The sequence below is a fragment of the Pristiophorus japonicus genome, chromosome 1 (assembly GCF_044704955.1).
Source record: "Pristiophorus japonicus isolate sPriJap1 chromosome 1, sPriJap1.hap1, whole genome shotgun sequence".
Classification (NCBI taxonomy): domain Eukaryota; kingdom Metazoa; phylum Chordata; class Chondrichthyes; family Pristiophoridae; genus Pristiophorus; species Pristiophorus japonicus.
Genome location: NC_091977.1, coordinates 265,026,314 through 265,098,402, shown reverse-complemented (window position 1 = coordinate 265,098,402; position 72,089 = coordinate 265,026,314).

Below are 72,089 nucleotides of genomic sequence, written 5' to 3'. Positions count from 1 at the left end.
TGGAATACTGCGTGCAGTTTTGGTTTCCATGTTTAAGAAACGATATACTTGCTTTGGAGGCTGTTCAGAGAAGGTTCACTAGGTTGATTCTGGGGATGAGGGGGTTGACTTATGAGGAAAGGTTGAGTAAGTTGGGCCTCTAATCATTGGAATTCAGAAGACTGAGAGGTGATCTTATTGAAACATATAAAATTATGTGGGGGCTTGACAAGGTGGATGAAGAGAGGATGTTTCCACTGATGGGGGAGACTAGAACTGGAGGGTATGATCTTAGAATAAGGGGCTGCCCATTTAAAACAGAGATGAGGAGAAATTTCTTCTCTCAGAGGATTGTAAATCTATGGAATTCGCTGCCTCAGTGAGCTGTGGAAGCTGGGACATTGAATAAATTTAAGACAGAAATAGACAGTTTCTTAAATGATAAAGGGATAAGGGGTTATGGGGAGCGGGCGGGGAAGTGGAGCTGAGTCCATGATCAGATCAGTCATGATCTTATTGAATGGCGGAGCAGGCTCGAGGGGCCGTATGGCCTACTCCTGCTCCTATTTCTTATTTTCTTATGTTCTTCTGTTAAACATAAATGGGGCGAAATTGGGTTCCTTTGTGCCTCCCATTAGCACCTCCAGAGGGCGATAACCGGGCGCAAATAGTTTTGCAAGATCAGCAACTCTCATCATATTCGGCGGGAGTTTTGTGGTGGCGGTCGGACATTGCGCCTCGATTTCTTTCGCCCAGAGATCGTGACGTCATCATCATGCGCATCGCCCCGGTAGCGCCGGGGATCCGAAATTGCGTTCCGCCCCATGCAGCATTGGCGGGCAAAAACATCGACAGCTGTAGGAGGCATTCATCGGGAGGCCGAGTGCTTTGGGGGCGATGCTTAAAGGCGAGGTGGCTGAGGTAAGTAAAAAAAAAATTTCCCTTCTCTCTTGCAGTTTTTTTCGCGGGTTCCTGCCCGCGATCGATCAGCCCGGCACTCTGCTTGTGTGCTGGGCTGATCGGACAGAATTGCGGCTGCTGTCATGGAGAAGGTAAGTTTTATTCCTTTGCAGAGCCTGCAGCGATAGCCCTTCCCTTTAAGGGAGGGAAGGAACCTTTCAACGCGGCAGTGCTGCACGGCCCATTGTGCAGAGCTGCTGAACTCTCCGCCCCGCCTGTTGCCGCTTGCGCTCCAGGAAGGAAGTGGAGCACTTGATTTAGCGCTTCACTTAACTTCTCGGAGTGCAAACGTCAAATTTTTTTAAAGTTTGAAATGATTAGCGCCTGGCGCTAATTCTTCAAACTTTTAAAAGTCAATGCCCCAAACGGGGCAATACCTAATTTCACCCCCCAATATCTTCCATGAACCAGCGTTTTAGAATATAATTAATTTTTTTGCATTAAAAATATTCCTTGACATATTTAAGAGTGGTAACCTGGTGCCGTTTTATGAATACACCTGAATATGGGTTTATCTCAAAAAATAACTGAATGTAAGAACATAGGAAATAGGAGCAGGAGTAGGCCATTCAGCCCCTTGAGCCTGCTCCACCATTTAATAAGATCATGGCTGAACTTCTACCTCAATTCCACCCTCCCTCACGATCCGCAAAATACTTGATTCCCTTAATATCCATAAAACTATCAATCTCTGTCCTGACTATGCTCAACGACTGAGGCTCCACAGCCCTCTGAGGTAGAAAATTCTGAAGATTCACTTCGCTTTGAGTGTAGAAATTTCTCCTCATCTCAGTCTTAAATGTCCGATCCCAAATGACTTCAAAAAATATTAAAGACCCATTTATTAGTTACATTGGTGTATACTAGTCACCTTCTTAGTAAATTAAATAATTTTTAATATTTAAAAGCTGCTAGTGCTCTTGTGCCGAAATAAAAAGCTTAATTTTTAGCGCCTCTTTGAAGGCCCATAAATGGGCGCAATTAGCGGAATCTCACATGGTGTTTAATTCAAACTGGGGGTGTGGCCAGTTTTGTGGGCGGAGCCGGCTTCCAGCGTGATTTTTTTTTACACTTGCGCAAAGGATTGTCGAAACACAATTTGTGCTGGACATAATTTGCGCTTGAAATTCCTCAATCTTTTATGCTGTTTTGGCCGATTTCGGGCGAATTGTGCTGAGACCAGCGCAACCGAGCAGAAACTCCAGACCAATGTGTTTTTGCTGCACCGCACAGAGGAACTCTACGTTATCAGATTTATGAAGTCACTGGACATTGTGAACCCAGAAATACTTCCCCCTTGGTGTAGCAAACTCTTGTTGTGCTCCTAGTAAATAATCATTTTAATATTTTTCTTTTTTTTTGCAAAAAATGACTGAAATTACAATTGAAGCCCTCATACAGTTCAAATCCTAATCATGTAAAATATCTCTTCACAGATGAGTCCACCACATCTGCCACAAGTTGAATTGATTTTGGAAAGTGAAAAGGACATCACCAATACAGACAGGAATATAGAAACATGGAAATATGTTTCAGCCTATCTTATCTGGGGTGCAATCTAGGTTGCTTTCAGGGGCTGATTTCACAAAGTCCCTTTTTCATGCTGTCTCCCCAAACTAATCCCATCTTTCTGCCTTCTCCCAACACCCAATCACAGTCTTCTTTAAATAGTTACCTCACACATTTTTTTGAACACTGCATTTGATTTAACATCGATCACCACTTGCGGTAAAACATTCTGATGTATCTGTATGTCGTGTTTTGTAGTCACCAGTGAAAATCACCTTGTCATTTTGAACACATTTATCAAATTCTGTCTCATTCTTACAAAAGCAAGACACTGTGGATGCTGAAAATCTGGAATGAAAGCAGAAAATGCTGGAAATACTTAGCAGATCAGGCAACATCTGTGGAGAGCAAAACAGAGTTAACGTCTCAGTTCTGACGAAGAGTCATCGACCTGAAACGATAACTGTTTCCCTCCACAGATGCTACCTGACCTGAGTATTTCCAGCATTTTCTGTTTTTATTCCATCTCATTCTTTTCAGTTTGAGAGAGGACAGCTGTAGTTGCCCTTACCCTTCTTCGTGGCTCAGATCTCCTCATCCATGTTTAAATCTGCATTGTAGTTTTTGTGCGGCTGCTATATCGCTCCACATAAATGAGAACCCCATACCTGCAAAGAAAGAAGAACTTGCATTTATATAGCGCCTTTCACGACCACTAGATGTCTCAAAGCACTTTACAGCCAATGAAGTAATTTTGGAGTGCAGTCGCTGTTGTAATGTGGGATTCGCAGCAGCCAACTTGCGCACAGCAAGCTCCCACAAACAATGTGATCATGATCAGAAAATCTGTTTTTGTTATGTCGATTGAGGGATAAATATTGGCCAGGACACCAGGGATAACTCCCCTGCTCTTCTTCAAAATTGTACCATGGGATCTGTTACATCCACCTGAGAGAGCAGACAGGACCTCAGTTTAACATCACATCTGAAAGGCGGTACCTCCAAAAGTGCAGCACTACACTGGAGTGTCAGCTGAGATTTGTGTGCTTAAGTTCCTGGAATAGTACTTGAACCTGCAACCTTCAGGTTCAGAGGCAAGTGTGCTACCCACTGAGCCACAGCTGATACTCAGTATCAGTGTTCCAGTATTGCACACTATATAGGGCCCAAATTTCCCCATGAGTTGCACTGGTTTTTTTGGTGTAACTTGACTTTTCTGGCGTATCTTTTTAGTTGCAAATATGGCCATTTATTTTGCGCCAGTGTAAGTGAGTTAGTTCGTTTTTTTGTTAGGCCAGTTTTTTTTTCAAAAGGGGGCGTTCCCAGCCACTTACACCATTTATGCCAATTTGGCCAGAAAAAAGTTGTACGAAACTAACTTCGGGCAGCGTATGTGTCCACTTTTGTCCGCACAGAAAGACCTTACTTACAGTTAAGGAATCGGTGCAAGTAATTACATTTAAAGCACCACCAAGCACCAAACAAAGCACAAAAAGTAACAAGCAATTAATTAACAAATAAAATAGAAGGAATCCTGCCCTTAAAGCACCGACTAAAGTAATAAGCAATCAATAAATAACAAATAAAAAAATGGAAGGAACCCTGCACCTAAAGCACCAAAATCAATCAGTAAATAACAAATAAAAAATAGAAGTACTACCTTAGGGAACGCAGTGGGTCGCTGATGAGGGAGCCCATTCAGCCAGGGCTAGGGACGGTGTGCTTCAGCCCCTCCCACACAGTCTGCAGCATACGTTTGCTGAAAACGGCCTGCCAGGAGTTACTGCACATGAGCGCCGACTCTAGCGCGCATGTGCAGAGGTCTGGGCACTGTTTTCAGCGCCGGGACCTAGCTCCGCCCCCCTATCTTTCTTCTGCGCCATGCCAGCTCCACAGACAGCCCGAGAATCGGTCATGATCGCACTGATTTTTTTTGATGCTGCTTCTAAGGTAAAATGCCGACGGGGGGCTTGGAGGTGCGCCGAAAAAACCGGAGGGCCAAATTTGGGCCCAGTATTCCAGATATTCTTGATATAAAACCCAAAATATAATTTGCTTTCTTAATAGTTTTTTTTAAACCTAACCGCACACCTTTAAGAAAAAAAGAAAGAACTTGGATTTAAGTAGCGCCTTTCACGATCTCGGTACAGCAAGCTCGCGCAAACAGCAAAAGAAAGAGTGACCAGATAATCTGGTTTTGGTGGTATTGTTTGAGAGAGGAATGTTGGCCTGTACCATCGGAGAACTCTCTATTCTTCCTTGAATAGTGCCATGGGATCTTTTACATCTACAGTACTTTTGAAGTGCTGTAATAATGTAGGAAGAATATGTATCTGCATGATTCCTTTGTTCCTCCACTGCTTTTGAAAATTTATCATTCAAAATATATTTCTATTCTGCTCTTCCAAAGATATATATCCCCTCGATCGTATATTTGATGCTTTGTAGAAGGGGTTTAAAGAGTTAGGCACCAGATTGAAAATAAGACCTCAAAGGTGACAATCTCCAGATTGCTTCCTTTGGCATGGATTTAAGAGGAAGGTCAGTAACATCAACATTCAGCTGCAGGGCTAGTACAGGAGGTTCTCATTCTCGAGGCATTGCAGTGGTTTCTGAAACAAGGGATGGCCTTCACTTGAACTGACACAGCACCAATGTCTTTCACTGGGGTTAAACAGAGCAGTAGAAGAGGATTTAAACTAACATGCTAACAACAACACAATTTGTATATATGTAGCACCTTTAATGTAGTGAAATGTCCCAAAGCACTTCACAGGAATATTGTGTGATAAAGATTTGACACCGAGCCGCATAAGTAGCAATTAGCACAGATGACCAAAAACTAGGTCAAAGAGATAGGTTTTAAAGAGGGTATTGAAGGAGGAAGGAGAGATAGAGAGACGGAGAAGTTTAGGCAGCGAGCTCCAGAGTTTGGGGCCTAGGCAACAGAAGGCACGGCCACCAATGGTTGAGCGATTATAATCAGGGATGCTCAGGCGGGCATAATTAGAGGAGTGCAGGCATCTCGGCGGGGTTGTGGGACTGGAGGAGATTACAGAGATAGGGAGGGGCAACGCCATGGAGGGATTTGAAAACAAGGATGAGAATTTTGAAAGTGAGGTGTTGGTTAACCAGAAGCCAATGTAAGTCAGCTAGCACAGTGAGCAGAACTTGGTATGAGTTAGGCCACGGGCAGCCGAGTTTTGGATCACCTCTAGTTTACTTAGGATAGAATGTGGGAAGCCAGCCAGGAGTTCATTGGAATAGCTAAGTGTAGAGGTAACAAAGGCATGGTCGAAAGCTCATTTTAGGGTCAAATATGTCAAAAAAGGTTGCGAACAGTCTGGTTCAGCCTCAGACAGAAGTTGGGGAGAGGGATGGAGTCAGTGGCTTGTGTAGTGAGGAAAGTGTAGATTTGAGAACAGAGAGGGACAGCAGGATTATTAAAGCTATTAGAATAGCAGCCGAAGGCTGAACTGAAATAAATAATGAGAAAATATCAACAGAGGAGAAACGGAAAGAAACAGACTATGAGCTAGTGAGACATACCAATATTGTTGTAGAAGGAATAATTGATTTCAAAAAATAAATGAGAAAACCAGGAAAATGAATAAGGGTCAATGAGGTTAATTTTGACTTTAGGTAGTGTAAAATGACCAATATTGATTCAACCGCCCGTTATTTATCTTTCCCGATTTTCATTTCAATTAAAGTCAATAAAATCGGGAGAGATATATAATGGGCGACTGAATCGATATCCCTCATTTGACACAATCACCCAAAGTCAAAATTACCCCACAATGTTTTAAAAAGCTGGATTCAGGATGGAGTATGTAGGTGAATATATAAAACAAAATTGAAGAGTTAGAAGTATTAAAAACTGTGCAATGATAATAGCTAGAATGGAAATGTAGCTCAGGTCTGGGTAACACTGAAAATTTAATATTCCAAGGTATAATACTCTCAAGAAAGAGAAAAGATGATGGGCTGACAATGCAAGTATTGCATCACGGCGCAAGAGAATGCAAGGGTGTTCTGAGGGTGGTCTCAGGCACAATCAATATGGACAGATTCAAGAAATAGGAATGGTAACTGTGCAATTCCCAGTGTGTATTACAAACCAAACAATGGAGACGAGATAGAGGGGGAGATCAGCAAGCAGTTCAGAGACATAGGAAAATATGAATTAGTTTTGGGTGGTGGTTGAGGGGGGTGGAATAGGAAACATAGGAAAATAGGCAAAGGGTCAGCCCTTCAGGTCTGCTTCACCCATTCAGTGTTGCTGTGCATCTCAACTCCATTTACCCACCTTTGCTCCATATCCCTTGATAACCTGAACCAACAAAAATCTATTGATCTCAGTGTAGTGTATTTGCTTCATGGTTTTTTTGCATAAGAATTCATGGCTACACATTTACTGCAAAGAACTAGCTGGTTTATTAGCAAAGGTTTAACAACAAACCTAATGAACAATATCAGTTCATCCACAACTGCACAACTCATCGTGGAGAACCTGAACTCAATTGACTGGGGTTTTATTGAGTTTTATGAACATCGCGTGATTGGGAAAGCAACTCACAATGCAACAGCTCCACAAACCTGGGAGCATGCTCACAGGTGCATACATTACACTCAGTTTTGAAAATTTCAATTGCCTCAGCATCCACAGCTCCACAGCCTCTTGGAAGAGTAAGTTCTAGATTTCCACTGTGTAGTTCATGCAAGCACTCTAATAATGACTCCACGAGGTAAGGGTATAGTACTTGAACTGTAGTGAGCTTAGTCATTTATTGCAACTCCTAGCATGAGGACACCAAGAGGTGAGCCCCCTTTAATACTTGGTTACCTGCAGTGTACAGGTGACCCATAGATCTCCAGCAGCAGCACCCACTGGTGGGACAGGTATAGTGTATACATGGTGAGGGTTTATTCAGTGATCTAGTGTTACAGTACATACATTAACATGCATACATGACAACACTCCCCCTAAGCCTTTTCCACATCAGTATTGCCATGAAATGAGGAGGTGATCAGCAGTGGGCGGTGGGAGGTTGTGGTGAGGGTTGTGTGGGTGCAAGGTGTGATCCATGTGCTCGTGGCTGCACACATCCATTCCCCGCCCCCGCCCCCCCCCCCATACATAGACCATGTGGGTGCCACTGTTGGAGGGTTCTGCAGTGGTGGAGCAAGTTCTATGGGTAAGGTAGATACATTGTAGAATGGGTAGGTGTTCAATGGTGGGCAGGGCCACAGGGTGGTGTGGCCCTCCTTGTCCTCCTTTGATGGTGGGAGTCTAGTCATCCCAGGTTCCGCCGGGAAAACTGGAGGGTACTGGCCTCTTGCTCCCAGTGCTGGACCTGGTGGCCAGGGGGAGTAGGGCCGATCTGGGGCAGGTTGCCAGTGGTGGTGGCTGTGCTGCCCATTCAGTGGGTATGCTCCCACTGGGTGTGTGTGAACCATTCCTGGGGCATCACATTGGTCCCGGAAGCGCAGGCTACATGATCACTGTAGTCGCTGGATCTGGGTGTTTCCCACGGGGGGGGTTCCCTTTTGTGTTGTCATTATACATGTAGAACCCAGTATCATTTCTCATTGTATCATTAGCATACATGATACATTGGCTCCGATTGCTACTAGCTACTTCGACATTGTTATACTTCTTTACACTTTCACGTTTGCCACTTACAAAGGTTACATTTGTCACGTTAGCATTACTGGCATCATTGTTCAACAGTGCAAACTTTTCACGTACATTATCTTTTGAAGCATTCGTTACATTTCTCCCATTAGCATTGCCGGCATCACCATTCAACAGTACATTTATATACCTGCATTCATTCTTTACACTTTTATCTTTAATATCACCGGCATCGCTGTGCCAAGAGTGGAACTGTCCCTTTAATTGTTCTGGGTTGCCGGTCTCCTTTAAGAGGACCTTGCAATCTTTACCCCAATCCAGTTCGCCACTTGGTGACATGTGGTGCTCCCTCAACGCTGCCCCTCGTGGTCTGGTCGCGGCCATCTTGATTCCAGGTGCTTCGCCTCGTGGTGTGGGCGCCATCTTCTCTCTCTTCACGAGGTAGGCTGCGGTGATCCTTTTCTCCCCAGGTTCTGCCACAGACCCCTGGAATCTACCTTCTGCGCCGATCTTCTTCCCTCAGAGCCCTGCCACTGGAGCCCGGAAGGTGAGGTCTGGTCGTTCAGGTTGGATCATCTCGCCATTGAGTTGTGCAGTCTGTATCGTCGCTGCACAGTCAAGTCGGACATAGGATTTCCAAATGTTGTGATGGATCCAAGTTTGGGGCCAAGTAGGATGTCAATCGCCGGGGTCCGGATACCTTCGTCGCTCTGACAGATTTGGACTTGTTTCATCCAACTTCTACCCAGCAGCGTGGACCATCACCGGCAACGATCCACAGGGGAAGCTTGTGCATCGCGCCGCCATGGGATACCTGGACCTCCATGACTGGGATGGTGCATTTTGTATAGGTGAGCAGCTTTGCCTGGATTAGGAATATTTTGGGTTGTTTGGCGGGATTGTCCCAGAGTTTCTCAAAGGCCGTCTGATTCATCAACGACTGGCTCGCCCCTGTGTCGATCTCCATCAAGACTGGAACCCCGTTGATTTCTATTTCCATTTTCCATGGGGAACTCTCGGTGGAGCAGGTGTATATATTCCGTACTCTTCTTCCAGGGGCTGAGCAGCTTCGTCTTCATCAGCGTGGAGCCCGGGTGATCAATGAACTCTTCAGCGACTCAGTGAGTAAAACTTTTTCTGTACATTCGCTGAAGGTGACCTTTAGTGTTGCAGCCTTTGCAAGTATAGTCTTTGTATCAGCATTGGTGGGCCCTGTGGTTTCCTCCATGTGGCGGACTCAGGCTTGCCAGACTCAGGGAAGCAATCTTGCCTCTGAAAGTCACCATTCTGTTCACTGTACTCGTTGGGTTAGAGTCCTGGGTGTGAGGCATCATCCATTTGGAGTTGCAGACCGAAATTATGAAGGCCTGGCTCACTTTGATTGCCTTCTGCAGGGTGACCGTAGTGTCCGCAGAGAGCAGCTTGTGGAGGAGGCCCTTGTTCTCGATTCCAATAACAAAGATGTCCCTTAGTGCTTCGGTGAGGTGGTCGCCAAAATCACATGGTGCAGCCAATCTTCTCAGACCTGCAGCGTATTTAGCAATTTCTTGACCTTCGGGACACCAGTGCGTGTAGAACCGGTGTCTGGCTGTGGGGATGCTGTCTTTAGGTTTAAGTTGTTCTTGTATTAAAGTTACGAGCTCCGCATAGGTCTTGGTTGTCATCTTCGCTGGGGTTAGCAGGTCCCTGACGAGGCCATGGATAGTGGGCCCACAATTGCTGAGCAGGATGGCTCTGCGCTTGTTCGCCAGCGAGATCGGTGAGTCCTCAGCCAGGTCGTTCACGATGAAAAAGTGTTCTAGCCTTTCCACAAATGCATCCCAATCTTCCCCATCAGTGTATTGTTGGAAGTTGCTTAGCTTAGACATATTGTGCGTGGAAATTAGTAACCTTGTCGCCAGTTGTAGTATATGCAAGCACTCTAATAATGACTACACGAGGTAAGGGTATAGTACTTGCACTGTAGTGACCTTAGTCCTTTATTGCAACTCCTAGCATGAGTTATACTTGGTTACCTGCAGTGTACAGGTGACCCATAGGTCTCCAGCAGTAGCACCCTCTGGTATATACAGGGTGAAGGTACATTCAGTGATCTAGTGTTACAGTACAAAGATTAACATGTACACTGCCTATCACATGAAAAACAGCTCAGCTAAATCTGTTGATAGATTTCCAGTTACCTCCCCACAAGTGATGTTAAATTGACAGATCTTTAGTTACCTGTTTTTTCTCTCCCTCCTTAAATAATGGAATGACATTTTCTATTTTCCAATCCAAATGCACAATTTTAAATCTGGCAATACATTTGCAATTTCCTCACCTATTTATTTTAATACACTGGAGTGAAAACCATCAATCCTGGAGATTAGTCCATCTTAAGTGTCATTTTCTTCATTAAATTTTTTTTTAACATATTAAATCCACTAAATTCCTCCCTTCGACCTATTATTAGGTTCCCCTATATTTGTCCTCTACCTCCACTGTGGAAAGGGCTACAATGCACTCATTTAACAGGTTTGCCACTTCCTTATTATTCATTTTAATCTCACCTAAATGTGCCTTTAATGGTCCCACTTTCTCATTTACCTTTTGTAAGGGGGTGGTCCCGGGGGTCAGGTTCACCTCTGACCTATTGAGCGGTTCGAATCGCTCCCACTCCCTTGGGTTCTAGACTCTGGGTTTATTTGGGGGATGTGATAAAGTGCAATGGGCAACTGGTTTGATGCAAAATAACTTTGACTTTATTACAGACAAGAAAATACAATGTCAAACTTATAATCACTCTAATAAAGAACAATACATAAGATTCAAAGAGGGTTACAGTAAAATTTACACCGTCCACCTCCCAATTCCAAATCCTAGCTAGGTTAGACTCCAGGGCGGGCAGGGACTATGCTTACCAATCCTTTCTGGTCAATTTGCGCTAGTTCGCAATTTCGGGGTTCATTGAATTCTGTAGGTTCTCCTCGCCATGCCCCGAACGTCGGAGAAGACTTCTTACTGCTCAATCTTCAGTTGGGTTGAGTCCGCTGATGCGGTAAGGCGTGTTTTGGATCTATGGGGTAAGTACCCGGTTTCCTTCGTTAGAAATAGGTTCAAAGTCTCTTTAGGTAATGTTTTCACCTGTTGGTAGTCAGACCTTAGATTGTAGAGTGGAAACTTTTCGATTCTTCGGTTTCTTCCTGTTGGAGTTTTGTTTCGAGTTTGGTTTTTCATTGGGATCACATTGGCTATAATCAGTTGCTGCCGCGATGGTGATGTTTTTCCTTTCTTCAGGACTTCAGGACTTTGAGGCTGGAGAAGTTAATTTACAACTATCGCGTTGGTTTCTCACCCTTCTTGATGACATCAGCATGGTCTCGGGTGTAAGGCAAAGTGTGTCATACCCTCTGTTAAAACAGGGGGCCAGTTATACATTTTGAGTTGTCCTAATCTTCGCACCAAATCAGTTCAGGATTCTTTGTTTAAATTTGGCGGGCTTGACATTTCTTTGCAATATTTTGGTGGACTCGTTAAAAGTTAATATGTCTAGGGTGGGTTGCATTTCTAAAACTGTTTCCTGATGGAAATATTAGCTTGGTAATTGCAATGTCCTTTGTGCTTGGTTTTTCGCATACAGGCTGTAGTGGGCCCTTTGTTCTTATTCATGTTGAAGATGGCTTTTCTCAGTTTGGTTTGATGGCTGGCCATCTCTGAGTTATTGTTGTAATGTAAATGTCTCTTGTGGAGAAGGGTTTTTGAATGTCCATTCCTCCAGACAAGTTAACTTAGTACAAAACACCCAGACAGTTCCAATAATCAAATGGGCTTCTTTAGTTCTTTTGGCCCGCCCAAAGACTTGAATTTGTATTGTAAAAGTCCAAAATTCGATTAAAGTTTGTAGTTTCTTCCAAAAGCACTTTAGGATTTCAAACTTTCCGGTAGATAGTCCCAAATTAAATTTATTTTCGAATGAGCCCAAACACTGGTGGGGGGGTGGGGGGTCTCGTGAATTTTCACCCTTCAGTCCCCCCTGTTGACACGCCACACTTGAGTATCAAACAAGATTCCTGATCCCGAGAGTCAACCTTCCCTGCATTTCTACTAGCTAAACATTAACGTGCATCCCCTGTTGAAATGCAATGCAATTTGTAGGCGAATACATACACTACAATTCGGTTACAGCATAGAGGGGGTACGATGCCCCTCTTTTACTTGGTTTTCATGGTAAAATAATGGTATACAGTCAAATACAACCTTAAGTTCAGTAAAAATAAAGGTACATAGTCAAACACATTTTAAGGTATTCACTTATATAAAGGCACCTAGTCAACACACTTTTAAGTAACATTCTTACAACACTCAATATTTTGTGATTTACAGCAGGTACAATCAAACACAAATTAAACATGGTAGTGTGGTGTCACCCCTCCCTGCGCGATTTCCAGGTTCGGCCAAGGAGCGTACAGCACCCTTTGGTGCCTGACCTGATGGCCTCTGCATTTCACTCGGCAAGTGAGACATCATAAGTAAAGAATAATCGCGAGTTGACAGATAACTAACGTGTGGGAAGCGATTCGGATCCAGATTGGGACTTCTATATTTCTGAAAAGATCCCACCAAGGCGGAATTGTGATCTCAAGAATCTTTTTCCCCATCTCAATTGTTTTGTGTTCTACAGTATAGAAGTGTTTTTTTTGAGATAATTACAGCTTTTAGCAGAGCAGTAAGATGTTCGGGTAGAGGGGGAATTTCATAGCCAAAATGTACAACATAATCTTGCAAGTTTGTAATGTTTTTCTTCACAGTGAGGTGGACAGTGGAGGGTTCAGGAATGGGGACAATCCATCCCTGGGCCACTTGAACTGATGCCTCAGGTTTGAAGCAAAAACTGTTGTCACTCACCGGACACCAGAAGTGTCCATGCTGGTAGTGGGGCGCACTGGTGGTGACACAATGTGTACTACCCCCTATGTATGCTCCCTGTGGAGGGACATGGTCTTGTGCCATTACCTCCATGGTGCAGTTAACAGGCTGTGCACCAGCAGCTTTAAACCCACACTGTGACTTAGAATAGGTGTTCAAGTGCTGGGGGCACAGTATTAAGTGTGCACCCCGGCTCCGGCACCCGGAGAGGTCAGTACCCGTTACAGCGTGCTCCCACTTTATGACATAAGGTGGGACCACTGCGAAACGAATGTGTGCACCTCCCGGAATAACTCCAATGTTCTCCACTCGGTATACCGGTGCGGGTCGGGCTGTCCCACCCATGACCGGCATCCTTAGTACTATTCCCATAATGGTGTGGTTAGATTTCCCACAGTCTACTGGGGCAGGGTAGGCTTCAGAGGCTAGGCGGAGCTGGCATGGGCTTACTGAATTGCTGTACGGGTGGAGGGCTGCGAGGTGCCTGTTCCTGATCCAGGAGGGGTCTAAACCTTGTTTTAAATCATCCAGGTTGTTGCGGCCCTCACCCAACAACCATGCCCCATACAGTACGCACATCTCATTCTGTGCAGCCTGGTCCGAAGCGTTTCTATCCTCCCATATGAGTGCATTCACTGTCTGTGCATGTTTTTCCAGCTCGGCCACTATTTCTTTTAAATGGACAATCATAGCCTGGTCCTCGTGTATTTCAGAACCTACTACTGTGTTCACTTGTTTCAGGATTTTCCTCAATTGGTTCTTCAAACTGCTTATCTGTGTTTGCAGTGCTATGTTATCTAGGCTATTTATTACAGAGGATCATGTATTTTAGGCAGTGAAAACGTCGTTTATGATCCCCCTTTTAGGTCTCCCCGAGCCCATGGTGTCCCTAGCGTCTAGGGTGTATAGGTCTGCTTTGTCTACATTTCCAAAGTCTAACTCATAAAATTTCTTCAACATGTCTCTAAGTAGGGCCTGGTATAAGAACATAAGAACATAAGATTAGGAACAGGAGTAGACCATCTAGCCCCTCGGCCTGCTCCACCATTCAACAAGATCATGGCTGATCTGGCCGTGGACTCAGCTCCACTTACCCGCCCGCTCCCCGTAACCCTTAATTCCCTTATTGGTTAAAAATCTATCTATCTGTGACTTGAATACATTCATTGAGCTAGCCTCAACTGCTTCCTTGGGCAGAGAATTCCACAGATTCGCAACCCTCTGGGAGAAGAAATTCCTTCTCAACTCGGTTTTAAATTGGCTCCCCCGTATTTTGAGGCTGTGTCCCCTAGTTCTAGTCTCCCCGACCAGTGGAAACAACCTCTCTGCCTCTATCTTGTCTATCCCTTTCATTATTTTAAATGTTTCTATAAGATCACCCCTCATCCTTCTGAACTCCAGCGAGTAAAGACCCAGTCTACTCAATCTATCATCATAAGGTAACCCCCTCATCTCCGGAATCAGCCTAGTGAATCGTTTCTGTACCCCCTCCAAAGCTAGTATATCCTTCCTTAAGTAAGGTGACCAAAACTGCACGCAGTACTCCAGGTGCGGCCTCACCAATACCCTATACAGTTGCAGAAGGACCTCCCTGCTTTTGTACTCCATCCCTCTCGCAGTGAAGGCCAACATTCCATTCGCCTTCCTGATTACCTGCTGCATCTGCAAACCAACTTTTTGGGATTAGAGTTTCATGCACAAGGACCCCCAGGTCCCTCTGCACCGCAGCATGTTGTAATTTCTCCCCATTCAAATAATATTCCCTTTTACTGTTTTTTTCCCCAAGGTCGATGACCTCACACTTTCCGACATTATATTCCATCTGCCAAACCTTAGCCCATTCACTTAACCCATCGAAATCTCTTTGCAGCCTCTCTGTGTCCTCTACACAACCCGCTTTCCCATTAATCTTTGTGTCATCTGCAAATTTTGTTACACTACACTCTGTCCCCTCTTCCAGGTCATCTGTGTATATTGTAAACAGTTGTGGTCCCAGCACCGATCCCTGTGGCACACCACTAACCACCGATTTCCAACCTGAAAAGGACCCATTTATCCCGACTCTCTGCTTTCTGTTAGCCAGCCAATTCTCGATTCATGCCAATACATTTCCTCTGACTCCGTGGACCTTTATCTTCTGCAGTAACCTTTTGTGTGGCACCTCATCAAATGCCTTTTGGAAATCTATCCACCATATCCATCAGTACACCTCTATCCACCATGCTCGTTATATCCTCAAAGAATTCCAGTAAATTAGTTAAACATGATTTCCCCTTCATGAATCCATGCTGCGTCTGCTTGATTGCACTAGTCCTATCTAGATGTCCCGCTATTTCTTCCTTAATGATACTTTCAAGCATTTTCCCCACAACAGATGTTAAACTAACCGGCCTATAGTTACCTGCCTTTTGTCTGCCCCCTTTTTTAAACAGAGACGTTACATTAGCTCTGTTTCCTTCGGACAACATGCAGGTAGTGTACCTCAGTAAGGTTTAAAATTACTGAAGCTACTGCATAATGTACCCCCTGGTATAACACCTTTTCAGTCGATACCAATACTAATCCGTTCCCAGGTCCCTTGGTGGTGGTAGGACACCTCTCTATTACTGTGCGGTATTGGCAGGGTTGTGGACGCAGGTTTCTCAATGTGTGCTCTTAGTTCGGTGGCGTTAATTGGGAGTGGGGAGTGTGGGACCGTGCACCTGTGTAGGCTGGAATGCCACCCCTTCCCTTCCCCTTCATCTTGCCTGGTGAAGGCGATCGATATGCCTGCAGGACAAATATTCTCTGATCCCCACATGCAAACGTAAATTCCTTGTTCGGATTCTCACCATTTGTCCCAACATACTTTTACTCCTCCCCGTGTCCCCGTGATGGTGCGCTACGCATCATTACCAAGTCTTTCCCAGTCCGATTCCTGGTCCCATGCATCCTTGCTGAGTTTTCTGAGCCACCACCATCTTCCCAGGGGAATCTTTCCTTTTCACGTCAAACAAACACATTTTCCCTCTGTAACAGACTCAGTCAGCGATGATCCGTATCCGGGGGCATGGAACTGAGGCCTCCCCGTAGGTAAAACCTTCCTGGCTGGAGTAGCGAGTAGAGTTAGATCCCAGCCACCCTGGCCACCTACCCTCGTGGGCGTAAACGGTGAGTTCTTCCACACCTGGGGTGCCACCCCCGGTGGTTACGATTGGTGCTCTTTCCCCTGAACACCCGAAAATGAGGGATTCTTCCATGTCTCCTCGGTCGCCGCTGCTCATCCTTATCAGTGCGAGCAGGAACAGGATCCTTTCCATACTGTTCTCTTTCCTGTAGGGGCACATAAAACAGATTGACTAGCCCTGAGAAAGCTCTCTGGCTTGGCAAAGGTGACCGAGTTTCAATTTGGGCTCTCTTCCTTTCAGACATAGTATGGTCTGGCTGTATTATTCAGTTCCTTGTGGACTGATGTCTGCTTCTAACTTTTATCTCACAGCCGTTTTGCTTGTTATCTCACCGGTGCTTCCCTTAATGATTAGGCCGGTAGATTCTTCTTACTCCTGGGTATTATCCAGCCTGTGCCTCTTTTAATAGCTACAAAGGTAGATTCTTTTCCTTACCCCAGTAACTAATACATATATACTTATCATTACACAGATAATCTTACACTACTCTAAATTACTCACTAAACATTCTTAAATTCATATTTTACTATATATGTACATCTGCCACCCATCTCTGGGTGGCCAGGTTAATTCCTGCCGTCTTTCTTTCTTCTTTTGCCTCTGGGTGTCCAGCAGGGCTGGTAGTAAACCGGCCTGCACCGCCGGATCCGGAGTGTCCTGACCGGACATGGGTTTGAGTCCCACACTATCGGGGGAACGTCCCCTCCGGTACTACAGCACACCGCTCCTTTAGGGGTGGCTGCCTGGTTCATTTCTTCCCCTGGGGGCTCTGCCTGGTCGAGGGCTACGGGCTGGGACTCTCACTTGGTGGCTGGTCCACCGCTATCTCTTCTGAGGGTCCCTCGTTGTCCGAGGCTACCAGTTGGGTATCCCTGCTCACGGGCAGGTCTCTGACCTTAGGTGCCCTTTTGCGGTTGGTCTCTTTCCCGGGCTGAACCATTCAAATTGGAGTGCTGGTGACCACGGTGTCTTTGGCCGTGGTGTGCAGCGAGTCCTTCTTAAGGCTCGGGCTACTGGGGGTGTGTCCGAGTCCAAAATGATTGGGGGGACAGTTCCTCCAGTAACTCAGTCCACCACCTCTCTAGGTGCAGTCTGTGGGTCTGCCACGTTCCCTGTGGGATTTCCACAGTCGGGGGCTGCTGGCTGGGGGTCCTTATCTTTAGTATGGTTCACAGTTTTTGGTTGTCCCTTACGTTTAGCTGCTGCCCCTGGGTTGAAAAGTTTGCACTGATTTATGTGGAACCACTTTGTTCGGCGGGGCAATTTTATGGCATAGACTATGGGGCTTGCCTTGTTGACAATGTGGTACGGTCCCATATACAGTGCCTCAAAGACCCCTACTCGAGCGTAGTTCCTCAACATAACCTGGTCCCCTATCTCCCACTCGTGGTGCTTGCGGGGCTCTAGCAGCAGTCGGTTGCTCCGATGCTGTTTTCCCATGTTGTTAGCCTGCCAGTGAATCTGTTTAAGGTGTTCAAACAGATTCCTGACAAAGCTGTCCCGGTTCGCTTCCCTAAGCTGACCTTCCGTGAGTACCGGGGCTAACACATGGGTGGGGGTTCGCATGACTCTGCCGGTCATGAGTTCGTACGGAGAGTAGCCCGTGCTCTTTGACTGGCTGGCCCGGATCCCCATGAGGACTAGTGGGAGAACCTCTACCCATTCCTTGGGTGAGTCCCCTGTCTCTTTGCGCAGCTTCTCTTTGATGGTGTAATTTAAATGCTCCACAGGCCCGGATGACTGCGGGTTGTGGGCGACATGCCATTTTCCTTTGATGCCGACTACCTTAAGGGTCTCCTGCATCACCTGCCCAGTGAAGTGACTCCCGTGGTCGGATTCCATGTATTGTGGTAGTCCCCATCGGGAGAACCCTTCTCTGACCAGGATCCTGGCTATTCCCAGGGCAGTAGCTGTTCGGCATGGGAAGGCTTCCACCCATTTAGTGAATACGTCCACCAATACTAGGCAGTACTTGTAGCCTCCCTAGGCAGTGGGTAGGGGCCCGATGTAATCGATTTGGATCGACTGCCAGGGTCCCTCTACCCTCCTGATATGTCCCATAGACACCTTTCTTTTCTGGGGGTCGGGGTTGTTGGCCACGCACACCAGACAGCTAGCACAGAACTCGCGGATGTCTTCCCTGAGTCCTGGCCACCACCTTGCGTGTTCCACTCATTCCCAAGTAGTCTCAGGTCCGGGGTGTCTTGCTCCTGGACTCTCATGGGCCAGCTGGAGGAATTCTCTCCGCTGTTGTTGCGGTACTAACCATTGCTCCCCCATGAACAGCATGCCTTCTTTAATGGCAATTGCTGCGATGCCGTACAGGCTGTCTATCCTTTCCCCTTTAGCTAGCGTGTTCAGGACAGTTTTGAGGACCTGCTCTTGGGTCTGAACCGTTTTTAGGTCTGGGGGCAATGCTACCCGTGCCTCCCTGCCGTCCCCATTCTGCCCCTGACTGCTGCGATGGGTCCTGGGTTGTACGGATCCCAGAGCTTGCCCGTGCAGGCACCTTGCTTGGCCAACATGTCAGCTTGCTGGTTTCCCTCAATACGAGGTTCTGTGGTGGAATGTGCCTTCACTTTATGTATGTCGATATTCCCTTCCTTCCCTACAGCTTTCATGATCTTTTCCAGTAGGAGCTTATTTGCCAGGGGTCTCCCGTCTGCGGATGTGTATCCGTGGCGGGACCAGACAGCCAGGTACTCCGTACATGAATTGCATGTGAGCATACTGTACGAGCAAATCGTGTATGGGGTAGGGAATTCTGCGGGGTGTGTGACTACATACACCACTGCAGACATTCTCAGCGTGCTGGGCGCTCATAGTACTGGGGAGTTTAATCGCCAGGGCAATGCCTGCCTCGGGGTCATAAACTCCGCAGCCTGTGAGTCGTTCACCCGCAGATACTGTGCTTGAACCGTCCACATAGATCTCTTGGCCTGTGGGGTGTAACCCAGCCCGAAAGCCTAAGTTAATTTCCCATACCCCTTCTACGGAACACCGGTGGGCTGTCCCTGGATAGATCATGTTGACTGCGAGTCTTGGCTCGCAGAGACCTTTTACCCTTAGGTCCATTTGAGAGAGGAGCAGGGTCCAGCGAGCAATGCAGGCACTGCTCACTGTCTTGTCCTTGATTCTCCCATCCAGGAGCATTTGGGTGGGCATATGGTGGGTAAGGAGTGTGATAGGGGACCCCCCTGTGAAGATCAGTGATCTTTTCACAGCCCAGTGAGTGGCTAGGAGGTGCCGCTCACAGTTGGAGTATCCCTTCTCCACGTCCGTGAGATTCTGGAGGAGTAGACCACTGGCCTCAGCCGGCCGTGCCGCTCTTGGAGCAGTACTGCACTCAGGCTGTCTCCGCTGGCTGCTACCTCCAGGAAAAACTCTTTACCCCCTTCGATGGCCCCTAGAGCTGGCGTGGTCTGCAGGTCTTTCTTGAGTTGGATAAATGCTGCCTCGCAACCTTTGTCCCATTCCCACTCCACTTCCTTTTGTAGGAGTCGGAGCAGAGGTGCTGCGGTGGCTGCATAATCCTCAATAAAATCTGTGCAGTACCCAGTTAGTCCTAGAAAAGATCTTACTCCTGTCACTGTGTTGGGGGCTGGTAACCTCTGCACTGCTTCCCTTCTGGCTTTGTCAATGGCTCTTTCCCCAGCGTGCACAGCCAGTCCCAGGAATTTTACTTCCTTCAGGCCAATCTGTGTCTTTTTGAGGTTTACTTTAAACTCTTCTTCTTTCAGCAGCTCCAGCAGCTCAGCCAGCAGTGGGCCATGCTCCTCCCCCTCATCGGTGAATAGGAGCAGGTCATCCAAAACTGTACAAGCTGAAGCTCTTTAAACAATTGGCCATACATTGGTGGAAAATGCTGGGGCTGTTGTGGAAGCCCTGAGGGAGACAGTTCCAAGTGTATTGCTGTCCTTTAAAGGTAAAAGCAAACTTGTACTGATCTTCCCTTCTTAAAAGTATGGACCAGAACCCGTTGGAAATATCCAGCACCGTGAAGGTGGTCACGGAGACTGGGATACTTCCAATGAGGTCGGCAACAGCAGGAACCGTGGGTGCACAGGCGGAGATGTTACGGTTGAGTACTCGATAGTCCACCGTGGCTCTCCAGCAGTTGTCCGGTTTCTTATGGGTAGCTATTGGTTTCAATACCCCCTATTTAACCAAAGAACCCAAGGCTGTTTCCATGTCGGCCTCCGCCTCCCTGGGGAAGTTGTACTGTTTCTGTGGTCGGGTCATGGGGTCCCCATTTATGCTAACCTCGACCCCGTTTATCCTCCCACAGTCGTGTTTGTGAGTGGCAAAAGCTGCAAGGTTTTTCCTCACATATTCTTGGTATTCTATTGGAGTGTTACTGACCAGTGATTCAAGATCATAACCCTCCTTTGGCTTCATGGTGTACACCGTCCATTTTCCCTGTTTTCCCGGGATAACCATCACCTCACTCTCCTGTCCCGTACAGACTGACCCCCAAAGACAGTGGTTTCTTAAATCCACTAGGATCCCGTGGCCGAGGATGAAGTCAGCCCCCAGAACCCCTCTCCCTTCCTGTTCCCACTTCATCAGGACACAAGTCCACTTAGTGTGGAGTGTACCTAAATGAATGGAGAGCGGAACGGAGAATGAGCAAGTCTGTTCAATGCCTGTGAAACCCACCAAGGGGACCCCATTAGACAGAGGTGAGGCGGCGGGGTTAGCTGCATAGACAAGGGTGCTTGAGGCACCGGTGTCCAGCAGATAAGTCCCTTTCACCTTTTCCGCTTCCATCTGGATGGTCGGTCTCCCCCACGCATCATACTCGAGGGAACACAGGTAGACAGGCTGTGCCTGTCCTAGTCACGGTTTTGGTTGGGATCTCAGTACCGGTGGTGGTGGCTACCTTCCCAGGGCCATCTAACATGGTCCGGAGTGAGGTTAGGAAGATATCGAACGCGTGGGGAGGGACTGGCTTATCTGTCTCGGCCCTTTTGGCCGGGGCTGGAGAACTCTTTCCTGCACTATTCTTCCAGGGATTTCTCCAATCTTTTCTCCAGTGCTCACTTTTTCCGCACCCGAAGCAGGTACATTTTGTATCGGAGAGGTTGCCCCCCTCGTGGCGCCGTTCCTTCTTATCCTGGCTAGGTCGGATTTTGTGGACCCTTCCCTTTTGTGGGAACTCTTCCATTCCTCTGCCATTCTGGTAAGCTAGGGTCAGTTGCCTGACCACTCCGTGTTCAGTGGCTTGGGGATCTATTGGGTCGAACCAGGCCTCAGCCTTGGCTCTTATTCAGGGTAAACTGTTAGCCACTAGGCTTTAGAGCCAGTGGGCTAACTTATCCGGGCTTAAGTTATCTCGGTCGATGTCCCCACTACAGGCGCTTTGGTACACAGGCCACAGTCGGTCTGCGAACGCCTGTGGGGTTTCCCCTGTGAGCTGCACCGTTTTCTCTACTCTGGAGAAGGGACTCCCGTCATTGCAGCCCATGGCTTCTAAAATGTCTTTCTGGATGGCGGCAAGTGTTCTCCGTCCCCTTTTGCTCTCAGTAGAGAGGGACTGGTACAGTTTGCTGTCTAGGGATAGGAGGAGCACCTTTGCCATTTCTGCATCATCGCACCCATTAATATCCCCTGCCTGTTCCACCTCCATAAAGTGAACCGAAGGGTCTCCCTTTGGAGTTAGCTTTCCCAGGTGGCTTATCATAGCCCTAAGCTGGTGGGGAGTGTGGGGGACCACAAATTGACTTTCCAGGGGCCCTTGACCCCCAGCATTGGTGGGCGGTCCAAACTTCTATTGCCAGACCGGGCACATTGGCCCTGGTTCTGGCTCTCCCTGTTCTGGCTCGCCTACCCCTCCTCCTTACTGCCAGACCGAGCTGAAACTCGGCACTACAGGTGGTGGTGGTTTGCTATCCCTGTCTGTCTCACAGCTCGTTCGCCCATCCTGCTGCTGCACTGGTGTGGTCACAGGTGCCACAGGTGCTGGCTGAACAGTTTCTTCCTTCTCTTCCAGGCTTACCTGGGGCGTATCCGGGTTTATTAGGCATACCATGCCTTTTGCCTTGGACAGAGCAAGGTTTAAACTTTGGATTTGTTGCTGGCAGGGACCGTGGTCTCCCGATACAAACCCATTAGTGCTAGCTACTTTATACGCTGCCTGCACATCTTTTAATTTTTCCTGGAGCTCTTTTACTTGTCAGGTGAGGCGAGTGTTTTCCTCCCGCAGTGACTTTTCATTATTTTTGGGCTCAGTAACCTGACATTGAAAATAGTCTGACTGTTTTTAAACATTTCCATTATCTGAGATCTTTCCTGTTTTAGCTTACGGATTTCTCCCCATAACCTTTCTTCTGCCATAGCTCTTTCCTGATAGTTCTCTGTACATTCCCATAACTCTGCCTGTAGTGTCTCAGTGGTTTTGTCTAGGAGTTGGACCTGTCGCTGTAGACGGACCAACGAAATCGCCTTCTCTACTGCTTCTTTCTAATCCTTGCTTGCTGTCCACTGGGCTGTAGCGTCAGCTGGATGCTCAGCGTGCAATAGACCAAGCACCCATTCTTTAGTGACATTCACTTTCGTATACACATAGGAGGAGATCCTCTCTTCCATCTTGGTTCTTTGCCCCAAACCAGCACGCTCCGCATCACACCCCTTGTACCAGAGTCCTGCCGTAGTTGCCATTTTGTAAGGGGTGGTCCCGGGGGTCAGGTTCATCTCTGATCTACTTGGGCAGTACGATTTGCTCCCACTCCCTTGGGTTCTAGACTCTGGGTTTATTTGGGGGATGTGACAATGTGCAAAGAACAACTGGTTTGATGCAAAAGAACTTTGACTTTATTACAGACAAAAAAATACAATGTCAAACTTATAATCACTCTAATAAAGAATACATTACACATTCAAAGGGGGTTACAGTAAAATTTACACCTCCCAATACCTAATCCTAGCTAGGTTAGACTCCAGGGCAGGCAGGGACTATGCTTACCAATCCTTTCTGGTCAGTTAGCGCTAGTTTGCAATTTCGGGGTTCGTTGAATTCTGTAGGTTCTGCTTGCCATACTCCGAACATCGGCGAAGACATCTTACTGCTCAGTCTTCAGTTGGGTTGAGTCCGCTGATGCGGTAAGGCGCGTTTTGGATTTATGGGGTAAGTACCCAGTTTCCTTCATTAGAAATAGGTTCAAAGTCTCTTTAGATAATGTTTTCACCTGTTGGTAGTCAGACCTTAGATTGTAGAGTGAAAACTTTCAATTCTTCGGTTTCTTCCTGATGGAGTTTTGTTTCGATTTTGGTCGATCACGGTGGTTTTTCCTTGGTACCACGTTGGCTGTGGTCAGTTGCTGCCGCGATGGTGATGTTCTTCCTTCCTTCAGGACTTCAGGACTTCGAGGCTGGAGAAGTTAATTTACAATTGTCGCGTTGGTTTCTCTCCCTTCTTGATGACATCAGCATGGTCTCGGTTGTATGGCAAAGTGTGTCATACCCTCTGTTAAAACAGGGGGCCAGTTATACGGTTTGAGTTGTCCTAATCCTAGCACCAAATCAGTTCAGGATTCTTTGTTTAAATTTGGCGGGCTTGACATTTCTTTGTAATATCGTTAAATGTTAATATGTCAAGGGTGGGTTGCATTTCTAAAACTATTTACTGAAGGAAATATTAGCTTGGTAATCACAATGTCCTTATGTGCTTGTTTTTTCGCATACAGGCTGTAGTGGGCCTTTTGTCCTCATTCATGTTGAAGATGGCTTTTCTCAGTTTGGTTTGATGGCTGGCCATCTCTGAGGTATTGTAATGTAAATGTCTCTTGTGGAGAAGGGTTTTCGAATGTCCATTCCTCCAGACAAGTTAACTTAGTCCCAACACCCAGACAGTTCCAATAATCAAGTGGGCTTCTTTAGTACTTTAGGCCTGCCCACAGGCTTGAATTTGTCTTATTTGTCTTGTAAAAGTCCAAAATTCAATTAAAGTTTGTAGTTTCTTCCATAAGCACGTTAGGATTTCAAACTTTCCAGTAGATAGTCCCAAATTAAATTTCCTTTCGAATGAGTCCAAACACTGTGGGGCGGGGGGGGTGGCGGTTCACATGAATTTTGCACCCTTCACACTCTCTGTGGTAATATTCTACGATAGTATAAAAATCGTCAGAGATGTAAAATGGGCTGCCAATTCACTATCTCTCAGTGCTTTTTTTTGGCGCAATTCCCCTCATATCAGCACAACTGGCATAAAGTATGCGGAATTTTAAGCGCAAGTTGCATTCAGAGCAACTCGAGTTTCTGCCATCTTATGCACTAGTTTTAAAAACCTCGTCCACAAAACTGGCCATGCCTCCCCACAGTGAATTCATCACCACTGGGAATTTCTGCTAATTGTGCTCGTTTGCAGGCCTCAAGGAACCGCTAAAAATTCAGCTGGACCTTTGGGCGCAAGAACGTTTCGAGATACGTTTTATAAGGTTTTGATTTTTTTTTTCATTTATAAGGAACTGACTGCTGTATCCCAATCTAACTAGAAAATAGTCTTGTATATTTTTTTAAGTCATTATCAGTAATTTGAAATCAGGTTACTCACAGGTGGTGGATGAGACTGATTTATAATGCTTATTTTTTGTGATAAACCTATTTTTAGCTGTTTTAATAAAACTGCACCAAGTTACCACTCTTAAATATATCAAGGAATATTTTTTAATATTGCCGGCTAAAAATTTATTATCGACCATTTTGAGGCGCTAACATTGACTGGTTGGTGAGTTTAGCGCTTGCCGATAATTAGCGTTGGCGACCTCAATATTCAATTTTTGCGCCCCAAGAGGAAAGAGTAGCTCTAAATCAAGCCTTACACACTTCTCTTTGGGCGATACAGTCGGCAAGCGGGTCGCTAAGGCCACAGCGCTAATGAAGTTCAGGCATGCCAATCAGAGTGTCATCAGACATAATGATGTTATCCGGTTCTTAAAGGGGAGGTTCAATGTTGCTGCACAGCCTCATTCTCATCATTGCAGCCTGTGCACTAGTCTTGCAACAAGCAACATGGCAGTGCTGAGGCCTTGCCAGTGTGCCCACTGGTTTTCTGACGCCGCCCAGGAGGTACCCATCGAGACGGTGGAGGGCCGATGGGCCATGATGTTTCCTCACACTGGCAAGAAGCCACTGCCCAACATTTCTCATCGTCTATGGGGGAGGTGGCACAGCACGTGTCGGCCAGAAGCGCGGAGCCCAGAACTCCCACGCAATGCCGCAAAAAATTCAACGACCTCACTCAGGTCGTCGGGGTGACTACCTTCTTCAGAAATCTCAACATGCCACCAGTTCAACCTCACTGTCTCACACACTGCCTCACAGGAGGAGGGAGCAGCTGGGTGGAGGAGAGGCAGACCTCCAGGCATTGACTGACCTCGTGGAGTGAATGGCTGCAGTCTTCGGGGCACAAGTGGCGGGTGTGGGAGAAGCCGACCCCCTGGGGACAATAGTGGTATTTTCATCACGTCTCCCTCTTCAAGTAGACCACATCCTTCTCACACCACAAGTCTTTCCCACTTTACATGTAACTATGCTGTCTCAATTCCTTGCTGCCTTCCTGCCCATTCCCCTGCACTTAATCACACTTTTGTGCCTTTATACTTTCTGCCTGTGTCCACACTAGCTAGCACTCACTCTGACCTCTCAATGACCCAGTTGCTCATCCCTTTAAATAGCGCCCCAGCAGCGGCAATCGCAGGTATGAACGCCTGCTTTCTGTGGCGTGTTTAGTGCCAGGCAGTACGTGAGGCGAACCAACTGAAGTTGGCGTCCGGGGCACACTCAGTGACATCACGATCTGGATGGTGCTACAGGGCGAGGCGCTAAATGTTAGCGCCGCCGCGAATACTCCACTGAAGTTCGCAGGCAGCAAGCAATTAGCAACCCTTTACCGCCCCACTCGGGTGGTGCTAACCAATTGAATTTCTAGCCTACATTTTAAATCATGCTGGTCCATGGCAGATTTTGTAATTGGCAATATGCCAAGTTTGAACTGAAAGACTTTTCAAAATGAATGCAATTTTGGGCTGCACTCCAAAAGTACTTCATTGGCTGTATGCGCTTTGAGATATCCGGTGGTTGTGAAAGGTGCTATATAAATGCAAGTGTTTCTTTTTTCTTTGTCTTCATACAAAGGGTAGTGGAAAGCTAGTATTCTTTCTCCCAAAAGCTGTTGAGGCTGGGTGGATTGAAAATGTCAAAGCTGAGATTGATATCGTTTTGTTAGGCAAGGGTATTAATGGTTACCGAACCAAGGGAGGTAGATGGAATTAAGATACAGGTGAGATACAGATCAGCCATGATCTAAGTGAATGGAAGGAGGCTCGAGAGGCCGAATGGCCTACTCCGATAAGACCATAAGAAATACGAACAGGAGTAGGCCATACAGCCCATTGAGCCTGTTCCGCCATTCAATAAGATAATTGCTGAACTTCTACTCCACTTTCCAGCTCTATCCCCATATCCCTCGATTCGATTAGTGTCTAAAAATCGGTTGATCCCATTCCTGAATATACAGAGCATCCACAGCCCACTGGGGTAGAGAATTCCAAAGATTCACCATCCTCTGAATGAATCTCCTATTCCTTTGTTCCCATTCCGCAAACACACAAGTTAGATCTAAATTACACATAGCTTTATTTATATATGGAAAATGAAATCTGCATTCACAAATGTGTAAGTAGTTTATCACATGCGAATAAATCTTTACCAATTTGCTTAAAATATTTACCTCTCTTGATCTAGGAATTAAACAGTTGCAACAGCACTTGACCATATCTAAACTGTTCCTAAAATCAGAAATATTTCAATTGGGGAATTGATCTGTGTCTAAGCAAACATTCAATCTAAACTAACATACATATCTGTAATGTATGTATGCCTGGGTTTACCTGCCATCAGGGGGAGCGACCTTCAGAGGTCATTGGGCCACAGACACACATGTGCAGCCCTTGTATATAAAGAGAGCCTCCATGTTTAATCCTCACTTTGAGAGCTAATAAAGTAGAGTCAGGTCGCACCTGATTGAGTTCACGGTACTCAGCCTATTGAGTTATTGCATACACAACATTTGGCGACGAGGGACAATACGAACTTTCACACACAAAAATAATGAGCACCGTTGCAATCCTGGAGCGATTCGTGGAGAAAGAAGACTGGGAGGATTTTACAGATCGCCTCGACCAGTACTTCGTGGTCAACAAGATGGATGAAGACGCTGATGCAGTTAGGCGCAGGGCGGTTTTCCTCAAGGTTTGGTCCAAAAGTCTGTGGCCTCATAAAGAATCTGCTCTCACCTGCACGTCCAACGGAAAAGACCTATGAGCAATTGTGAGCTCTGATTCGGGACCATCTCAAACCTAACGAAGGTATCATTATCTCGAGATATTGCTTTTACAAGCATGTTTGTTTTGAGGGCCAGGACGTGGCGGAATTTATTGCCGACCTGAGACGTTTCTCGCTGGGCCGTGTAAGTTTGGAATCGCGTTGGAAGACATGCTGCGCGACGCCTTTGTAATAGGCATAAACCACGAGGTGATCCTCCAGAAGCTGCTGGCTGCGGAGACGCTGGATCTGAGCAGGACCATCACGATTGCCCAGGCTTGCCTGACCACAGTTGATAGTACAAAGCAGATATCCTCGCAGAGTCGGAACTCCACGGCAAGTACTGTGTACCAGATTGTGTTGTCGGTTGGCAGAGCTGCATCTGGCAGGGCCTACCCGACTGTGTTTGCGAAACCTGTAGCCAATCGAAGTCCGCCATTGGGCACGAATCCGATTTCACCCTGTTGGCGTTGTGGGGGCAATCATCGGCCTCATCAGTGCCGTTTCAGACAGTATATTTGTAGAGGCTTTGCGAAAATGGGGCACCTTCAGTGGATGTGTCCACAGCTCGGCAAGCGTGCTGCGACACACCACATGGATGATGATGACCGTTCCGCAGCGGATCCGGGAATGCAATCCGAGGTACCCGAGGAGGAAGTGTATAGTGTACATTCGTTCCTGACAAAGAGCCAACCGATATAGGCGAGAGGCCTATAAAAGGCACAGCAGGGAGTCCGGGGCCCAGCGTCGAGGAGGTGCATGGAGAGGCAGTCGGGACTTCGGCGAGAGGCCGATAAACGGCAGAGCAGGGATTCCGGGGCCCAGCGTCGAGGAGATGCGTGGAGAGGCTCAGCTTGTGCAGCTACAGGGAGAAGGCAAAAAAAAAGTAGAAAGAAATAGGAAGGTGATGTCACAGCCAAGGGGGTAAGTGATTGGCTGGTGATTGGTGAGTAGTTTTTCTTTTTTCTCTTCTATAACAGTGAATAAACTTTAGCATTGTTGTTGCCAATTTAAGTGTATCTACAGGAGAGCTCGGACACGTCATATGCTCCTCCTGTACTATGTGGGAAATCAGGGCAGCCTCCGGTGTCCCTGACGACTACGTGTGCGGGGGGGAAGTGTATCCACCTCCAGCTCCTGATGGTCCATGTTGCGGAATTGGAGCTGAGGGTGGATTCACTCTGGAGCATCCACGATGCTGAGAATGACGTGAGTAGCACGTGTAGCGAGTTGGTCTTACCGCAGGTGAAGGGTCCACAGCCAGATAGGGAATGGAAGACCAGCAGGAAGAGCAGTGCAAGGAAGGTAGTGCAGGTGTCCCCTGCGGTCATGCCCCTGCAAAACAGATACACCGCTTTGAGTACTGTTGAGGGGGATGACTCATCAGGGGAGGGCAGCAGCAGCCAAGTTCATGGCACCGTGGCTGGCTCTGCTGCACAGGAGGGCAGGAAAAAGAGTGGGAGAGCGATAGTGACAGGGGATTCAATTGTAAGGGGAATAGATAGGCGTTTCTGCAGCCGCAACCGAGACTCCAGGATGGTATGTTGCCTCCCTGGTGCAAGGGCCAAGGATGTCTCGGAACGGGTGCAGGACATTCTGAAAAGGGAGAGTGAAGAACCAGTTGTCGTGGTGCACATTGGTACCAACGATATATGTAAAAAAAGGGATGAGGTTCTACGAGACAAATTTAAGGAACGAGGAGCTAAATTAAATGGTAGGACCTCAAAAGTAGTAATCTCGGGATTGCTACCAGTGCCACGAGCTAGTCAGAGTAGGAATCGCAGGTTAGCTCAGATGACTATGTGGCTTGAGCAGTGGTGCAGCAGGGAGGGATTCAAATTCCTGGGGCATTGGAACCGGTTCTGGAGGAGGTGGGACCAGTACAAACCGGACGGTCTGCACCTGAGCAGGACCGGAACCAATGTCCTAGGGGGAGTGTTTGCTAGTGCTGTTGGGGAGGAGTTAAACTAATATGGCAGGGGGATGGGAACCAATGCAGGGAGACAGAGGGAGACAAAAAGGAGACAAAAGCAAAAGACAGAAAGGAGATGAGTAAAAGTGGAGGGCAGAAAAACCCAAGGCAAAAAACAAAAAGGGCCACTGTACAGCAAAATTCTAAAGGGTCAAAGTGTAATAAAAAGGCAAGCATGAAAGCTCAGTGCCTCAATACAAGGAGTATTCGGAACCCAGGAGAGGGCTCTGAGCTAGTTAGAGTGGGTGAGAGCGCAGATGAACAGGACCCCAAGAAAGAATGCAAAAGGTAGGAGGCAACAGAGCAGAGTAGCACTGGGGTAAGTGTAAACCACAAGGTGATAGGAAGGGACAATATGTATGAATATAAAGGGGCTGCAGGGGGGGTCAAAACTAAAAATCATGGTTTAAAAACTAGTATTAAAACACTCTACCTAAATGCACACATCATTCGAAATAAAGTAAATGAGTTGACAGCACAAATCATTACAAATGGGTATGATTTGGTGGCCATTACAGAAACGTGGTTGCAGGGTGGCCAAGACTGGGAATTAAACATACAGGGGTATCTGACGATTCGGAAAGATAGACAAGAAGGGAAAGGAGGTGGGGTAGCTCTGTTAATAAAGGATGATATCAGGGCAGTTGTGAGAGACTATATTGGCTCTAATGAACAAAATGTTGAATCATTGTGGGTGGAGATTAGAGATAGTAAGGGGAAAAAGTCACTGGTGGGCGTAGTTTATAGGCCCCCAAATAATAACTTCATGATGGGGCGGGCAATAATCAAGGGAATAATGGAGGAATGTGAAAAAGGAATGGCAGTAATCATGGGGTTTTAACCTACATATCGATTGGTCAACTCAAATCGCACGGGGTAGCCTTGAGGAGGAAGTCATAGAATGCATACGGGATTGTTTCTTAGAACAGTATGTTACAGAACCTACAAGGGAGCAAGCTATCTTAGATCTGGTCCTGTGCAATGAGACAGGAATAATAAACGATCTCCTAGTAAAAGATCCTCTCGGAATGAGTGATCACAGTATGGTTGAATTTGTAATACAGATTGAGGATGAGGAAGTAGTGTCTCAAACGAGCGTACTATGCTTAAACAAAGGGGACTAAAGTGGGATGAGGGCAGAGTTGGCTAAAGTTGACTGAAAACACAGACTAAACAGTGGCACAATTGAGGAACAGTGGAGGACTTTTAAGGAGCTCTTTCATAGTGCTCAACAAAAATATATTCCAGTGAAAAAGAAGGGCGGTAAGAGAAGAGATAACCAGCCGTGGATAACCAAGAAAATAAAGGAGAGTATCAAATTAAAAACCAATGCATATAAGGTGACCAAGGTTAGTGGGAAACTAGAAGATTGGGAAAATTTTAAACGACAGCAAAGAATGACTAAGAAAGCAATAAAGAAAGGAAAGACAGATGACGAAAGTAAACTTGCGCAAAACATAAAAACAGATAGTAAAAGCTTTTACCGATATAGAAAATGGAAAAGAGTGACTAAAGTAAATGTTGGTCCCTGAGAAGATGAGAAGGGGGATTTAATAATGGGAAATGTGCAAATGGCTGAGACCTTAAACAATTATTTTGCTTCGGTCTTCACAATGGAAGACACAAAAACCATGCCAAAAATTGCTGGTCACGGAAATGTGGGAAGGGAGGACCTTGAGATAATCACTATCACTAGGGGAGTAGTGCTGGGCAGGCTAATGGGACTCAAGGTAGAGAAGTCCACAGTCCTGCTGAAATGCATCCCAGGGTATTAAAAAGAGATGGTGGAAGTTATAGCAGATGCATTAGTTATAAACTACCAAAATTCTCTGGACTCTGGGGAGGTACCAGCGGATTCGAAAGCAGCTAATGTAACGCCTCTGTTTAAAAAGGGGGGCAGACAAAAGGCAGGTAACTATAGGCTGGTTAGTTTAACATCTGTAGTGGGGAAAATGCTTGAAGCTATCATTAAGGAAGAAATAGCGGGACATCTAGATAGGAATCGTGCAATCAAGCAGACGCAACATGGATTCATGAAAGGGAAATCATGTTTAACTAATTTACTGGAATTCTTTGAGGATATAACGAGCATGGTGGATAGAGGTGTATCGATAGATGTGGTGGATTGATTTCCAAAAGGCATTCGATAAGGTGCCACACAAAAGGTTACTGCAGAAGATAAAGGTTCGCAGAGTCAGAGGAAATGTATTAGCATGGATAGAGAATTCAGAGAGTCAGGATAAATGGGTCCTTTTCAGGTTGGAAATCGGTGGTTAGTGGTGTGCCACAGGGATCGGTGCTGGGACCACAACTGTTTACAATATACAGAGATGACCTGGAAGAGGGGACAGAGTGTAGTGTAACAAAATTTGCAGATGACACAAAGATTAGTGGGAAAGGGGGTTGTGTAGAGGACACAGAGAGGCTGCAAAGAGATTTAGATAGAATGGGCTAAGGTTTGGCAGATGGAATACAATGTCGGAAAGTGTGAGGTCATCCACCTTGGAAAAAAAACTGTAACAGGGAATATTATTTGAATGGGGAGAAATGACAACATGCTGAGGTGCAGAGGGACCTGGGGGTCCTTGTGCATGAATCCCAAAAAGTTAGTTTGCAGGTGCAGCAGATAATCAGGAAAGCGAATGGAATGTTGGCCTTCATTGCGAGAGGAATGGAGTACAAAAGCAGGGAGGTCCTGCTGCAACTGTACAGGATATTGGTGAGGCCGCACCTGGAGTACTGCGTGCAGTTTTGGTCACCTTACTTAAGGAAGGATGTATTAGCTTTGGAGGGGGTACAGAGACGATTCACTAGGCTGATTCCGGAGATGAGGGGGTTACCTTATGATGATAGATTGAGTAGACTGGGTCTTTACTCGTAGGAGTTCAGAAGGATGAGGGGTGATCATTTGGAAACATTTAAAATAATGAAAAAGATAGACAAGATAGAGGCAGAGAGATTGTTTCCACTAGTCGGGGAGACTAGAACTAGGGGGCACAGCTTCAAAATACGGGGGAGCCAATTTAAAACCGAGTTGAGAAGGAATTTCTTCTCCCAGAGGGTTGTGAATCTGTGGAATTCTCTGCCCAATGAAGCAGTTGAGGCTAGCTCATTGAATGTATTCAAATCACAGATAGATAGATTTTTAACCAATAAGGGAATTAAGGGTTACGGGGAGCGGGCGGGTAAGTGGAGCTGAGTCCACGGCCAGATCAGCCATGGCGGAGCAGGCTCAAGGGGCTAGATGGCCTACTCCTGTTCCTAATTCTTATGTTCTTATGTTGATAATGATTGAAGTAAAATTGAACAGCTTGCTGGTATCTATGGAATTAGACACGGGTGCAAGTCAGTCAATTATGAGCCAGAGGACTTTCGAAAAGCTGTGGGACACCAAGGCTGTGAAACCCAAGCTGAGTCCAGTAAATGTAAAATTGCTTATCTGCACCAAAGAGCTCATACCAGTGATTGGCAGTGCAGCAGTAAAGATGTCGTACGATGAGGCGGTTCATGATCTATCGCTGTGGATCGTTCCAGGCAATGGTCCAACGCTGTTTGGCAGGAGTTGGCTCGAAAAAATAAAGTGGAACTGGAATGATATTAAAGTTTTGTCATCGGTGGATGACACTTTGTGTGCTCAAGTGCTGAGCAAATTTCCCTCGCTTTTTGAACCGGGCATCGGCAACTTCACAGGAGCCAAGGTACAGATCCACCTGGACTCAGATGCAAGACCCGTCCATCACAAAGCCTGGGCAGTCTCGTACATGATGAGGGAGAAGGTCGAAATCGAACTGGACAGACTCCAAAGTGAAGGGGTCATTTCACCGGTCGAATTTAATGAATGGTCTAGTCCCATTGTTCCTGTGCTGAAGAGTGATGGCACTGTCAGGATTTGTGGAGACTACAAGATTACAATCAAGCGAGTTTCGAAACAGGATCAGTACCCATTACCAAAGGCTGATGACCTGTTTGCAACACTAGCCGTGGGAAAGTCGTTCACCAAATTGGATCTGACGTTGGCCTATATGACACAGGAATCGTCGAAGAAACTTACATGCATCAATACGCATAAAGGACTGTTCATCTACAACAGGTGTCCTTTCGGAATTCGCTCAGCTACAGCCATATTTCAGAGAAACGTGGAGAGTTTACTGAAGTCCATCCCTAGAAATGTGGTGTTCCAAGATGACATTCTGGTCACAGGTCGTGACACTTCCAAACACCTGCACAACCTGGATGAGTTTCTACATCGTCTGGACAAAGTGGGGCTCAGGCTGAAACGTTCAAAGTGCGTCTTTATGGCACTGGAAGTCGAATTCCTGGGAAGGAAGATTGCTGTAGATGGCATCAGGCCGACGTACTCGAAAACAGAGGCCATCAAAAATGCACCCAGACCCCAGAATGTGATAGAGCTGCGTTCGTTCCTTGGTCTTCTCAACTACTTCGGTAATTTCTTACTTAAATTGAGCACATTATTAGGGCCACTGCACATGCTGCTCAGAAAAGGCGACAACTGGGTTTGGGGTGTATCTCAAGACAGGGCCTTTGAGAAGGCTAGAAATCTGCTTTGTTCCAACAAATTACTGGTACATTATGACCCATGCAAGCGTTTAGTATTGGCCTGTGACGCTTCATCACATGGGGTTGGTTGCGTGTTCCAACAATCCAATGAATCAGGCAAACTACAACCCGTTGCGTACACGTCGAGAAGCATGTTTAAAGTGGAGCGAGCCTACGACATGGTAGAGAAAGAAGCTTTAGCCTGCATATATGGGGTTAAAAAGATGCGCCAGTATCTATTTGAGCCTCGTTTCGAGCTTGAAACCGATCACAAGCCGCTCATATTTTTGTTTTCAAAGCATAGAGGTATCAATACCAACGCGTCGTCCCGCATCCAGAGGTGGGCGCTGACATTATCAGCCTATGATTATGTCATTCGCCATAGACCTGGCACCGAGAATTGTGCCGATGCATTGAGCCGTTTACTGTTGCCCACGCCGGAGGTGGAAACGCCACAGCCCATATACCTACTGTTGGTCATGGATACCTTTGAGAGTGAAGGGTCGCCTGTCACTGCTCAACAAGTTAGGACTTGGACCAGCCAGGATCTGTTCTTACCTGTTGTAAAACATTGTGTCCTTAGTGGTGATTGGTCGGCCATTCCCAGGGAAGTGTGTGATGAGACCAAACCTTACAACCGTCGCAAAGATGAACTATCCATTCAATCTGATTGTTTGCTATGGGGTAATCGTGTTATTAGGCCCAAGAAAGGCAGGGAGAGATTTGTACGGGATTTACACAGTACCCATCCCAGTATTGTGATGATGAAGGCCATTGCCAGGTTTCACATTTAGTGGCCTGGCATTGATTCTGATTTGAAGTCATGTGTGCATCAGTGCAACACTTGCATGGAGTTAAGCAATGCACCAGTAGAATCTCCGCTAAGTTTGTGGTCGTGGCCATCCAAACCATGGTCGAGGATCCATATCGACTATGTGGGCCCTTTCCTGGGCAAAATGTTTTTGGTGGTGGTGGATGCGTATTCCAAATGGATGGAATGTGTAATCATGTCATCCAGCACATCCACAGCCACCATTGAGAGCCTTCGTTCCATGTTCGCCACTCATGGTCTGCCCGACATCGTTATGAGCGACAACGGATCGTGCTTCACGAATTTGGAGTTTCAAGAGTTTATGAGACTCAATGGTATCAAGTACGTAAGGTCAGCACCATCCAAACCCACGTCCAATGGTCAAGCGGAGCGGGCCATCCAAACCAAGCAGAGCCTGAAACACGTAACTCACGGTTCTTTGCAGACTCGCCTGTCACGCATACTGCTTAGTTACAGGACAAGAGCCCACACGCTTACCGAGATCCCCCCTGCTGAACTGTTGACGGAGAGAGGTCTCAAGACTAGGCTCTCGCTTGTCCATCCTGATCTTAAAGGTCACGTCGTAAACAGACATCAACATCAGCAGTGGTATCATGATCGCATTGCCATGTCACGCGATATCTCTATTAATGATCCTGTGTATGTGATAAATTATGGTCAAGGCCTCAAGTGGGTCACTGGCACTGGTACAGCCAAGGAGGGTAACAGGGTGCTTATTGTCAGGCTCACTAATGGGTAAACATGCAGGAGGCACATTGATCAGATGAAATTGCGGCACATAGACGAACCGGAACAGCTTGAAGAAGACACCATCAATGATCAACCAATTCATATTCAGCCATCAGAAGACCCTGCTGTTGTCAATGAATATAGACCTTCAATCCTCGACATGGACACTGCCATTCCCATTAGATCGGCTACCCAACCAAGTTATGAATGACTCAGAGAGCTCACCCAGATCTGGAATTGAACTGAGACGATCAACTAGGGAGCGGAAAGCCCCGGACCATCTCAATTTGTAAATAGGTCTGATACCAAGATCTTGAGGGGGAATGATGTAATGTATGTATGCCTGGGTTTACCTGCCAACAGGGGGTGACCATCGGAGGTCATTGGGCCACAGACACACATGTGCAGCCCTTGTCTATAAAGAAAACCTCCATGTTTAATCCTCACTTTGAGAGCTAATAAAGTAGAGTTGGGTCGCACCTGATTGAGTTCATGGTCCTAAGCCTTTTGAATTATTGCATACGCAACAATACCCTTTAACAGACTGGTGTGTATTATGATTAGTACTAACCAGGCAAACTTACTACGACAGGCAGTGTTGATTAGTGACTAGAACAGGAGAGAAACAGTTAAAGGTCACACAAGCCAGCCTTGGCTCACTTGTAAAGCGCTTCTCCATCATTTCTACATCCAGTCCCCGTCTCCTTGATCGAGGCAAATACTCAATATTTCAGAGTTTGAAAAAAGACAATCTTTAGGCCATGAGGTGTGTATTCCACTTGTATTTTGTTGGCTTTGCCTTGCATGAGGTCTACTGGATCCTGATTCCCCTCATAGCTCCATGTCAGATGCTTTACCTTGACCCCAACCGGTTGCAGTTTTCATTGATGCTTAAAACAGGCTGCCCATTATTCGATCCTGTCCCAACCCCTCTGGAATTCTCTTCCAAAATCACTGCCTCTCTTTCTGCCTTCAAAAGCTCCCTGCCCCGCCCCGTGATAATCTCTCGCTTTGACTTTGCCATCAATCTCCCAAATCTGACTTCCTGCTCTGTAGCCATTATTTTCCTTTGTTAAGTTTTTTAAATGTTCTACTATGTGAAAAGTGATGCAAATATGCAATGTGTTGGCCGAGAAACTCATTCGCACTGCGCCCATTTTACAGGGATAAAACGGGTGCCTAAACATCCAATATGATGGGAGGTGTGCATGGCAGCCCCATACTTTAGAAGTATTTAAAATGCTCATTAATATTTAAATAAGAGTCCTACTTATTCAAGGACCTTTTCTGACATTGGCTGTCCAGTGCTTCCCTCGATCAGCTTCACTGGGCAGGCCACATAGTTCGCATGCCAGATACGAGAATTCCTAAGCAAGTGCTCTATGCGGAGCTCCTTCATGGTTAAACGAGCCAAAGGTGGGCAGCAGAAACGTTACAAGAACACCCTCAAAGCCTCCCTGATCAAGGGCCACATCACCACTGGCACCTGAGAGACCCTGGCCGAAGACCGCCCAAGGTGGAGAAAGTGCATCGGGGAGGGCATTGAGCTCTTCGAGTCTCAACGCAAAGAGCGTTAAGAGGTCAAGCACAGGCAGTGGAAGGAATGCACGGCAAACCAGCCCCACTGACCCCTTCCCTCAACGAATGTCTGTCCCACCTGTAACAGGGTCTGTGGCTCTCATATTGGACTGTTCAGCCATCAGAGAACTCACTTCGGGAGTGGAAGCAAGTCTTCCTCGATTCCGAGGGACTGCCTATGATGATGAGTGCTTGACTGGCCACCTGATTATTTCTCTTAGCAACTCATGGCTCCAATAGGCAGCAAGGACCCTCGAGCAGCGCTATTTAAAGGGCCAACATGCTACGTACAAGTTAGTTGCTGGCTTGTCGTTTTAGGCAGCTGGTTAACCTCGAGGTATTTTGGGGACTGTTTTCTGCCTTCTAATTGAATTTTTACTCCAGAGAAGAAGTTTTTGCCGGTGCTGCACTGTTTTTGGACGCTTTCACAGCATTTTCACTGCAGTCATGGGTAGTCTGCTTTGGGGGTTGAAGGAAGATGGGGAGTGGCCAAGAAGACAGGAGGGAGGAGGAGCAGCTGGGAGAAGAGGGTAGAGGAGTGCACTGCGCAGGAGACCATACCTCCAGCAGTTCTTCAGCGAGGACTTCTACCTGAATCTCACTCAGGCTTCTTTGCTGAGCCACCTGCTGCAGCCTAGACCCAGGGTATGGACAACACTACTTGTGGCTGCCAAGGTCATCGTGGCCCATAGCTTATACGCAATTGGTGCCTTCGAGACTGCATCAGGTGACCACAGTTTGCAGACAATTGTCGTATCAGGGAGATCTCTCAGGGTCTATTTGCCAGGATGAATACTGCCATATATTTTCCAATAGACAGAGTGAAGCAGGACAAGTGTCCAGCAGGCTTTGACCACATTGCAGGCTTTCACAGGGTGCAAGGTGTCATAGGTTCCACTCACGTGGACTTGCCTGCACCCCATCACCATCCTGGCATTTTTCTGAATGTCCAGCTTGTTTACGATCAGCGGCATCGCGGGTCTGTGCCCGGTTTCCTGACAGCAGTCATGATGCATTTGTCCTGCATCAGTCCTCCAAGCCATCCTAATTCCAACCATGCCATCAGGTCACAGGTTTACTGCAGGGCAACAAAGGGTATAAGAACATAAGAACATAAAAATTGGAGCAGGTGTAAACCATATGGCCCTATGAGCCTGCTCCGCATTCAATAAGATCATGGCTGATCTTCGACCTCAACTCCACTTTCCCGCCCAATCGTCAAATCCCTTGATTTCCCTACAGTCCAACAATCTATCGATCATTGCCTTGAATATATTCAAAAACACAGCATCCGCAGCCCTCTGGGATAGAGAATTCCAAAGATTCACGACCCTCCGAGTGAAGAAATTCCTCCTCATCTCAGTCTTAAATTGCCAACCCCTTATCCTGAGACTATGCCCCCTAGTTCTAGACACTCCAGCCAGGGCAAACAACCTCTCAGCATCTACCCTGTCAATCTCCCTCAGAATCTTGTATGTTTCAATTAGATCACCTCTCATTTTTCTAAACTCCAGAGAGTATAGGCCCAATCTGCTCAATCTCTCCTCATAGGACAACCCTCTCATCCCAGGGATAAATCTAGTGAACATTCATTGCACCGCTTCAAATGCATGTATGTTCTTTCTCAGATAATGAGATCAAACTGTGCACACTACTCCATGTGTGGTCTCACCAAAGCGCTGTGCAATTGTAGTAAGACTTCCCCTTAGTCTTGTACTCCAACTCCCTTGCTATAAAGGCCAACATGCTTGCTTGCTGTACCTGCATGCTAACTTTCTGTGTTTCCTGAACAAAGACATCTAAATCTCTCTTAAAGCCAACATTTAAAAGTTTCTCACCATTTAAAAAATATTCTGTTTTTCTATTCTTCCGACCAAAGTGAATAACTTCACAGTTCCCCACATTATGCTCCATCTGCCACTTTATTGCCCACTCACTTAACCTGTCAATATCCCTTTGTGTCCTCCTCACAGCTTACTTTCCCACCTAGCTTTGTATCATCAGCAAACTTGGATACATTGCACTCAGCCCCTTTATCTAATCATTAATATAGATTGTAAATAGCTGAGGATCAAGCACTGATCCTTGCGGCACCCCAATAGGTACAGTCTGCCATCCGGAAAACGACCTGTTTATCCCTACTCTCTTTTTATCTGTCCATTTCTGTCCGTTAACCAATCCTCTATCCATGGTAATATACTACCCCCAACTCCAATCTAATGAGCCCTTATCTTGCATAGAAATCTTTTATGTGGCACCTTATCGTATACCTTTTGGAAATCCAAATCTACTGCATCCAATGGTTCCCCTTTGCCAAAATTCCCTGGATTCTGGGGAGGTCCCAGCAGATTGGAAAACTGCAAATGTAATGCTCCTATTTAAAAAAGGAGACAGACAAAAAGTAGGAAACTATAGACCAGTTAGCCTAACATCTGTGGTTGGGAAAATGTTGAAGTCCATTATTAAAGAAGCAGTAGCAGGATAGTTGGAAAAGCAAATTTCGGTCAGGCAGAGTCAGCATAGATTTATAAAGGGGAAGTCATGTTTGACAAATTTGTTGGAATTCTTTGAGGATGTAACGAACAGGGTGGATAAAGGGGAACCAGTGGATGTGATGTATTTGGACTTCCAGAAGGCATTTGACAAGGTGCCACATAAAAGGTTACTGCACAAGATAAAAGTTCACGGGGTTGGGGTTAGCAGGGATAGAGGATTGGCTAACCAACAGAAAACAGAGAGTCGGGATAAATGGTTCATTCTCTGGTTGGCAATCAGTAACTAGTGGGGTGCCGCAGGGATCAGTGCTGGGACCCCAACTATTTACAATCTATATTAATGACTTGGAAGAAAGAATCGAGTGTAACATAGCCAAGTTTGCTGATGATACAAAGATGGGAGGAAAAGCAAGTTGTGAGGAAGACACAAAAATTAGCAAAAGGACATAGACAGGCTAAGTGAGTGGGCAAAAATTTGGCAGATGGAGTATAATGTTGGAAAGTGAGGTCATGCACTTTGGCAGAAAAAAATCTTATTATTTAAACGGAGAAAGATTGCAAAGTGCTGCAGTACAGCGAGACCTGGGGGTATTTGTGCATGAAACACAAAAGGTTAGTATGTAGGTGCAGCAAGTGATCAGGAAGGCCAAAGGTATCTTGGCCTTTATTGCAAAGGGGATGGAGTATAAAAGCAGGGAAGTCTTGCTACAGTTATACAGAGTATTGGTGAAGCCACACCTGGAATACTGCGCACAGTTTTGGTTTCCATATTTATGAAAGAATATACTTGCTTTGGAGGCAGTTCAGAGAAGATTCACTAGGTTGATTCCGGAGATGAGCGGGTTGACTTATGAGGGAAGGTTGAGTAGGTTGTGCCTCTACTCATTGGAATTCAGAAGAATGAGAGGTGATCTTATCAAAACGTATAAGATTATGAAGGGGCTTGACAAGGTGGATGCAGAGAGGATGTTTCCACTGATAGGGGAGACTAGAAAATAGAGGGCATAATCATAGAATAAGGGGCCGCCCATATAAAACTGAGATGAGGAGGAATTTCTTCTTTCAGAGGGTTGTAAATCTGTGGAATTCGCTGCCTCAGAGAGCTGTGGAAGCTGGGACATTGAATAAATTTAAGACAGAGAAAGTCTTAAGGGATTATGGGGAGCGGGCAGGGAAGTGTACCTGAGTCCATGATCGGATCAGCCATAATTGTATTAAATGGTGGAGCAGGCTCGAGGGGCCAAATGGCCTACTCCTGCTCCTTTTTCTTATGTTCTTATCTTCTTATGTACCCTGCTAGTTACATCCTCAAAAATCTCTAATAAATTTATTAAACATGATTTCCCTTTCATAAAACCATGTTGTCTTTGCCTAATCACATTATGCTTTTATAAGTGCCCTGTTACTCTTTCTAACTTAGCTCAGGACTCCGACCAGCGACCCGGGCACAGCTACAGAGCTGGCTCACAACAAGAGCAGTGCCGCCACCAGAAGTGTCATCGAGGAGATAATTGGCATGTTCAAGGAAATGCTTCTGCAAGCTCGACCACAGTTCAGCGCTGAGCGTGCATCCAGATTTATGGTCATCTGCTGCATGCTCCATAACTTTGCCATCTTGTGGGAGCAGCCGTGCAACCACCTGGGCTGCAGGAAGTGCAGGGGTAGGAAGAGTAGCATTGACCACCAGTGTCCCTAGCTGCCAGAGCTCTCAGACAGCAGCTAATCCAAGAGTGCTTCACCTGAACTATCCCTCTCAGTCCCAATAATCAACCGCCCCACAACCCCCATCACCACCGTCCTATCTACCATCATCTGATTGCCTTCCTTCAGTCCAGTCCTCACTTCAAAACAAATATTAACACCAACACCAGTTCCAGAAGAAGAAACACATTGATCCAACAACTCAATTCCATCTGTATGTAATAGTTAATAGAAATAATTAAGAATCACATTTCCGAAAGCTCTTCGTGCCTATCTTTTGTGCTTGTTTACTTATTCTAGTGCTTCTGTCAGCTGTGGCTCAGTGGGTAGCACACTCACCTCTGATTCAGAAGTTGTGGATTCAAGTCCTAGACCAGGGACCTGAACACATAAATCTAGGCTGACACTCCAGTGCAGTGCTGAGGGAATGCTGCACTGTTAGAGGTGCTGTCTTTCAGATGAGACGTGATCAGCCATGATCTTATTGAATGGCGGTGCAGGCTCGAAGGACCGAATGGCCTACTCCTGCACCTATTTTCTATGTTTCTAAACCGAAGTCCCGTCTACTCTCTCAGGTGGACGTCAAAGATCCCATGGCACTATTTCGAAGAAGAGCAGGCGAGTTATCCCCGGTGTCCTGACCAATATTTATCCCTCAATCAACATAATAAAAAACAGTTTATCTGGTCATTATCACATTGCTGTTTGTGAGAGCTTGCTTGTGCGCAAATTGGCTGCTGTGTTTCCAACATTACAACAAGGACTACACTCCAAAAGTACTTCATTGGCTGTAAAGCACTTTGAGACATCCGGTAATCATGAAAGGCACTTTATAAACGCAAGTCTTTCTTTCTTTTCCCCAGCGGCTACAGTTTGGCAGGTGGAAGTCTGCTGAGTTTCCTTTGAGTACACTTCCGATGGCCATGGTGGATCCATGGTGGGCGACCTCAAGCAACTCTGAGCCTTGTGGGTCTGCCGACAGACTGCAGGAACTTAGTGTGAGTCAAGGCCAGGGCAGTCTGGCCCAGTTGGTTGTGTGGCACTGACATGGGTGGAGTGGATGATAGATGGACAGGAATGCCATCATCCTGAGAGTGGACAGCGGGTGCCTCTATCATGGAGCCAAGGCCACTCATCTGAGACTGCGCCCCTGCAATCCTACGGCTTAGCGATGGAACAGAGCACAGTTGTGACGTGGCGCTCTGGAATCCCCTGTCAACACTGTCCCCTCCCAGAGTCAAGATGGCTGCTGTCTGACTTTCCATGGCAACAGAGGCCACAACATGGTGGGTGGAACTGTGATGTTTGTGGAGCTGAGCATTTGGTCGATGTTGGACAGGATGGTCTCCATGCTCTGCATGAAGTCTTGAGATAAGCTAGAGCTGCACTCTTCCAATCTTTGCGACGTTGTGCTCAAGCCCCCTCCCAGTGTACCAAGCATTTCCTGATGTATGCCCAACAGTGTTATTTGGCAGCCTGGGCCATCAAAGTCCTGACTCCTCTGCAGCACAGCTAGTATGTGATCTCATCCTCCGACAAGCTGGTGACCTATCTCCTTGCCCTAGTGTAAGTGGTTTTGCCCTTGGTAGTTTCGAATCACCCCTCTTACAACAGTTCTAGACACTGTAATTTTCATAGTGAACAGAAATACACAGTTATAGTCAGATCTTTCAGTCTCAACCATCACAATACTTTTATTCAAGTTAAAGCACACACCTGCACCCAGTAAAACACACCCTGGTGGTGTAGAACAAACAAACACAGTACAACACACAACCCTGGTCCATCTGAACAGGCCCGTAAAGCGAAGTACCCACGTCTAAAACACCCCTGCTCGGATTCAAAAGTACCACCGAATCTGTCCAACAGAATTGTGCGTACGCTTAAGATCCTTGCAGAAAACCTCCCCACTAAAACCCTTAAGGCTTGGTTGGGACACACGACACCCCCTCACACTATGCGGTGGTCTTAAAGACGTGTGAGCTGGGATAAATGCTCAACAATTACTCCTCTGGCTTACTCGCTGATTCTCCCGATGAGGCATATCTTCTGGGTCTGTACCAATCTGTGGTATTCAAGTCCAGTCTCACGGCCAGACAGAGTGCTCAGTCCTTGTGCGTTGAACAAAGCAAGCAGGCGTAGAAGAGGGAGGAGAGAAAGAGATGGCTGCAACCTGCTGTCTCTTATACCTGCAAGAATTCCCGCCCAGCTGATGTGTATTCAAGTTAGACATGTTTGGGCCTGCTCTAAGTCAGTGCTGTCTGCTTCTCTGCAATAACAGAAAATGTGTCCAAGCAATGTCCAAAAGTCTGTTTTCGCCAAATTCTTACAGTCGCCCCTATGATATTTCAACAATCCTCTGGAATATCAAACGTCCGCTGGTGAAAACACGTTGTGGTCTCCCAACCAACCCTATATACTTTACTTTTTAAACACCCCAAATACATCCCTTAAAATACAACATGAAACACATTCGTACAACATATTTACAGAGAAATATTCAGGTTCACCTTTAACAAAGGCTTCCCACCGACTTCGGAGTGCCTTGCTTCACCTTTTGCAAGACAGCCACAACAAATTACAATGAGAAACTGTATAATTACAAGAGTATGCGAGCAAATCCGCACCCACAGAGAAACTTCTACGTCCAATGTCTCACCAGGGCGGGGAATTTATCCCTTTAATTTCCTCCCCTGTTTTCCGGTTTGTCTTGACGAGAGATGTACCCGCGCTAAACGCAGTAGCGACATCATTGAGCACCCCTTGCCTCTGCCTCCCCGGACTAGCGTTATCGTACACTCCCATGTCGTACAACTTTTCCCAACTCACATCCCCATAACTGAGTTCAAAGAACTGGTGGAACATTTCTTTAATGAGGGCCTCATACAGCTGCTCAGTTTCTTTTGGACACCACTCAGGCAGATGTATCCCGGTTAAGTTTAAAATGACCGATGCGGCCGCGTAATGCACCCACTGGAATAAAACCTTCCCGGTCGGGACTAAAACTAAACCATTCCCTGGGCCTGGTGTGGTGGCTGGACACCTAACTTCTGTCACCTGTACCGGTGGGGCTATGGGCAGGGCCTTCCCTCTTGTGTGCGACAAGCTCCGTGGAATTTATTGTGTTGGGAGGGTCTGGGATCACGCAGGAGTCCATACTCTGATCCCATCTCCGGCGTCCTGCCATTGCCTCGAAAAGGCAATCGACACACCCGTTGGTCAGATCCGTTCCGACCCCCACATATCCACATAAATTCCCTGTCCCTCCTTTTACCACTTGTCTCAACACACTTCCACTCTCCCCTGTGGCCCCATAATCTGTCGGTACGTATCGTTCCCTAGTCTCTCCCAGTCCACTGTCTGGTTCCCTGTGTCCTGACTTAATTTCCTGAGCCACCACCACTGTCCCAGGGGAATATGTCCCTTGCACTTCAAGCATATGCGTTTGCCCTCGGTCACCCCAACCCGTGTAGTTGTGACCTTCAGTCTGGGACACGGTATGGAAGCCTCCCTGTATGCGAACCCGGCATGACTGGAGTATTTCGGCGAATTCGCCCCCAGCCACCCTAGCCACCTTCCCTCGTGGAAGTAGGCTGCCATTCCGTCCGTGTCCTCTGTCCTACCCCACTGTGTCATGGTGGGTCCATTCCCCCCAGTACAGCCATAGAGAAAGGACAACTCTGTGTCTCCTCTCCTGCTGTGCTCCGTTCCGGCCAATTTCCAAATACAGGTCAGTCTCAGGGCTGTCTCCATTCCATCCTCGGCTTCCTGCAAAACAAAACTGACAAGTACCTTGCTGTGAGAGGGTCTACTTCCACAGGTCTAGCTTCATTACAACTAACTAAAACACTTTAAAAGAAACTATGTACAATACCACCCTTGTCAGCGGGTGGCCCTGCTCAGGCGCCTCTTGCCTGAGCCTGGTCGGCGTGTAAGGAGGCATCCACGGCGCCCTTGGCCGTAGGATCCTGCTGCTCTTTCTTACAGCCCTCACCACAGGGTCCTCGCTGTCCCAAACTATGGGAAGAAGACCCGTGTCCACCATGCTGTTTACAGTGCCTTGGTGTTTCTTTCCTTTCCTCACCCTTTCCCCCGGGTTAAACTACTTACACTGGTTCACGTGAAACCACTTCGTGTGCCTTGGAAGTTTAATCGTGTAAACCATGGGGCTTGCCTTATCCACTATACTGTCAGTTCCCATATATAGTGGCTCAAATGTCCCTACACGAGCATAGTTTCGGACCATCACCTGGTCCCCTACCTTCCACTCGTGCGTTCTCTGGGACTCGAGCAGCAACCGATTACTCCGGTGCTGCTTCCCCATGTTACTGGCTGCCTGCCAATGAATCTGCTTCAACCTCTCGTACAGATTCTTGACAAACTTAGGTGCCAGAACATGGATGGGCGTACGTATGACCCTCCTGGTCATGAGCTCATGTGGGGAGAACCCTGTGCTCTTGGAGAGGCTGGTCCGAACCCCCATCAAAACTAACGGCAGGACCTCATCCCACCTTTTCGGGGACGGCCCTCTTTCCTTTCGCAGCCTTTCTTTGATAGTCCGATTAAGTCGCTCCCGATGACTGTGGGTTGAGAGTCACATGCCATTTACCCTCTATCCCCAGAACCTTCAAGGTGGCCTGCATGACTTGCCCCATGAAGTGGCACCCTTGGTTGGACTCCATAATCTGCGGCAGCCCCCACCTGGAGAATACTTCCCTTACCAACTGATCAGCAAGAGAAGGCTTCCACCCACTTGAAGAACACATCTACAAGGACCAAACAGTACTTGTAACCCCCCTTTGTGGTTGCCAATGGTTCGATGTAATCGACCTGTACAGACTGTTATGGTCCCTCTACCCTTCTCATGTGCCCTACGTTGCGGATCGGGGTTGTTCGGCGCGCACACCAGACAGTCTGCGCAAAAATCGCGGACCTCCTCCCTCAGTTGCAGCCTCTATCCTTTCCCAGGTAGTCTCCGGCCCCGGGTGTCCCGCTCCTGGGCCCCCATGGGACAACTGGAGAAATTCCCTCTGGTGCACCTCGGGAACTACCCACCGATCCCCCTTAAAGAGCATACCCTCCTTTCCGGTGATGTCCGCTATCCCGAACGGACCTTCTACCTTCTCGCCCTAAGCCAGCTGCTCCAGGACGACCTTGAGGATGGGATCCTGTGCCTGGACTTGCCTCAAGTCCGGGGCCAATGATACCTCTGCACTCCCTGGTGTCCCCTCTTTGTACCAGATCGCTGCTACTGGGCTGGACCTGTATGGATCTCAAAACCCCTTCCCTGGCTCCCCCCTTTGCTAACTCCTCTGCCCTTTGGTTGCCTTCCCCTCTGGGTGCTTTGCTTTGTGGATGTAATGACATCACGGGGTCCCCGTGGCCTCTAAGACCTTTCTCAGCAATGGTGCTGTTGCTAAGGGCTTCCCATCTGCAGATGTGAAACTGCGACGAGCCCAGATGGCAAGTATCGGGTACACGGATAGCACGTAAACATGGAATCCAAGCAGATGGTGTATGGGGCCGGGAACTCATCGCTGTGCGTAACGACGTAAACCACTGCCAATAGTTCGGTGTGATGGGCACTCCGGGTGCTCAGGAGTTTAATGGCCCTTGCTATCCCAGCCGTAGGGTCATAAATCCCGCACCCGGTGAAACGTTCACCATTCACGACCGAACTAGACCTGTCGACGTAGATCTCGGTGTAACCCAGCCCGGAATCCTACATCCATGACCCATACCCCTTCCACCGTACACTTGTGGGCCGTCCCTGGGTAGATCATGTTGGCAGCCAACTTGAGCTCACTCAGGCCTTGCACTCTCAGATGCATTTGTGAGGGCAATAAAGTCCAGCAGGCAGTGTGAGCACTGCTCACCATGCCGTCCTTTATCCTCCCATCTAATAACATCTGAGTGGGGTATGGTGGGTTAGTACAATGATCAGGGACGATCCTGTAAAGAGCTGTGAGCGCTTTACGGCCAAATGTGTGGCTAGGAGATGCCTCTCACAATTGGACTATCCTTGTTCTACATCCATGAGGACTCTTGATGAGTACACCATGGCCCTCAGTTTACTTTGCCGCTCCTGGAGCAGCACCGCGCTCAAAATGTCCCTGCTGGCTGCTACTTCCGAAAATAAGTCCTCCCCACCATTAATCGCCGTGAATGCATTTAATGGCAGCGTTTAATCGCCGTCTGCAAGTCTCCCTTGAGGCGATTAAACGCTGCCATGCTATCCTCATCCCACTCCCATCCGACTCCCTTGCGGAGGAGCTGAAACAGAGGGGCTGCAGTGGCAGCGTAATCCGCAATAAAATCCCTGCAGTACCCCATGAGCCCCAGGAAGAATCTCACACCTGTCATGGTCGTGGGGGCTGGTAACTCCTGTTTGGTCTCGTCTATAGCCCTTTCCCCAGCTCTCACTGTCATGTATCTCACACTACTGTGTATAACAGTATCTTACCATCCTATACATGCCTGTAACTAGATATGACCTTTAACCACAAGCATACTTTACCACCAGGGGTGCACTTGCAGGAGACACTGCATACCTGTCTCACACAGGTATATAAAGGCAGGTCTCAGGCAAGCGTGGCACTCGAGAGCTGTGAAATAAAGGTGCAGGTCCAGAATGACCTTGACTTCAGCATGTGCCTCATGTAAGTCTGTACTGCAGGGTCAGGATTTTACAGTGGCGACGAGTTACGGGATCACAGTATCCACAGAATGGCTACCAATGGCTCAGATGAGAAATACAATGCTGGAGACAATTGGGAGGACTTTATAGAAAGGCTCCAGCAAAGCTTTGTAACCAAAGACTGGTTGGGCGACGATACGGTAGACAAGAGAAGAGTTCATCTCTTGACCAGCTGTGGCTCGAAAACATACGGCTTAATGAAGGACCTGCTGGCACCCGAGAAACCAGCAAGTTAGTCATTTGAGGAGTTGAGCACACTGGTGAGAGGCCACCTGAAGCCAGCGAGCAGCCTACACATGGCCAGACACAGGTTCTACAACTACAGACGTGTGGGCCAGAGCATACCCGACTTTGTGGCAGAACTTCGGAGGCTGGCTAGTTTATGTGAGTTCTCCGATGAACTAAGGAGAGAAGAATTGAGAGACTTTTTTATTGAAGGAATAGACCACGCAGGCATATTCCGAAAGCTTATAGAGATCAAGAACTTGACCCTAGAGGCAGCAGCACTGGTCGCACAGACATTCTTGGCAGCAGAAGAAACAACAAGATTGATCTATACTGCGGATATGACAACTAACGAAACATTGGAACAAGGGGTTCATAGCGTGAAACAAGCCGCTACCCCCACACACAGACAAAGGCAGGAGAGCAGGCCTTCAACAGCAGGCAGTGGCGTCAGAATCCATCAAGGGCCACATGAACGGCCGTTCACACCTCATCAGCCCACAATGCGAGCAATCAACTACAGACTGAGAGAAGCTCAAGAAAGATCAGCCAGACGCAGCTTATCCTTCGGAAACAATGGAAGCGGTCTGTGCTGGAGATGTGGGGGAAGGCACTCAACAAGGGGGTGTCGATTTCAGCATGCTGTTTGCAGAAACTGCAACTATACAGGGCATCTGGCTCGCATGTGCAGAAAAACAGCAGCTCGGCTGGTATACGAATCAGAAGGGTCGGAAAGCGGACCAGAAAACGGTGGGGACAGTGCCCAGGATGCCGAGGTATAGCGGGTCAACACGATCAATGTCCACTGTTCTGACAACAAGACGCCTCCAATAATGATGAGGGTCCTACTCAACGGGATACCCGTCAACATGGAACTGGACACGGGAGCTAGTCAATCTCTCATGAGCGTCCAACAATTTGAACAGCTGTGCCGCACAAAAGCAACAGACCAAAACTCACAAGGATCAACACCAAACTAAGGACCTATACCAAAGAAATCGTCCCAGTCCTTGGCAGCGCCATGCTCTCAGTCACACACAAAGGGACAGTGAACTGACTTCCCCTGTGGATTGTCCCCGGAGATCTCCCAGCACTGTTGGGGAGAAGCTGGCTGGCAAAACTAAATTGGAAATGGGATGATGTTCACGCCATGTCGACAGAGGAATGGACTGCCTGCTCAACAGTTCTAAGTCGTTTTGAACATCTCTTTCAGCCAGGTGTGGGCACCTTCAAAGGTGCTAAAATTAAAATCTACATCACACAGGATGCCAGACCGGTCCATCACAAGGCTAGAGCTGTGCCTTATGTGATGAGGGAAAAGATTGAACACAAACTGAACCGGCTTCTGCGGGAAGGCATTATCTCACCCGTGGAATTTAGCGACTGGGCAAGTCCCATCGTCCCCGTCATGAAGCCTGATGGATCCGTACGAATCTGTGGGGATTACAAATCTACCATAAACAGAGTCTCCCTACAGGACCAATACCCGCTGTCCACAGCGGAGGACCTATTTGCCACATTGGCTGAAGGAAGACTTTTCTCGAAACTTGATCTCACATCTGCGTATATGACGCAAGAACTGACCGAAGAGTCTAAGCTACTAACCACCATCAACACACATCGAGGCCTTTTTATGTACAATCGATGCCCATTCGGCATCAGGTCGGCAGCTGCTATATTCCAGCGCAACATGGAGAGTCTGTTCAAGTCCATCCCGGGGACGGTTGTGTTTCAAGATGACACACTCATCACGGGCAGGGGCACCGACTCCCATCTCCGCAATTTGGAGGAAGTACTAAGTTGATTGGATCGGGTAAGCCCAAGAGTTAAGAAGTCCAAGTGTCTGTTTCTCGTGCCCGAGGTTGAATTTTTGGGCAGAAGGATTGCCGCTGATGGAATCCGCCCAACAGAATCCAAAACTGAAGCAATTCGTCTGGCACCCAGGCCCCGGAATGTCTCGGAACTGCGCGCCTTTCTCAGGTTACTCAATTACTTTGGGAACTTTATGCAGAACTTGAGCATGCTGCTGGAGCCTCTCCACGTGCTACTCAGAAAGGGGTGCGATTGCTTTTGGGGGTCGCCCAAGAACGCGCCTTCAATAAGGCACGCAACCTTCTATGGTCCAACAGTGTTTTAGCCTTTTTTGACCCAGGTAAAAAGCTAGTTCTTACATGTGATGCATCAGCGTACGTGGTCGGGTGCGTTTTACAGCATGTCAACGATGCGGGTAAATTATAACCCATTGATTGTGCCTACAGGTCACTTTCGCGGGCGGAGCGCGGGGACGGTATGGTTGAGAAGGAGGCGCTCGCATGCGTATACGGTGTCAAAAAGATGCACCAATACCTTTTCGGGGCCAAGTTTGCATTAGAAATCTACCACAAACCCCTCACATCCCGACTATCCGAGTGCAAGGCAATAAACGGCAACGCCTTGGCATGCATTCAGCTGTGAGCACTCATGCTGGCGGCTTACGACTACACAATAAGGCACAGACCAGGCCACAGTTATCTGTGCCGACGCGCTTAGCAGGCTACCCCTGGCGACCACGAAAGGGTCCGACAAACAGGACTGTCAGATGGTCATGGCAATCAATGCCTTTGAATCCACATGTTCGCCTATGACGGCTCGTCAAATCAGAGCCTGGATGACCAGCGACCCCACGTTATCCTTAGTCAAAAGATGTGTTTTAACTGGTGACTGGGCAGAGGCTCGCGATGAGATCAAACCTTTCCATAGGCATATGCATGAACTATCACTACAGGTGGAATGTCTGATGTGGGGCAGCCGAGTAGTTATGCCCTTGCGAGGCAGAGAGGCGTTTGTCCGGTAGCTCCACCGCGAGCACCCGGGGATCGTCCTTATGAAGGCCATAGCCAGATCCCACATCTGGTAGCCTGGCATTGACGCGGACTTGGAGCTCTGCGTCCGGTGGTGCACCATTTGTGCCCAACTCAGTAATGCCCCCAGGGAGACCCCCCTAAGCCCCTGGCCCTGGCCCACCAAACCATGGTCGCGGATGCATGTAGACTACGCGGGCCCATTCATGGGCAAAATGTTCCTCGTAGTTGTCGATGCATTTTCAAAGTGGATTGAGTGCACCATTTTAAACTCGAGCACCACCTCCACCACTGAGGAGAGCCTTTGAACCATGTTTGCAACGCACGGAATTCTTGACATATTGGTCAGTGATAATGGTCCGTGCTTCACCAGCACAGAATTTCAAGATTTTATAGTTGACCACGGCATAAATCACGTTAAGACGGCACCGTTCAAGCCAGCCTCCAATGGCCAGGACAAATCGTTAAACAAGGCATGCTAAAAATCCAAGGTCCCACGCTGCAGGGCCGCCTGTCGCGACTGCTGCTGGCATACAGATCTCGTCCGCATTCGTTGACTGGGGTTCCCCCTGCGCAACTATTGATGAAACGGACCTTAAAGACTAGGCTCTCGTTAATCCTCCCAGACATGCATGAAATTGTTGAGGCAAAGCGCCGGAAGCTAACTGAGTACCATGACCAAAATTCCAGCGGGAGGTGGAATGCGATCGGGGACAAAGTGTTTGTGCTAAACTATGGCAGGGGTCCCAAATGGCTTGCAGGGACAGTAACAGGCAAGGAAGGAAACAGGCTACTGGTTGTACAAATGGACAATGACCAAACCTGCCGGAGGCATGTAGACCAAGTAAAAAGTAGATTCACCAACAACACTGCAGAACCAGAGGCAGACTACAATGTGGAACTCACACCACACCTGGTGGACAGACAGAGGGAACAACCTGAGGAAAGGGCAGTCTCAACAGACAGCCCAGGTGAGGTACCAGCAATCATACTGAACGAAACAGACAGCCCAGGCGAGATACCAGCAATCACACCGAAAGAAAAACAGGCACCAAGGCAAACAACTGAACAACAACTAAGACGCTCCACGCGAGAGCGTAGACCACCTGAGAGACTGAATCTATAAAGACAATAAGACCTTGGGGGGTGGGGGGTGATGTCATGTATCTCACACTACTGTATATAACTGTATCTTACCATGCTATACATGACTGTAACTAGATATGACCTGTAACCACAAGCATACTTTACCACCAGGGGTGCACTTGCAGGAGACACTGCATACCTGTCCCACACAGGTATATAAAGGCAGGTCTCAGGCAAGTGTGGCACTCGAGAGCTGTGAAATAAAGGCGCAGGTCCTGAGTGACCTTGACTTCAGCATGTGCCTCGTGTAAGTCTGTACTGCAAGGTCAGGATTTTACACTCACAGTCAGCCCGAGGAATTTTAATTGCCACTGACCGATCTGAGCTTTCTTATCTTGAATCCTGTCTCTCTTAGCAGCTTCAGCAGCTCAGCCAGCTGTGGACCATGCTCCTCCCCCTCATCGAAGAAAAAAAGCAAATCATTCACATACTGCACCAACTGCTGGGGTCTGCTGAAACCCTTTAAGGCGGAATATGGAGGGGCTGTTATGAAATCCCTGGGGAAGGCATGTCCATGTGTACTGCTGTCTTTTAAAAGCGAAGGCAAACTTGTACTGGTCTTCCCGTTTTCGGGGAATCGACCAAAACCCATTTAAAATGTCTAGCACCGTAAATGTGGTTGCGGTTGCTGGAATACTCCCTATCAGATCAGCTATAACTGCGACTGGGCGTGCAGGCTGGGATGTTTTTGTTGAGCACCCGACAGTCCGATAGTTTCCTAACCGGCCAAAGTGGCGAGTTCATGTGTGTGGCTATGGACCTCAACACTTCCTGTGCTACGAGGGATCCCAGTGCTGTCTCCAAGTCGGCCTCTGCCTCTCTGGGGGAACTGTCCTGCTTCTGTGGCCATGACATGGGGTTCCCCTGTACTCGGACTTCCACCCCCATCACCTTACCACAGTCGTGTTTGTGTGTGGCGAACGATACGAGGTTGTCCCGCACGTACACCTGGTACTTGGCCTGGGTAGTATTGACCAATTGCTCTAGGTCGTAACTCCCCTTCGACTTCACGGTACACATGTTGCCTTTTCCTTCCTCTTTCCTTGGGATCACAACAACATCTCTCTCCTTATCAGAACCCACTGCTCCCCAAAGTCAGTGATTCCTCAAATCCACTATAATCCTGTGGGCTAACATAAAGTCGGCCCCTAGGACTCCTGACCCTGGCTGTTCCCACTTCATTAAGAACGCACTCCCACCTGTTGTGGACGGATCCGAAATCTATGGCTAATGGCCTGGACATCGCCCCCACCTGCTCGTTCCCAGTGAACCCCACGTGACTGAATGGAACCTTGCTGGACCACGGTGAATCGGTCGGGTTACTCGCTGGATCACCGTGCTCGAAGCTCCGGTGTCCACCAATTATTTCCCCTTTACCTTCTCCACCCCCATCCTCATGGTCTACTCCACTCATCGTACGTGAGCGAACACAGGTACTCAGGCTGGGTGCGTGCTAGTCAGGGTGGTGGAATTACTGGAGCGGTTGGGATTTCCCTGCTCACGTAAGCATCTACCCTTCCCTGCTCTGGCACAAAAACTGTTCGAAGGGCGGCCACCAGAACATCAAATTGTTCCGCGGTCGGTCGTTTCGCCTCGACAGGTTTTGTCCCAGGCGCTGGAGGATCCCCCTCATCGGGGCTGGGCAGTCACTTCTCCAGTGACCCGTCTTCCCACACCGTTCCTAACGCCACTCCTTTTTACTAGCCTCACTGGCCTTTATTTTGTGTACCTTGCCCTTACTTTGTTTGACCTCCTCCTCTGAGCCAGTTTTAAAAGCCAGGCTCGTGTGACGGAGCATTCCGGCCTCCATATTCGCGAGGTCCTCGGAGTCAAACCTCTGCTTTTACCCTTATTTGTAGCAAACTGTTTGCCACGAGGGTCCTGAGCCACGGGGGTTTCTCAGCCCCCCCCCTGCAACTGTGCTCTGTCGAGCACCCCACCGGTGGCCATTTCATAGACGGGTCAGAGCCTGTCTGCGAAGGCCTGAGGTGCTTCCCCTGCCAGTTGCAGAGAACGGACTACCCTGGGTGTGACCCATGGCTCTCAGGATTTTCTCCTTTAACCCGAACCCTAACCCTGTCCCTGTTCAGTCTCGGCAGACAGGGCCTGATACAGTTTCCCCTCCAGGGAAAATAGTAACAGCTTGTGAGCCTCGGCCTCACTACACCCGTTAATCCCCCCAACCTGGTCCACCTCGGTAAAATGAACTGAGGGGTCCCCTTCTTTCTTTAACTTGGGCACCCCTGAGATCATATTCTGCAGCTGCGGGGTGATGAACGGAACCACAAAATCACTTTGCAGCACACCCTGACCCGCGCTTTCTATGGGTGGGCCGGACTTCTGCTGCCGTTTGGGCCACATCGGTCCCTTTGGTGCTTCAAGCAGTGGTTGGACGTCCCTATCCTGCCCCCAATCCTCGCTATCTTCTCCTTCCTCTTCCCAGTCCACCCGAGCTTCCCCCAGAGCCATCAAGCAAACCATGCCTTTGGTATTTGGCTAGAGCCCATGATTCCCACTCTCACACCCCCTACTGCTAGCTACTCTGTAAGCTGTCTTAATATCTCTCAGTTGCCCCTCCAGCCCATCAACTTTACCCATTAAGCAGGCGTTCTCCTCCCGTACAACCTGCTTTTTGAGCTTGGCCTCAGTGACCTGGCATTGCAGGTACTCTCCGGTGTTACGGGAGGTTTCCTCCTAAGTATGCCTTTCCTGCCTCTCCTCGCGTAACTCATCCACTAACCTGTTCCCCACTGTGGCCCTTGCGACTGACTGCTCCTCTGATTCCTGGAGCTCTGTCTTAAGATTACCAACCTGCTCCCTGAGAAGCTGGACTCGCTTCTGCAGACACAGGAGCCAAATGACCTTTTCTTTTGCCTTTTTGTGCTCCTTACCCCCCGCGTCCACTCAGCAGCTTTGTCCTCAGGACTCTCAGCCCACAACAGGTCTAACACCCACTGCTGTGTTACATTAACTTTTCCAAATACGTATGAGGAAATCCTATCCCCATTGTCGATCTCTTGACCTTGAGATCTTCCATAACTGTCTATTCACTCATACCAGAGTCCGGCCCGGTCACCAGATTCTTGAAGTGGTTTTGCCCTTGGTGGTTTCGAATCAACCCTCTTACAACAGTTCTTGACACCGGAATTATAGTGGTGAACAGAAATACACAGTTATAGCCAGATCTTTCAGTCTCAACCGTCACAATGCTTTTATTCAAGTTAAAGCACACACCTGCACCCAGTAAAAACACACACTGGTGGTGTAAAACAAACACAGTACAACACACAACTCTGGCCCATCTGAACAGGCCCCTAACGTGAAGTATCCACGTCTAAAACACCCCTGCTCGGATTCAACAGAATTGTGCGTACGCTTATGATCCTTGCAGAAAATCTCCCCACTAAAACCCCTAAGGCTTGGTTGGGACACATGGCACCCTTTCACACTATGCGGTGGTCTTAAAGATGTGTGGACTGGGATAAATGCTCACCAATTACCCTTCTGGTTTACTCGCTGCTTCTCCCGAAGTGGCATATCTTCTGGGTCCGTACCAATCTGTGGTATTCAAGTCCAGTCTCAACATCAGCTTCCTAGTCGAAATAGCGAGGCTCTCTTTGCTCGTAGATGGTGGTTTCTTCTCCCCATCCCAGACGAAGTGCTCAGTCCTTGTGCATTGAACAAAGCAAGCAGGCGTAGAAGAGGGAGGAGAGAGAGATGGCTGCAACCTGCCGTCTCTTATACCTGCAAGAATTTCCGTCCAGTTGATGTGTATTCAAGTTAAACATGTTTGGACCTGCTCCAAGTCAGTGCTGTCTGCTTCTCTGCAGTAACAGAAAATGTGTCCAAGCAATGCCCAAAAAGTCTGTTTTCGCCAAATTCTTACACTAGCTCCTGCACACTTGTAGACAGTGATTCACTAGATGAATGCCCTTCCTCTAGCCTAGCCTCTGCAGAATGCATAGTGCCAGTCTCTGAGCTGGTGCTTGCTCGGGTCAAATCACGTGATGCTTCATCTTCAGGTAGCTTGGCCTCCTCTTCCTGATGTGGCAGTGGTACCTCCATATTTTCAGCAGCTGCAATGAAAGAGACAAAGGAAAGCGTTTAGTGTGAAGGCAGAGCTGAGGAAGAAATGGCCGGTGAAAGCAGCTGCAATTTGTCATGCAGAGGATGTAAGGTGAGATAGAAGTAAGAAGGGAAAAAGATGCTAAAGGGTGTGAAGAAAGCATGAGCAACATCACCTCCCGTGTTCCCAGTCACCAAGGCCATGACTCTCCCCATGCCCAGGATGGCCAGCCAGGGGGAAAAGGTGCAGACGAGCTCAGGCAATCAGAATCTCAACCTACTGAGATAGAAGGAAGTGTGTTAGTGACAGCCTTGTGAGTTGATTAGAGAAGGTGCCTGTTATGGTGGAATAGTTGGGACGTGTAAGGTGTGAGTGTGGGGAAGAGAGGGATGCTACGGTGCTGAGTGTGGAGTACTGTGTTCAGTTCTGGGCACGACACCCGAGGAAGAAGTGCAGGGTAGATTTACCAGAATGATATCTGGAATCTAACGGTTAAGTTACAAGGAGCTATTACACAAATTAGGATTGTATTTCTGGAATTTAAAAGGCTAAGGAGTGATTTGGGTCAAAGTTTTCAAGATGTTAAGAGGAAATGATAGGAAAAACCGCACATGTGTGGTATTTAGAATGGACGCACACAAAAAGACTTAAAGGGAACATTGGATTAAAGGTGTTGTCGAGTGGCACTTACTCACAAATCATCATTATCATCATTAAAGGCAGTCCCTCGAAATCGAGGAAGACTTGCTTCCACTCCAAAAATGAGTTCTGAGGTGGCTGAACAGTCCAATACACGAACCACAGATTCTGTCACGGGGGGGCAGATAGTCGTTGAGGGAAGGAGTGGGTGGGACTGGTTTGCCGCACGCTCTTTCTGCTGCCTGCGCTTGGTTTCTGCATGCTCTCGGCGATGAGACTCGAGGTGCTCAGCGCCCTCCCGGATGCACTTCCTCCACTTAGAGCAGTCTTTGGCCAGGGACTCCCAGGTGTCAGTGGGGATGTTACACTTTATCAGGGAGGCTTTGAGGTTGTCCTTGTAACGTTTCCTCTGTCCACCCTTGGCTCATTTGCCATGAAGGAGTTCCGAGTGGAGCTCTTGCTTTGGGAGTCTCGTGTCAGGCATGCGAATAATGTGGCCTGCCCAGCGGAGCTGATCAAGTGTGGTCAGTGCTTCAATGCTGGGGATGTTGGCCTGGTCAAGGACACTAATGTTGGTGCGTCTGTCCTCCCACAGGATGTGTAGGATCTTGCAGAGACATCGTTGGTGGTATTTCTCCAGCGATTTGAAGTGTCTACTGTACATGGTCCATGTCTCTGAGCAATACAGGAGGGTGGGTATTATTACAGCCCTGTAGACCATGAGCTTGGTAGCAGTTTTGAGGGCCTGGTCTTCAAACTCTCTTTTCCTCAGGTGGCCGAAGGCTGCACTGGGGCACTGGAGGCGATGTTGAATCTCGTCGTCAATGTCTGCTCTTGTTGATAAGAGGCTCCCGAGTTATGGGAATAACCTTCTCAATGATGCTCAGTTTGCATTCCACCAGGACCACTCGGCTCCTGACCTCATTACAGCCTTGGTCCAAAGAGCTGAATTCCAGAGCTGAGGTGAGAGTGACTGCCCTTGACATCAAGGCAGTATTTAACCGAGTGTGGCTGCAGAGATAGTGGATGCATTGGTTGTAATCTACCAAAATTCCCTGGATCCTGGGGCGGTCCCAGTAGATTGGAAAACTGCAAATGTAACACCCCTATTTAAAAAAGGAGGCAGATAAAAAGCAGGAAACTATAGATCAGTTAGCCTAACATCGTTGGGAAAATGCTAGAGTCTATAATTAAAGAAGCAGTAGCAGGACATTGGAAAAGCTTAATTCAATCAAACAGAGTCAGCATGGATTTATGAAAGGGTAATCATGTTTGACAAATTTGCTGAAGTTCTTTAAGGTTGTAATGAACAGGGTGGATAAGGGGGAACCAGTGGATGTGGTGTATTTGGATTTCCAGAAGGTATTCAATAAGGTGTCACATAAAGGTTTACTGCACAGGATAAAAGTTCACAGGGTTGGGGGTAATATATTAGCATGGATAGAGGATTGGCTAACTAACAGAAAACAGAGAGTCGAGATAAATGCGTCATTTTCAGGTTGGCAAACAGTGACTAGTGGGGTGCTGCAGGAATCAGTGCTGGGTCCTCAACTATTTCCAATCTATATTAATGACTTGGATGAAGGGACCGAGTGTAATGTCGCCAAATTTGCTGATGATAAAAGATGGGTCGAAAAGCAAATTGTGAGGAGGACACAAAAAATCTGCAAAGCAATATAGACAGGCTAAATGAGTGGTCAAACATTTGGCAGATAGAATATAATGTGGGAAAATGTGAGGTTATCCACTTTGGCAGGAAAAATAGAAAACCAAATAATAATTTAAAGGGAGAAAAATTGCGAAGTGCCGCAGTACAGAGGGACCTGGGGGTGCTTGTGCATGAAACACAAAAAGTTAGTATGTAGGTACAGCAAGGAAGCAGGAAGGCAAATGGAATGTTGGCCTTTATTGCAAGGGGGATAGAGTATAAAAGCAGGAGAGTCCTGCTACAACTGTACAGGGGATTGGTGAGGCCACACCTCGAGTACTGCGTGCAGTTTTGGTCTCCGTGTTTAAGGAAGGATATAATTGCATTGGAGGCTGTTCAGAGAAGGTTCACTAGGTTGATTCTGGAGGTGAGGGGGTTGACTTATGAAAATAGGTTGAGTAGGTTGGGCCTCTACACATTGGAGTTCAGAAGAATGACAAGTGATCTTATCGAAACATATGAGGGGACTCGACAAGGTGGATGCAGAGAGGATATTTCCACTCATAGGGAAACTAAAACTCGAGGACATAGTCTTAGAATAAGGGGCCGCCCATTTAAAACTGAGATGGGGAGAAATTTATTCTCTGAGAAATGTAAATCTGTGGAATTCTCTGTCCCAGAGAGCTGTGGAGGCTGGGTCATTGAATATATTTAAGGGGAGAATTTTGAGCGATAAGGGAATGAAGGGTTATGGGGAGCGGGCAGGGAAGTGGAGCTAAGTCCATGACCAGATCAGCCATGATCTTATTGAATGGCGGAGCAGGCTCAAGAGGCCAAATGGCCTACTCCTGCTCCTATTTCTTATGTTCTTATTGGATCAAGGAGCCCTAGCAAAATTGGAGTCAATGGGAATCAGGGGGAAAACTCTCCACTGTGTGGAGTCATATCTAGCACAAAGAAAAATGGTTGTGGTTTCTGGAGGCCAATTATCTGAGCCCCAGGACATTGTTGCAGAAGTTCCTCATGGCAGTGTCGTAGGATCAGCTGCTTCATCAGTGACCTTCCTTTCATCATAAGGTCAGAGTGGTGACGTTTGCTGATGACTGCACAGTGTTCAGTGCCATTCGCAGCAACTCAGATTATGAAACGGTCAATGTTCGCATGCAGCAAGAGCTGGAAAATATCAGACTTTAACTGATAAGTAGCAAGTAACATTCGCGACACACAATTGCTCGGCAATAACCATCTCCAACAAGGAGATATTTCACAACTCTCAAGAAAAATATATTCCAGTGAGGAGGAAAGGGTGTCAGAGAAAAGATAGCTATCCGTGGCTTACTAAAGAAATAAAGGACAGTATTCAATTAAAAGCAAGGGCATACAATATGGCCAAAACGAGTGGGAGGACAGAAGATTGAGAAGCTTTTAAAAGCCAGCAAAGGATGACTAAACAAATGATTAAGAAAGGGAAGATAGACTATGAAAATAAACTAGCACGAAATATAAAAACAGATAGCAAGAGTTTCTATAGGTATATAAAAAGGAAAAGAGTGGCTAAAGTAAATGTTGGTCCCTTAGAGGACGAGACCAGGGAATTAGTAATGGGGAACATGGAGATGGCAGAAACTCTGAACAAATATTTTGTATTTGCGGTAGAGGACACTAACAATATTCCAACAGTGGATAGTCAAAGGGCTATAGGGGGGCGAGGATCTTAACACAATCACAATCACTAAGGAAGTGGTACTCAGTAAGATAATGGGACTAAGGGCAGATAGCTGGACCTGATAGCTTGCATCCTAGGATCTTAAGAGAAGTAGCGGCAGGGATTGTGGATGCATTGTTGTAATTTACCAAAGTTCCCTGGATTCTGGGGAGGTCCCAGCAGATTGGAAAACTGCAAATGTAATGCCCCTATTTAAAAAAGGAGGCAGACAAAAAGCAGGACACTATAGACCAGTTAGCCTCGCATCTGTGGTTGGGAAAATGTTGGAATCCATTATTAAAGAAGCAGGAGCAGGACAGTTGGAAAAGCAAAATTCGGTCAGGCAGAGTCAGCATGGATTTATGAAGGGGAAGTCATGTTTGACAAATTTGCTAGAATTCTTTGAGGATGTAACGAACAAGGTGGCTAAAGGGGAATCAGTGAATGTGGTGTATTTGGACTTCCAGAAGGCATTTGACAAGGTGCCACATAAAAGTTTACTGCACAAGATAAAAGTTCACGAGTTTGGGGGTAATATATTAGCATGTATAGAGGATTCGCTAACTAACAGACAACAGAGAGTTGGGATAAATGGTTCATTCTCGGGTTGGCAATCAGTAACTAATGGGGTGCCGCAGGGATCAGTGCTGGGACCCCAGCTATTTACAATCTATATATTAGCGACTTGGAAGGAGGGACTGAGTGTAACATAGCTAAGTTTGCTGATGATGGGAGTAAAAGCAATGTGTGAGGAGGACACAAAAAATCTGCAAAAGGACATAGACAGGCTAAGTGAGTGGGCAAAAATTTGGCAGATGGAGTATAATGTTGGAAAGTGTGAGGTCATGCACTTTGGCAGAAAAAATCAAACAGCAAGTTATTATTTAAATGGAGAAAGATTGCAAAGTGCTGCAATACAGTGGGACCTGGGGGTATTTGTGCATGAAACACAAAAGGTTAGTATGCAGGTACAGCAAGTGATCAGGAAGACCAATGGAATCTTGGCCTTTATTGCAAAGGGGATGGAGTATAAAAGCAGGGAAGTCTTGCTGCAGTTATACAGGGTATTGGTGAGGCCAAATCTGGAATACAGCGTGCAGTTTTGGTTTCCATATTTACGAAAGGATATACTTGCTTTGGAGGCATTTCATAGAAGGTTCACCAGGTTGATTCTGGAGATGAGGGAGTTGACTTATGAGGAAAGGTTGAGGAGGTTGGGCCTCTACTTATTGGAATTCAGAAGAATGAGCGGTGATCTTATCGAAATGTATAACATTATGAGGGGGCTTGACAAGGTGGATGCAGAGAGGATGTTTCCACTGATAGGGGAGACTAGAACTAGAGGGCATGATCTTAGAATAAGGGGCCGCCCGTTTAAAACAGAGATGCAGAGAAACTTCTTCTCTCAGAAGGTTGTAAATCTGTGTAATTCACTGCCTCAGAGAGCTGTGGAAGCTGGGACATTGAATAAATTTAAGGCAGAAATAGACAGTTTCTTAAACGATAAGGGGATAAGGGGTTATGGGGAGCGGGCAGGGAAATGGACCTGAGTCCATGATTAGATCAGCCATGATCGTATTAAATGGCGGAGCAGGCCCGAGGGGCCTTATGGCCTACTCCTGCTCCTATTTCTTATGTTCTTATGTTCTTATGTAAGCGAGAGTCTAACCACCTCCCCTTGACATACAATGGCATTACCATCACCGAATCCCCCACCATCAGCATCCTGGGGCTTACCATTGAGCATAAACTTAACTGGAACAGCCACATAGAAACAGAGCAGGTCCAAGGCTGGGAATTCTGTGGTGAGTGTCTCACTTCCTGACTCCCCAAAGCATTTCCATCATTTGCAAGGCATAAGTCAGGAGTGTGATGGAATACTCCTCCTCGACATCGATCCGACTGGTTCGAGACACCAGCAGCAACACTGAGTATAAGAGGAGAAGCTAGCCACCGCACGGAGCAGCGTAAGCCGTCCTGAGAGGGCAACAAAATCAAAGTGTGATATCACCGGAATCCAGGTAGCTGATTGGCTGCATATCTTAGAGCCAGGTCGAGGTCCAGGAGCAATGTCAGAAGGAGCAGCGGGTCAAGCGAGGTCCAAACGTGCGAGGTCAAAGCCCAGAAGTGAGGTCGGGAGGAGCGGGGCCCGGGAGAGGTGTAGCGAGGTCGGGACCCAGGATCAAGATCGGAACCCATGAGCGTGATCGTGTGCGGGAGTCAGGTGTGAGGTCGGGTTGCAGGAGTGTGGTCGGGACCCAGAAGCGAGGTCGGGGCCCAGGAGCGGGGTTGGGAGGAGCTATGAGGTCGAGGCCCAGAAATGAGGTCAAGCTCAGCAGCCTGGTCGTGATCCAGGAGCGAGGTCAGGGCCCAGGAGCAAGGTTTGGGCCCAAGAGCAAGGTCGTGATCCAGAAGCGAAGTCGGGACCGAGGAGCGAGGTCGGGAGGCCCAGGAGCGAGGTCAGGAGGCTCAGGAGCAAGGTCGGTGCCCAGGAGCGTGATCGGGCTCCAGGTGTGAGGTCGGGGCACAGGATGCGTGATCGGGACCCAGAAGCGAGGTCGAGGCCCAGGAGCGGGATCAGGAGGAACAGCGACGTCGAGGCCCAGGAATGGCGCAGCATGGATCAACAGCGGGATCGGGGCCCAGGAAAGGTGCAGCATGGGCAAGCAACTAGGTCAGGAGACCTACACTGCAGCCTATGAAACTCAGGGAGAGAGAACCTGCGGGAAGAAGGGAGGAGGACAGTAGGAGTATGATTGTGTATGTGTACTAGGCCGAGGCAGCAGAGACTGGTCTCCAATTGTCTTGGATGCCCTTGCCATTGGAACAAGACCTTGCTCTGACAAGCCCGCGTGGTAGCTGGTGTGCAATGGCCACCCCACAATAAAGGAATTCACACACAGGCATCTTCCACCCTTTAAAATGAAGTTCGGGACCTGGAAAGTCAGGACCCTCATGGACAACCCCAACAGTGACAGACCGGACATCATACTGCTATTATTGCTCGGGAGCTCAGACGCTGTGACATAGACATCACCGCCCTAAGCGAGACCCGGCGGGCCGAGGAAGGCCAGCTCAAGGAACCAGGTGGTGGTTACACCTTCTTCTGGAATGGTAAACCAGAAGGAGAATGCCGCCTCCATGGGGTAGGCTTCGTCATAAAAATTAAGATCATTGGGCATGTCAGAGACTCCCCTTATGGATTAAACGAACACTTGATGACTCTTCAGCTCACCCTAGCCCGGAACCAGTGTGCTACGGTCATCAGTGAGTACGCCCAAACACTGGAAGTTCATCATCATCATCATCATAGGTAGTCCCTCGGAATCGAGGAAGACTTGCTTCCACTCCTGAAGTGAGTTCTTTGGTGGCTGAACAGTCCAATACGGGAGCTGCAGACTCTGTCACAGGTGGGACAGATAGTCGTTGAGGGAAGGGGTGGGTGGGACAGGTTTGCCGCAAGCTCCTTCCGCTGCCTGCGCTTGATTTCTGCATGCTCTCGGAGTAGAGACTCGAGATACTTAACGCCTTCTCGGATGCACTTCCTCCACTTCGAGCGGTCAGCCAGGTACCAGTGGAGATGTCGCACTTTGTCACGGAGCTACAGTCGAAATGTTCCAGGGCCTGGTGCTCCAGCTCTATTTATAGCCCCGACCTGCGGTGGTATTCTCACCGGCCGAGGAACTGGCCGAAGGGATTCTGGGGCCGGCGTTTAACCGGCCGAAGGGACTCTGGGGCCGGTGTTTAACCGGCCGAAGGGACTCTGGGGCCAGCGTCTAACCGGCCGAAGGGACTCCGGGGCCGGCGTTTATCCGGCCGAAGGGACTCCAGGGCCGGTGTTTAACCGGCCAAAGGGACTCCAGGGCCGGTGTTTAACCGGCCGAAGGGACTCCAGGGCCGGCGTTTAACCGGCCGAAGGGACTCCAGGGCCGGCGTTTAACCGGCCGAAGGGACTCCAGGGCCGGCGTCTAACCAGCCGAAGGGACTCCAGGGCCGGTGTTTAACCAGCCGAAGGGACTCCAGGGCCGGTGTTTAACCAGCCGAAGGGACTCCAGGGCCGGCGTCTAACCAGCCGAAGGGACTCCAGGGCCGGTGTTTAACCAGCCGAAGGGACTCCGGGGCCGGTGTTTAACCGGCCGAAGGGACTCCAGGGCCGGTGTTTAACCGGCCGAAGGGACTCCGGGGCCGGTGTTTAACCGGCCGAAGGGACTCCAGGGCCGGTGTTTAACCAGCCGAAGGGACTCCAGGGCCGGTGTTTAACCGGCCGAAGGGACTCCAGGGCCGGCGTTTAACCGGCCGAAGGGACTCCAGGGCCGGCGTTTAACCGGCCGAAGGGACTCCAGGGCCGGCGTCTAACCAGCCGAAGGGACTCCAGGGCCGGTGTTTAACCAGCCGAAGGGACTCCAGGGCCGGTGTTTAACCGGCCGAAGGGACTCCAGGGCCGGTGTTTAACCGGCCGAAGGGACTCCAGGGCCGGTGTTTAACCGGCCGAAGGGACTCCAGGGCCGGTGTTTAACCGGCCGAAGGGACTCCAGGGCCGGTGTTTAACCGGCCGAAGGGACTCCAGGGCCGGTGTTTAACCGGCCGAAGGGACTCCAGGGCCGGTGTTTAACCGGCCGAAGGGACTCCGGGGCCGGTGTTTAACCGGCCGAAGGGACTCCAGGGCCGGTGTTTAACCGGCCGAAGGGACTCCAGGGCCGGTGTTTAACCGGCCGAAGGGACTCCGGGGCCGGTGTTTAACCGGCCGAAGGGACTCCAGGGCCGGTGTTTAACCAGCCGAAGGGACTCCAGGGCCGGTGTTTAACCGGCCGAAGGGACTCCAGGGCCGGTGTTTAACCGGCCGAAGGGACTCCAGGGCCGGTGTTTAACCAGCCAAAGGGACTCCAGGGCCGGTGTTTAACCGGCCGAAGGGACTCCAGGGCCGGCGTCTAACCGGCCGAAGGGACTCCAGGGCCGGTGTTTAACCAGCCGAAGGGACTCCAGGGCCGGTGTTTAACCAGCCGAAGGGACTCCAGGGCCGGCGTCTAACCGGCCGAAGGGACTCCAGGGCCGGTGTTTAACCAGCCGAAGGGACTCCAGGGCCGGTGTCTAACCAGCCGAAGGGACTCCAGGGCCGGTGTTTAACCAGCCGAAGGGACTCCAGGGCCGGTGTTTAACCGGCCGAAGGGACTCCAGGGCCGGTGTTTAACCAGCCGAAGGGACTCCAGGGCCGGTGTTTAACCGGCCGAAGGGACTCCAGGGCCGGCGTCTAACCAGCCGAAGGGACTCCAGGGCCGGTGTTTAACCAGCCGAAGGGACTCCAGGGCCGGTGTTTAACCAGCCGAAGGGACTCCAGGGCCGGCGTCTAACCAGCCGAAGGGACTCCAGGGCCGGCGTCTAACTGGCCGAAGGGACTCCAGGGCCGGTGTTTAACCAGCCGAAGGGACTCCAGGGCCGGCGTCTAACCGGCCGAAGGGACTCCAGGGCCGGCGTCTAACTGGCCGAAGGGACTCCAGGGCCGGTGTTTAACCAGCCGAAGGGACTCCAGGGCCGGCGTCTAACTGGCCGAAGGGACTCCAGGGCCGGTGTTTAACCAGCCGAAGGGACTCCAGGGCCGGCGTCTAACTGGCCGAAGGGACTCCAGGGCCGGTGTTTAACCAGCCGAAGGGACTCCAGGGCCGGCGTCTAACCAGCCGAAGGGACTCTGGGGCCGGCGAGTAACTGGCCGAAGGGACTCCGGGGCCGGCGTTTAACCGGCCGAAGGGACTCTGGGGCCGGCGAGTAACCGGCCGAAGGGACTCCGGGGCCGGCGTTTAACCGGCCGAAGGGACTCTGGGGCTGGCGTTTATCCGGCCGAAGGGACTCTGGGGCCGACCCAGGACAACACAGGAAACTACCCGAAACTACTGCTCAACACACCCAGCTTGCGCTCGGGCCCCCAGCGGCGCCCAGGCGTCTGGGCCCCCGATGGCATTCGGGCCTGTCCAGGTGTTCGGGCCCCCTTCGGGGACAACTGGGCCTCTACTTCCCCGCGGTGCTTCAGGTGTGGCCTGGCCAGGGCTTTGTGCAGCTGCAGAGCCCATGGAACATTGCCAAGGGAGTAACCTACGACTGACTTACATCTTAAACTTTTAATCAACTTGAGAAACTTTTTAAATAATTTGGGAAAACTTTTAAACTTTTAAACAACCTGGAGAAATTTTTTTTAAAACCTCTGGAGAAACTTTAAAATAACTTTGGAGAACTTTTTTTTTAAATTTAGAAGAAACTTTTAAAACAACCCTCAGAACTCCAGCAGACAACTGACCTTCTAATGCCTTCCCCCAACCAAGCCTCGGGCCACCGACCATCAAGGGCACTACTCAGCATGGAGCTTGCGGCCAACATCTCGCCGTAGGTAATTAGGATAATACAGCAGTGCCTGATCTCCAGTCATCTTGGACCCCCTTGCCACTGGACCAAGACCTTGCTCAGCTAAGCCCGTGTGGTTGCTGGTGTGCAACGGCCACACTACGTTAAAAGAACACACGCACTGGCATCTTCCACTTCGTTAACATGAAGTTTGGAACCTGGAATGTCAGGAACCTCATGGACAACTCCACCAGTGACAGGCCGGCATGCCGCACCACCATAGTTGCCTGGGAACTTAGACACATTGACATTGACATCGCCGCCCTAAGCGAGACCCAACGGGCAGGGGAAAGCCAACTCAAGGAACAAGGTGGAGGTTACACCTTTTTCTGGAAAGGAAACCAGAGGGAGAATGCCGCCTTCATGGAGTTGGCTTCACCATCAAAAATGAGCTAGTCGATCGCCTCAAAGACTCCCCCTGCGGGGTTAATGAACGCCTCATGACTCTTCAACTCACCCTATCCCAGAACCAATGCGCCACAGTCATCAGTGCGTACGCACCAAAACTCGATGCAATGGATGAGACCAAAGAGGGTTTTTATTCCAACCTCGAAACATCCCTGTCCCGCATCCCCGCTGGCAACAAACTGATCCTCCTCGGTGACTTCAACACCAGGGTCAGCAAAGACACAGCCCTCTGGGGAGGCATGATGGCAGAGAGGGGGTAGGGAAAGCCAACTCCAGCAGTACCCTACTCCTGACAAAATGTCTAGAACATGAACTCATCACCAACACCCTGTTCCGCCAGAGGGACAAATACAAGGCATCGTGGCAACACCCTCGCTCCAAACACTGCCATCTGCTCGACTATGTCATCGTCCGAGCCAGGGATCGCAAGGAGAATTGGCTGGGTAACAGAAAGCAGAGAGTCGGGATCAATGAGTCTTTTTCGGGTTGAAAATCGGTGGTTAGTGGTGTGCCACAGGGATCGGTGCTGGGACCACAAATGTTTACAATATACATAGATGACCTGGAAGAGGGGACAGAGTGTAGTGTAACAAAATTTGCAGATGACACAAAGATTAGTGGGAAAGCAGGTTGTGTAGAGGACACAGAGAGGCTGCAAAGAGATTTAGATAGGTTAAGCGAATGGGCTAAGGTTTGGCAGATGGAATACAATGTCGGAAAGTGTGAGGTCATCTACCTTGGGAAAAAAAACAGTAACAGGGAATATTATTTGAATGGGGAGAAATTACAACATGCTGCGGTGCAGAGGGACCTGGGGGTCCTTGTGCATGAATCCCAAAAAGTTAGTTTGCAGGTGCAGCAGATAATCAGGAAAGTGAATGGAATGTTGGCCTTCATTGCGAGAGGGATGGAGTACAAAAGCAGGGAGGTCCTTCTGCAACTGTATAGGGTATTGGTGAGGTCGCACCTGGAGTACTGCATGCAGTTTTGGTCACCTTACTTAAGGAAGGATATACTAGCTTTGGAGGGGGTACAGAGACGATTCACGAGGCTGATTCCGGAGATGAGGGGGTTACCTTATGATGATAGATTGAGTAGACTGGGTCTTTACTCATTGGAGTTCAGAAGGATGAGGGGTGATCTTATAGAAACATTTAAAATAATGAAAGGGATAGACAAGATAGAATAGAGGCAGAGAGGTTGTTTCCACTGGTCAGGGAGAAGAAAACTAGGGGACACAGCCTCAAAATATGGGGGAGCCAATTTAAAACTGAGTTGAGAAGGAATTTCTTCTCCCAGAGGGTTGTGAATCTGTGGAATTCTCTGCCCAATGAAGCAGTTGAGGCTAGCTCATTGAATGTATTCAAGTCACAAATAGATAGATTTTTAACCAATAAGGGAATTAAGGGTTACGGGGAGAGGGCGGGTAAGTAGAGCTGAGTCCACGGCCAGATCAGCCATGATCTTATTGAATGGCGGAGCAGGCTCGAGGGGCTAGATGGCCTACTCCTGTTCCTAATTCTTATGTTCTTATGTGCGCATCACCCGCACCATGACAGGAGCTGACGACTGCTGGATGGACCACTGTCCAATCCAATCTGTCATTGACATTAACATAGCCCCAAAGCAGAGGAAACAGCAGAAGCAGTACTGCAAAAAAGTCAATGCCAGAGCACTTAAAGACCCAGCTAAGAGAGCCCTATACAACCAGCGCCTTACAGCTAACATGACGTGCCTTGATGACCCTGAGACGCAGAATGCCCACAGCGCTTGGTCTGCCCTCCAGGTCTCCATAACCAGTCCCTGCGAAGAGATGCTTGGTCACTCAACCAGAAAACACACTGGTTTGATGAGAATGATCAGGAGATCCAAGAATAGATCGCAAGCGCAGGGCATTTCTGAGCCTTAAACAACAACCAAACGCGGGAGCAGCAAAGCAGCATTACAGATGGCTCAAGGCTGAGGTCCAACAAAAAACCCAGGACCTAAATAACAGGTGGTGGATGGAGAAAGCACAGCAGATACAACAACTGGCCAACAGCCACAATATATGAAGATTCTTCATCGCAGTCAAGGCCATCTACGGTCCAAACTTCCAAGGCCCCACCCCACTGGTGGCCAAAAACGGGGAAACACTCATCAAGGACACTGAGGCTGTCAGGGCCCACTGGAAAGAGCACTTTGGAGATTTCCTCAATCGAGACTCTGCCTTTGACTCGAGTGTTCTTGACTCCATCCCGCAACATGCGACCCGCCACCACCTCAGTGAAACCCCAACGTTGCACAAGGTAGAAAAAGCCATAAAACTGCTCAAGAACAACAAGGCTACGGGAGTGGATGGTGTAAGTATGTACATAAGGTCTGCCCACCACCAGGGGGCACTACCGTCGGAGGTCCTACGGTCATAGGTACACTCATGCGAAGTTGCACACCTACACCAAAGAGCTCATACCAGTGACCAGTTGTGCAGCAGTAAGAGTGTCATACGAGGGAGCGGTTCATGATCTACCGTCATGGATTATCCCGGTCAACGGCCGATTGTTATTCGGCAGGAGTTGGCTCGAGTAAATAAAATGGAAATAATGTATGTAGGCACCTTTAGTAATGACTCCACGAGGCAGGGTATGATACTTAAACTGTCGAGACCTGCAGTCCTTTATTTGCAGCTCTTGAGTGCCGACAACAAGCCGTGAGTTCCCTTTTATACTGGGTTACCTGCCGTGTGCAGGCAACCCCTAAGGTCTCCAGCAGCAGTACCCTCTGGTGTACCGGTAAGGTGTGTGCAGTATAAGGGTACATTCAATGTGGCATAACAGTGTTACAGACATCACACAGTAAACAGGCATGCATACACAACAATACTCCCCCCTGAGCATTTTTCATATCCTTATTGTCATGACCAGGGGAGGTGATCAGTGGTGGGCTATGGGAGGTTGTGGTGAGGGTTGTGTGGTTGTCAGGTGTGACCCCTGTGCTTGAGGCTGGCCTCGTACGTTTCCTCTCCCTCACACACAGACCAAGTGGGTGTCACTGTTGTGGGATCCCTCAGGGAGGTAGCCACAGCAGCAGTGGATGTTGTGTATACACTGTGATGTGGGTAGTTGTGGGATGGTGGGCAGGGCCACAAGACTGGGTGGGCTCCTTGTCTACCAATTGGGATGAGGATCAGGTCATCCCAGGGTTTTCCAGGAAAGCTAGAGGGCATTGGCCTCATGCTCCTGGTGTTGGCCCTGGTGGCCAGGGGCTGTAGGGCTGGTCTGGTGCAGGTTGCCATTGGTAGTGGCTGGGCTGCCCATTGACCACTGTCCCTTTAGTGGGTCTGCTCCCACTGCCTGTGTGTGTGTCCTGCATTCCATTGTCATCAGCATGGTCCCTGTAGGACCCAATGTCCTTTGGCATTGTCCTACAGGTATATATGACACCTTGGCTCTGATCACACATAGTCGAGCCTGCATTATACATTTTAGCATTTGCATCACTTTTGGGTGTCCTGGTTTCAACAGACATGGTTACTTTAGGCATTTCACAATCTCTATCATTACTGTTAAGCATCTTAACCTTACTGGCACCTGCATTCATATCATTAGTCACATTAGTTAAACCAGCATCACAATTCATTGTTACATTGCATACATTTTCATACTTGCACTCTTTAATCGCATCGTTAGCTTTAAAGTCCGTGTACTCAAATAGTTGAAACTTCCCCTTTAAATTTATTTGGTTACATGTCTCCTTTAAGGGAGCCTTCAAATCCGATTGGCCGCTCGGTATCATGTGATGCTCCTCCATGCACACTGGAGGCATGGCAGCAACCATTTTGATTACAAGTGTTTCTCCTTGTGCTGCTGGTGCTGCAGCCATTTCCTGGCTTTCCTGCAGGAGGGCTGTGGTGGTCGTTTCTTCCACAGGGCCATTTCACCTGATATGGACCCGGTTCATCCAATTCCTGCACAGCAGCGTGGGACCGTCGCTGGCTACAATCCACAGGGGAAGTTTGTTCAACACGCCACCCTGGGAGACCTGGATGACTACACTGCCAACGATTTGGATTTTACCTTTGGTATAGGTGAGCAGCTTTGCCTTGACAGGAGACAGTTTTGATCAAGTGGCAGGATTCATCCAAATATTTTCAAAGGTCATTTGGCTCATCACAGACTGGCTCACCCCTGTGTCGATCTCCAGGGAGACTGGGACCCCATCGATGTCCACTTCCATCATCCACGGAGAACTTCCGGTGGAGCAGGTAAAGATTCCATACTCTTCTTCCAGGGTGTGAGCAGTTTCATCTTCATCTGTTTCGGAGCCCCAGTTGGTGATCAGCGAACTCATCAGAGACGCGGTGAGTACAGCCTTTTCTGCACATTCTCTGAAGGTACTCTTTCTCTTTGCAGCCTTTGCATGCATAGTCTTTGTCGCGGCACTGGTGGGCCCTGTGGTTTCCTCCACAGCGCCAGCACGGGGCCATCCCCATATGGCGGACTCAGGGTTGCGGGACTCGGGACAGTATTTATGCCTTTAGAAGTATCCATGTGGTGCACTGCGCTCACTGGTTTAGATTCCTGTGTCAGTATTCGCCTGGAGTCGCTGGCTGAAACCATGTAGGCCTGGCTCACTTGAATTGTTTTCTGCAGGGTGACCATGATGTCAGCCGAAAGCAATTTGTGTTGGAGGCCTTCATGGCCGATTCTGATGACAAATATGTCCCTTAGTGCTTCATTAAGGTGGTCGCCAAACTCACACGGTGCAGCTAGTCTTCTTAAGTGTGCAGCATACTTGGCAATTTCTTGGCCCTCAGGTCGCCGGTAAGTGTAGAACCGGTGCCTGGCTGTGAGGATGCTTTCTTTCGGTTTTAGTTGTTCCTGTATGATTGTTACAAGTTGCTCATAGCTCTTGGTGGTTGTCTTCTCCGGGGCTAGTAAGTCCCTGACGAGACCATGGATGGTGGGCCCACAACTGGTAAGCAGGATGGCCCTGCGTTTGT